At 46.4% G+C, this 71542-nt stretch overlaps 3 protein-coding genes across 3 annotated transcripts; 2 read left to right on the top strand and 1 right to left on the bottom strand.

Annotated features, from left to right (window-relative positions):
* Positions 1-44297: 44297 nt before the first annotated feature.
* On the top strand, positions 44298-47969 carry LOC125543713 (hydroxyproline O-arabinosyltransferase 3-like). Its single transcript, XM_048707169.1, has 8 exons — positions 44298-44928; positions 45400-45467; positions 45770-45971; positions 46136-46233; positions 46334-46403; positions 46511-46582; positions 46780-46893; positions 47639-47969. The coding sequence occupies exons 1-8, from the start codon at positions 44464-44466 to the stop codon at positions 47702-47704; spliced, it is 1155 nt and encodes a 384-aa protein (XP_048563126.1). The 5' UTR covers positions 44298-44463; the 3' UTR covers positions 47705-47969.
* Positions 47970-57555: 9586 nt separating this feature from the next.
* On the top strand, positions 57556-58725 carry LOC125543712 (early nodulin-like protein 1). Its single transcript, XM_048707168.1, has 2 exons — positions 57556-58005; positions 58155-58725. The coding sequence occupies exons 1-2, from the start codon at positions 57789-57791 to the stop codon at positions 58550-58552; spliced, it is 615 nt and encodes a 204-aa protein (XP_048563125.1). The 5' UTR covers positions 57556-57788; the 3' UTR covers positions 58553-58725.
* Positions 58726-58907: 182 nt separating this feature from the next.
* LOC125543711 lies at positions 58908-65320 on the bottom strand. Its single transcript, XM_048707167.1, has 7 exons — positions 64717-65320; positions 64454-64507; positions 64141-64350; positions 59923-60062; positions 59728-59825; positions 59274-59398; positions 58908-59192 (listed from the first exon to the last, which is right to left on the bottom strand). Exons 1-7 carry the CDS (start codon positions 65224-65226, stop codon positions 59040-59042), a joined length of 1290 nt encoding a protein of 429 aa, XP_048563124.1. The 5' UTR covers positions 65227-65320; the 3' UTR covers positions 58908-59039.
* Between the last annotated feature and the right edge of the window lie 6222 nt (positions 65321-71542).

The raw sequence follows: 71542 nt of genomic DNA, 5'->3' as shown, positions 1-71542 counted from the left end.
AGATGGAGCTGCCATCGTGGAGACCCTTCGTGCGGAGCTTGCCCGAGCCAAGGAGCAAGCCAGGAGTAGCAATGTGGCCGCTTTAAAGGCGGCCGGAGAGTTAAGAGCCGAACAGGCCGCGCATTGCGAGAGAAAGGAAAAAATAGCCAAGATGGCTGTAGAGTTAAAAGATGCTGCTGACCGTTACCAGCTTCTTGAAGAAGAAAACCGGGCGAAGGCGACGGACCTAGAAAAGGCCCGGGTGGCTGCCAAGGAAGCCCGCTCCCAAATTAGAGCGATGAAGGAGGAGCTGCATCAAGCTGCAGATATTGTATCCGGGAAGCCCTTCTTGTTGCGGACTAAGTTCGGGGATCCGAAGTATGCACCTCTGGACCGGCTATGGAGTTCTACGGACGCCTACGTGGATTTGACTACAAGTGCTGCTAATGCGGCCGAGTACTTCAAGGATCGGAAAGATCACAAAGTGGAAAAACTGTTTTGGTCACAGTTTCATGCTCCAGCCCGTCCGTTCTGTTGAATGAGCAAATGGCCGAGTGGGCCGAGCTCCATAGATTATTCGGACTTGCCATGAGGTCCGTTGTGGATCATCTGTGGCCGAGAGGGCCAAGGCCGAATAGCTACTTTAGCTTAGTGCAACAATTCCTTGGTGTTGTGCCACACATCGATGCTGTAAATAGGTCGGCGTGCATAGAAGGCTCGCGGATGGCCCTTGCCCATGTCAAAACATACTAGGCGGAGATGGATGCCACCACGGTTGCGGCACAGGGTTCGGCCATAGGCCGAGTGGCTGCCGAGCACTACTTTGAAGAAGTTCTTGAAGGCGCTCGTTCGATAGAGGCTCAGTTCTCAAAGAATATTATGTTTGAGTGACATGTATTCCCATTGTAAAAACAATGTTTTATTGAGTTTATCAAGGTTGTATTTATACTTTTGCCCGAAAGTACTATGACGCCTCCTGTGCGGCCGTTTATGTATATATGTATATAACCTGAAAGATGGCAGTCGTCGGCTTCAGCCCCCACGCATATAATGCGGGGGTGTTCGCAGAAGACGCATGTTCACACTTGATCCAATGTCTTGGTACATTAAGGAGGTGATAGCGCGGCGAACTAGGCAATCGGACTATAATGCTTTAACACTTTCACTTAGCCATAGGAGTTTGACAGTGGGGCTACTATATAGCCCCTGGTGGCTCCGCACTCATCCGAATTCGGGGTGCGTACATGCCTGGCCGGGAAACGGCCCTTCGTTAAGGCGGAGGAATCCCGAAGATTCCGCTAGGTCATCGAGTGGTTGACCAGTCTCACGCTATATCATGACAGTCAGTTTTTGGCTTTCTCTACTAAGGTGCTCGTCCGGATGAACCAGGGCACAATCGCAGTAGTTCTCCTGGTGCCGCCTTAGCCGATAGAGCGGAACGTAAGGCAGCAAAACATAGGAGCCGGGCAAACCCAACATTTGACCAAAGACATGATTCGGAGCTGATGCATATAAGGCCAAACTCGCGACGCCGAACACTCCCTAAGGTATTCGGTCTTTATGATGTAAACCGGGCTTAAGCAGTGCCCTTTGTAATAAGCCCCTGGTGTCCAGGTACGTGCAATATTCTGACGTGGCCACATGCCAATACGTAAGCATCCTTATCAATTGTACTGAGAATCCGGGGGATGTGTATCAACAAGAGACAGTAAAAAAGGTTTACGTAGGGTCTTAATCTAAAAAGAATCCTTGGAACGGGTCCCTGCTGCACGTCTTCACCTGTGTCTCTGTTGTGCTGTATCCTGGATGGGTGTAGCACGATGGTCATCTATAAAAGAGAGGAACTTAGTTGAAAAGTTGTCGTGCAAAAAGGTAGGTTATACTAAATAAACCATGTATAGTTCAAGATGAGTAAAGTTGAGCCTAATTGCCACTTGTTTGCGCGCGTTGAGCCCCTTGTATTGTAATAGGGGTATAGCCATCAAACCTGTATCAATTACATATAGCTGCACCGGACTCGTCCAACCGCGTCCATGGTCTTAACGACCTGTCAGATGCTTTAGTTGGTGAGGCCGTTTAGTGTGCGGCTGCCAAGGCAGCCGCACGGTCTTCCGCGCACAAGGAGCGCTCAATATTTCCATTTACTGTAATGATGCCACGTGGACCGGGCATCTTAAGCATGAGGGAAGCGTAATGCGGTATTGCGTTAAAGTGAGCGAAAGCTTCGCGTCCGAGTAGTGCTTGATAACCACTTTGGAACGGAGCGATGTGGAACGTTAAATTTTCGCTGCGGAAGTTATCGGGAAAGCCGAATATAACCTCTAGTAGCAGGGAGCCTGTGCAATGGGCCTTTGGGCCTGGCATTACTCCTTTAAAGGTAGTATTGTTGTGGCTAATTTTTGTTGGGTCTATCCCCATTTTGCGGACTGTGCCCTGATATATCAGGTTTAAACTGCTGCCGCCGTCCATCAGGACTCGTGTGAAGTGGTGTCCGTCAATTATTGGGTCTAATACCAAGGTAGCCCATCCTGCACGCCGGATACTTGCCGAGTAATCCCGATGGTCGAAGGTGATCGGTTGGGACGACCAGTGGTAGAACTCCACGGTGATAGACCCTGGGGCATGTGTCTCTAGGAGTGCTGCTTTGTTTCTCCCCTTTGTCACGTGTAACACGTTTACTGTTTTAACTTTTGGTGGGAATTTCTTCTGTTCCCCAGTGCTTTGCTTGCGAGGCTCGTCCTCGTCTTCGCTTGGTGTATCCTGCCCCTTATGTTCGGCATTGAGCTTGCCGGACTGCTTGAAGACCCAACATTCTCTATGGGTATGATTTGCTGGTTTATCGGGGGTGCTGTGGATCTGACATATTTTCTCCAGAATCTTGTTTAGGCTGGACAGTTCGTCTCTGTTGCCTTTGGAGGGAAGCTTTTGTTGACCTAGCCGAGAGCTTCTAAATCCGGCGTTTACCGCCGTGCTCTTCGGGCTGTCTTCTTTATTCCGGCGCTTGTTTTTGCTGCGTCGTGGTTTCCCGTTTCCGTCCCTGACTTCGGATGTACTTGGGTCGTTGGTGCTGCATCGGGCTAACCAGCTATCCTCGCCCGCACAAAAGCGGGTCATGAGGCTTGTTAATGCTGCCATTGTTCTCGGCTTTTCTTGGCCGAAGTGTCTGGCAAGCCATTCGTCTCGAACGCTGTGCTTAAAAGCTGCTAAGGCTTCGGCGTCCGGGCAGTCAACTATTTGGTTCTTTTTAGTGAGAAACCTGTTCCAAAGCTTTCGGGCTGACTCTCCGGGCTGTTGAGTTATATGACTCAAATCGTCTGCATCCGGTGGTCGGACATAGGTCCCTTGAAAATTTGCACGAAAAGCATCTTCGAGCTCTTCCTAGCTTCCAATGGAGTTTTCGGGGAGGCTTTTAAGCCAGTGCCGAGCTGGCCCTTTGAACTTGAGGGGTAAGTACTTGATGGCATGGAGATCGTCTCCTCGAGCCATATGGATATGGAGGATGTAGTCCTCAATCTAGACCCCAGGGTTTGTCGTTCCGTCGTACGCCTCTATGTTTACGGGTTTGAATCCCTCTAGAAATTCATGGCCCAGCACCTCATCGGTGAAACATAGGGGGTGTGCGGCACCCCTGTATTTGGGTGTACCGTGGTGTTGGGATGTTTGTTGTGTTGCATTGCATGCTAGAGCGCGCTTGCGTGGCCCGTAGATGGATCTGGTTGCACCGTCCTTTTGATGTGAGCCCTCACGTGGATCGCGTATTGGCTTATGTGCGGCGTCGTTTGCCGCTCTATGTTGGCCACGAGGTCATCTATCCGACTGGATGGCCGTTTTGTTTTTTGGTTGCGGGGGATCTAAGGCCTCCTCATCGAATTCAGGTAGAAACTTTCGCTTCGGGTAGCTCTTGGTGTGGCGATTACCGCCGTACTTCGCTGCAGTGTTGAGTACTTGACTCCATCTGATTCTGAGTGTGTCTTGTGCAGCCCTGAGCCTTTGCTTCTGCTTTTTCAGACTCCTCGTAGTGGCAACAAGCCTTCGATGGGTATTTTGTTGCTTCGGGTGCCTGTCCGGTGTGATGTCATCCGGACTGTTATCTTCGACGGAGTCGGGTTGTTCGGTTTGATTCTCCGTGTTGCCGTGGTCGGGCGATGGTTCACCCTGCTCTATCGTTGGGTCTATATGATCGCTGTTTCTGCCGAGGCGGGATTTGGAGCGGCGCTTACGCCACCGCTTTGACTACTTCTCGAGGGAACAACCCTTCGCTGTGTCCTTCCGTTCCTCGTCGTCGTTTTCTTTGGGTGTGTCCACCATGTATACATCATATGATGAAGTGGGCGTCCAGTGCCCTGTGGGCAGTGGTTCCTGTTCATCTCCTGCATCGTCGTCCATACCGTCGATGTCTTCGGAGTCGAAGTCGAGCATGTCGGTCAAATCATCGACAGTGGCTACTAAGTGGGTGGTGGGTGGGCGGCGAATTTCTTAGTCATCCGCATCCCAATCCTACCGAACATAGTTCAGCCAGGACTCTCCTGATAGGGAGAGAGACCTTAATGAGTTCAGTATGTCGCCGAAGGGTGAGTGCTGAAAGATATCCGCGGAGGTGAACTCCATGATCGGCATCCAGTCAGATTCGATAGGCACGGGCGCAGGCGGTTCGGAGTCCGTGGCCGGGGAAGAATCCGGCAGTTTGGCGCCATGGCTCTCGTGAAGGGTAAGGTCGATACTCGGCTTGATCGCCGATGAGAGTGCGTCCTCCGCGGCGGGGTCTATCCACCCGTCACTGGATGGCGCAATTGGCTCCGATTTGAGGGTCGGAGCGGTCGTCGGTGCGATCTCCCGAACACTGTTCGATGGTGGAGCTAAGTCATGCTCATCGTGACCGTGTGGCGCACTCGGCAAGGGCTCGAATTCGTCGAAGATCAAGTCTCCGTCGATGTCGGCTGTGTAGTTCAAGTTTCCAAATCTGACCTGATAGCCAGGGGCATGGCTCTCGATCTGCTCCAGATGGCAAAGCGAGTTGGCCCGCAGTACGGAGCCGCCGAATACAAAGATCTGTCCGGGGAGAAAAGTCTCACCCAGGACTGCATCGCTATCGATGATCGAAGGAGCCATCAAGCCTAATGATGACGACACAGAGGAACTCTCAATGAAAGCACCAATGTCGGTGTCAAAACCGGCGGATCTCGGGTAGGGGGTCCCGAACTTCTCGCGTCTAAGGAGGATGGTAACAGGAGGCAGGGGACATGATGTTTTACCTAGGTTCGGGCCCTCTTGATGGAGGTAAAACCCTATGTCCTGCTTGATTATTCTTGATAATATGAGTAGTATAAGAGTTGATCTACCACGAGATCAGAGAGGCTAAACCCTAGAAGCTAGCCTATGGTATGATTGTATGTTGTCCTACAGACTAAAATCCTCTGGTTTATATAGACACCGGAGGGGGCTAGGGTTACACATAGTCGGTTATAAGGAAGGAGATCTACATATCCGTATTGCCAAGCTTGCCTTCCACGCCAAGGAGAGTCCCATCCGGACACGTGACGAAATCTTCAATCTTGTATCTTCATAGTCCAACAGTCCGGCCAAAGTATATAATCCAGCTGTCCGGATACCCCTAATCCAGGACTCCCTCACCTGAGATCCCGCAAGGAAGAAGAATGAGTCCATGAAAAAGACAAACGGACGTAGTCGAACGGATCCTCACAACTCCGGAATGAAACCGAAGCTAACGAGAGAAGCAACCCGGAAAGAAGCAGGCAACATAGTAAACAACCATCACATAAACATGGCATGATGCACAACCAAGTATGATGCATGTCCGGTTTAATGAGTCATGGCATGGCAAAGTGCACAAACAATACTACAAGTTACGTGGGGCTCAATATGCAATGAGTTGCATATTGACGAAACACCACATCAATTATTTAGTTCACTCTCGGTTATGTACCCAACAAATTAAATTTCTTAACATGGCCAGAGGTGAAACATGAGTAGAATACACAGTTAGGCATTTTAAATGAGGCCGGAAACATCAAACAACAATTCCGGTATATACTCATGTGCATTAGCAATTTAATGCAACAACAATTTTAAACATTTTAAATGTTATTATCATGATGCGGATGACATGTTCAAGTTATGCAATTTTTATGAAAATGTTGCCACGGCGACGAATTCGAAAATGATGCCACGGTAACATATCGGTTCCGGTAGCTCATGGAGATACTGGTGCAAAAGGAAATGTGGCGGGAGCATGCAAAAGATGGTGGGGTGATCTCGGTTACTGGGTTCCCACGAGTCAATGGCATGGAAGCGAGAGACACTACGGACACGGTGCAGACAAAGGGTGCATCTCATACAACACAAGCAATCGTTCTCGGATGGTCGTCTCGGGGTTATACCTTCAAAGCGTGCAAACGGGACAGTTCGAGTTCGTTGAGGGAAGTAGAGGAAGTAGTCGTTCTGCGACGGTAGTAGAAGTAGTGGTTCTATCGGTCCTCGTCGGTAGTGGTACACGAGTCGAAGAGGAAATGGTCATTCATGTTCAGGAAGCGGTAGAGGTACAGGTCTTCGACAACGGTCGTCGTACACGTTTCGAGGTCGTCGGTGGAGGTTCTCGCGATCTCGGCGACGGTAGTGGTACTCGTTTTCGTAGACGTTCGGGGTCGTGGGTAGTTGAGCACAGTCGTTTGTTGGACTTGACGGATCCGATGCCTCCGGGCGTAGTGGTACATGTTCGTTTTCGGAGAGGTACTTGGCGTTCTTCGTCTCGCGGTGTAGTCAAACTTGACGTATCTGAGGGCTCTGGGCGTCGTGGTACTTGTCGAAATCCACATAGAATGTAGTTGAACATCTTTAAACGGAACTTGGCGCATTTGATGTTCCCGGGGGTGACGGGAGTTGTGCACAATCGTTGTTGGACTTGACGGGTCCGAGGTCTTTGGGTGTAGTGGTACTTGGCGTCTCATCGTGTAGTCATTTGTCGTAGTCGGACTTGACAAAAATGCACACCGGCTGTAGTCGTGGTACTTGGTGTAAGTGCATCTAGTGCCACCCCTAGTTGGTTTTGGAGTATTGACGACAAACCTAGTTGAGAGACTAATGTGTTTGTGAGAATTGCAGGATAACACAGGTAGAAGTCCCTCATTGATTCGGTTTTCCTACCAGAGATGACCCCTAAAAATGTATGAAGACATTGAAGTCAAAGGTGGTATATGAAGATACTCACATTGAATACTATGACAAGAGAAGACACCACATGAAGCCTATGGAGCTCGAAGACTTAGATCTTTCGTAGTTCTCTTTCTTCTATGTTGAGTCATAGGAACCACCGTACTGTTAAGTGGGGTCCAAGAGAACCAGTCAGAATGACTGAAGTGATGCTTAAACAAAACCTATGTCTTCGAGTGAAGACTTTGAGAGCGAATCTTGTCCAGAGTCGGGCAAGTCAGCTTTGCTTGAAGCCCAAGTAAAGTTGTCGTGTGAGTTTGAAATCTGACCATTGGAACACGTGTCAGTTCCTTAGTGACCCAGGGTCATTTCGGACAAATCAGGTCGGGTTGTCAAGTGGCTATAAATAGCCCACCCCCTACAACCATAAACGGTTGGCTGCTCAGATTCAGAGTACGGCTTTTGTCGTTTGAGAGCAACCCACCTCGAAGCCTTTGAGAGAGAATTCCTTGCGAGGATAAAGCCCTAACCACCCAGAGCCAAAGAGAATTAGGCATCACTTAAGTCTTCTTGTCTGTGTGATCTGAAGACTTATTACACTTGAGGACTGTGCATACTCCAGCCGGTTAGGCGTCGCGTTCCGAGCATCCAAGAGACATTGTGGATTGCTGGTGAACGAAGTCTGTGAAGGTTTGGGAGTCTACCTTGAAGACTTACCAGAGTGATTGGGCGAGGTATGTGTGACCTTAGCTCAAGGGGAATACGGTGAGGACTGGGTGTCCTGAGCTGCGTGTTCAGGACTGGGTGTCCGGGACTGTGTGTCCTAAGGTTTAAATACCTAGCCGCCCTAACCAGACGTACAGTTGTCACAGCAACTGGAACTGGTCCAACAAATCATTGTCTTCAGCGAGTCACTGGTTTCATCTTCCCTTCCCTTTACTTACTGTTACTCCTTGTGAAGTCATTGTATGTTCGCACTATCTTTTGTCTTCACTGAGTGACTGCGTGTTCTGTGTGGCTTCACAATATCTTCCTACCTGATCCTTACTACATTGCTGCTATTAGTCATTGTGCTTTCACTCTATTGAATACTTGACTATGGCTTTCCTAGTGTAGTCTACCTTCCGCTGTAGGGTAATAGGTTTATTTCTATCGTTTGTCTTCATAACTTCCATGTTTTGAAGACTTTCATAAAAATCGCCTATTCACCCCCCCCTCTAGTCGATATAACACACTTTCAATTGGTATCAGAGCAAGGTGCTCCCTTGTTCTGTGTGATTCGGTTTAACCACCTAGAGTTTTAGCTATGTCTACTGCAGGGATAATTAAAGTCTCCGTTGCGTGCCCCGTGTTCGATGGAACTGAATGTCCCTACTGGAAGAATAAGATGCGCATGCATCTTGAAGCCATTGACGTCGACCTATGGTATGCCTTCAAGAACGGCGTTCCCAAGGCTGGAGAAGGTGTCACTGCTGCTGATGTCAAGAAGTTCGTTCAACTGGACTCTACTGCCAAGAATATCATCTGTGGTCATCGGACCAAAGGACAGTATGGCCGTGTGAGTGCTTTGGAAACCTCTAAGCTGGTCTGGGACTGGCTCTCCAAGGTCAATGAAGGCATCTCAACCCAGAGAGATCAGAGAATCAGTGTCCTTCGCAACCTCTTCAACCGCTTCAAGAGAAATGACAATGAGAATGTCCAGCTCACATTTGACCGACTCACTAACATCACAAATGAGCTTCAAGCCCTCGGCGCTACTGAGATCACCAAATATGAAGTCGTCAAGACACTACTGAGATCACTTGATAGTTCGTTTGACACCCTAGCCCTGATGATTCAAGAACGTCCTGATTTCAAGACACTCGATCCGTCTGACATACTTGAGAGGCTCCCCACACATGAGTTTCAGCTTTCTGAGAAAAGAGATATCTACGGTCCAAACTATGGGCGAACTCGTGCCTTGAAGGCAAAAGCTGTCTCCTCATCTGAAGAAGAATCTGACAGCAGTTCGGATGATCCTGAAGACATTGGAAGGGAACTTGCTATGCTTGTGAAGAAGTTCCCAAAATTCACCAAGAAGAAAAGTTTCAGAAAGTCTTCCCGATCAAGCTCAAGGAATGATGAAGATTCTGCTCACGACTACAAGAAGAAAACATGTCACAAGTGCAAGAAACCTAGCCACTTCATCTCTGAGTGTCCACAGTGGGACAATGAGAACAAAAAGAAGAAGAAGAGCAAGGAATATGACTCTGACGACAAGAAGAAGAAGAAATACTCAAAGTCTTCTTCCAAGTCTTCCTCAAAGTCTTCATCACACAAGAAGAGCTCATCTGGCAAGGCACGTGCGTTTGTTGGCAAGGAAATGGATTCAGAGGAGGAGTCCGCTTCTAAGGAGGCGGAGGTGGAGTCTGAGGAGGAGTCCGATTCAGGCGTCGCAAGTCTGGCTACAGCATACGTTGCCAAGTCCATCTTCAACACTGAAGACAATGACTTTGTCACCGACACCGATGTAAATGACAAGGACTGCTCCGCTTCTACCTACTGCTTCATGGCACACGGTGCCAAGGTAAACACACGCACTACTCACTATCAAACATCTAGTGACGATGACTCTGATTGTGGTTCAAAACCCAGCTACAAAACACTTGCTAAAATTGCAACTGAACAACAGAAAGCTATGGAACATATTCAAAAACTGTTAGACAGAAGCGATGATCTGTTAGGTGCTGAAATGACTCGATCTGAATCCTTAATTGAAGACATAAAAAATCTTCACGTTAAGTATGAGGAACTTGAAAGTCATCATGAAACTCTCTCAACAACTCATGAAAAGCTTTCCTATGATTATCTTCAAAGGAAGCAAGATCTTGAGAAATTGAGAGCGGCTCATGAAGATCTTCAAAAGGAAATGAGTCACTTCGTGCCGAACAGATCAGATCAGCTCCGCTCAGGAAGGATTTGAACCACCATGTCTTAAATGCATTGAGCGTGATAATGCTACTACTGTTGCTGAATGTTCTACTACTGCTACTGTTGCAATATCTTCAACTGTTGATGTGGGAACTAGCCCCTCTGCTAAGGATTCCACTGCTATTGCTGATGAGAATGCTAGGTTGAAGACATTGCTTGAAACAGGGATGTACAAAAGTCTTAAAGGGCATCAGACACTATGTGATGTCCTCAAAAAGCAGATTTTGAACCGAAACCCGAGGAAAGAGGGTGTTGGGTTCGTAAGGAAAATGAATGCTGATGGCTCTTACTGGAAACCTGAGCAGTACCCCAAAACCACATGGGTTGCTGCAAAGGAATTTTCAGCAGATCCATCCACTCTATCTGGGTTCACTTGTGCTAACCCCATTGTCATTGATGAATCCTTTGATGCAAACTATAAACTGTTTAAGAATCAGAATGGTGAAGTGTTTGCCAGGTACATTGGTACTAACTGTAGGAATGGACCGCCTATGAAGAAGATCTGGGTTCCGAAAAGGTGTCTGGAGAATCTTCCTGTGAATGTCATCATGACACCTCACGTGAAGAAGACAAACCTCAGACCAAAGGCTTCATACGGTCCAAAGGCTTCATACAGATAGAGGACTCACCTGAGTCGCACTAACGCAAATGTTTTGCAGGGAAACCATACTCAGGCATATGAATATGAGAGCGGTTCATCAAACCGCCATGTTCATAAGACCAAGAACTATTCTGCTTATTCTTATGAGTACTATTGTCCGCCTGCAAGACTGTTTGCTAGGGCTCCAAAGCCAAAGTTCTCAGATGCTGCACTTAGACTTATTGCTTCTAAGCCACCCTTAAAGATGTGGGTGGCTAAGAAAGCTTAACTCTCTTTTGCAGGGAAAGGTCTCCAGCAGAAAACCAAAATCGTCTAACGCTATTGCTGGGGACCTTAAACATCTTGTAGGGCGCAAGATCAAATGCCCGAATGGTCTTACTATGTACTTCATTCCTGAATCGCTTGCTACTCTCCCTATTAGTCCTAATCTGGATCTAAGCTTTCATAACCCACTGGTTCGTCAAATGTTTTTGCTTCACAATGCTCTTCGTGAAGCCTATCCCCCTAACTGCACTGTAGGGTACGACACCAGCGTCTTCAGAATGGATTATTGATAGTGGGTGTACAAATCACATGACTGGCAAAAGAAGCCTTCTTATGGACTCAACCTTACGTCCATCCGACAAGAGCCACATCACATTTGCTGACACTGGTAAAAGTAAGGTATTGGGTCTAGGTAGAGTTGCAATCTCAAGGGATCAACACATGGATAAAGTCATGCTTGTTGAATCCCTTGGCTTCAACTTAATGTCTGTCTCAATGCTTTGCGATTTAAACATGATCGTAATATTTGGAAAATATCGTTGCCTTGTTCTAATGGAATCTGACAAGTCTCTAGTATTTGAAGGGTATCGAAAAGATGATTTGTACGTGGTAGATTTCTCAGCAGGACCACAGCTTGCCGTATGTCTTCTAGCAAAAGCTTCAAAATGCTGGCTCTGGCATCGGAGGCTTGGGCATGCTGGCATGAGGAACCTCCACACCCTAGCAAAGAAGAAGCATGTCATAGGCATCGAGGGCGTCAAGTTCAAGAAAGATCACTTATGCGGTGCCTGTGAGGCAGGAAAGATGACGAGGGCCAAACATCCCTCGAAGACAATCATGACCACTACTCGACCCTTCGAACTGCTTCACATGGATCTTTTCGGTCCCACTCATTACTCAACTCTTACTACTACTTCTTGTCTCTATGGCTTTGTCATTGTTGATGATTATTCTAAATATACTTGGGTGCACATAATCCTTTACAAGACTGAAGTGCAGGATGTCTTCAGACGCTTCGCAAATCGAGCAATGAACAACTATGGCACCAAGATAAAGCATATCAGAAGTGACAATGGCACTGAATTCAAGAACACTGGCCTTGATACATATCTTGATACCTTGGGCATCACACATGAATTCTCAGCCCCGTACACGTGTAACACCCCGGATGTAACTTTCCCAATTTGTACTCCAACTCTTGCCGTTTCCGGCGTTAAGTTATTTTATTTTCTCGGGTTCGGGTTTTTGTCTCCGTGTGTTGTTGTCGTTGTCATGCATCTCATATCATGTCATCATGTGCATTGCATTTGCACACGTGTTCGTCTCATGCATTCGAGCTTTTTCCCCGTTGTCCGTTTTGCATTCCGGCGCTTCGTTCACCTCCGGTGGTCATTTCTACCTTTCTTTCATGTGTGGGGATTAAACATTTCCGGATTGTACCGAGACTTGCCAAGCGGCCTTGGTTTACTACCAGTAGACCGCCTGTCAAGTTTCGTATCATTTGGACTTCGTTTGATACTCCAACGGTTAACCGAGGGACCGAGAAGGCCTCGTGTGTGTTGCAGCCCAACACCCCTTCAATTTGGCCCAAAACCCACCAAAATCTGCTCCATCATCTAGAGCGTTCGATCACGATCGCGTGGCCGAAAACCGCACCTCATTTGGACTCTCCTAACTCCCTCTACCTATAAAATAGCATCTCCCCCGAAATTTTTCGGGTCATTCCACCCCTAACCCTAGCCCCGCTCCTCTCCACGCGGCCGGACACGTCCGCCGGCCGCCGGACACATCACCGCCACCACTCAGGGACTGCCACGTGGCCCCTGCGCCGCCGCCCACCGCTCCGGCCCGGGAGGCCCGCAGCCGGCCCCCGCGGGCCCATCGCCTCGCCGCCCGAGCGCCCGAGGAGGCGCCTGCTCCTCCGCCGCGCTGCCCCGCTCCGGTGGCCGAAGTACGCCGCTCCGCCGCGCGCCTCGCCGCCAGCCGCCAGCCGCCGCCCTTCTCCATCGCCGGTGCAGCCGCCACCTCGCCGGCGCGAGCCAGCCGCCGCCCGTGCTCGCCGGCCCGGTCCCCGCGCCGCCCTGCACCATCCTCCTCCTCGCTGGCTCTCTGCTCCGGCGCCGCCCCGCGGTCCACCCCGGCGACCCCGAGCTGCTACAGTGCGTGTGCGCTAGATCTGGATCGGGGTGAACAGTAACCCTAGGGTTGACCCCGAATTTTTCCTAAGTCTGCAGTTCAAGTGCTCATGTTCATGGCCTCGTAACTTTGCATCCGTAGCTCCAATTCATGCATATAGCATATCAAAATGTTCATCTCAGAGAGTGCATCATTTCATTCCATTGCATCATTTTCTTTTGAGTTCATCTTGATGCCCGAAATGCTGTTAAAAGAGGGCTACTTGAGATAATTGTCAGATCTGCTACTCTATTTAGCTTTTTGTCATTTTTGCCATGATTAATGTGTGCATGATATGCCCCTGAGTTCTACATATGTTTTGTTAAGGGTTTTGTCATCTTTCCAGAGGTGCAACCCATGCATTTTTGTGATGTGTGTGGTGACTACCACGAGCTTGCCAAGTGAGGCACTTGGTAATTCTGTTTTCAGGGACTTAGCAATTCCACAAAGTCCTTGATCTGTTTATCTCATGATGCCATTTGTACATGTTGTTTCCTAGCGATCCGTGCCTCTTTTGAGGATGATCAGTAAGGATGTTTTGTTAATCTTATAGTGCTCTATCCATCCATGTCTTTGTTTGCAATTATGAAGCACCCTAGCTTGAGTCAACCGAGCTCTACTTTTGCTACTTTGTGAATCTGGGCAGATTGTCAACTTGTTTGCAATTTTGCCGATAATGTTGTAGTTGATCTATGCATGCTATACTATTGTTCTTGCCATGTCTAGCTTGCATTTTGTGTGTTATTAATGGGTGTATGCTTAGCTTATCATGACTTGCCCCGTAGTGAGTGCATCGAGCTCGTAAACATGCCTACTTGATATCTGTTTTCAGCATGCTCCAGTTTTCACCAAGTCTGTGATCTGATTATGTTTTTGCCATGTTCACATGCTTGCAATTGTATTTTTTGATCCCTTTTGGCTCAAGGTCAATAAGAGACTTTTGTTAAGCTCTTTGAGTAGCTCCATTCCATGCTTTACTTTGCCATGTTCAGGTCCTGTAGCATGTAGTTTTGTTGCTCCGAAGAGTGCTACCTGATATGAAATTCCAGACAAGTGTTAATTTCACTAAGTCTGAGATCTGTTTGCCATATGCATTTTTGCCATGCTTGTTTGAACCTGTTATGGATGAATTGGCCATAGCTCAGTGCTAGACTTTTGTTAAGCATCTTGTATGCATCCCTGCCATGTATTTTGTTGTCATGTTTGGGTGCTGTAGCATGTTCATTTCGTTGCATTTAGATGGCTACTTGCTGTAAATCGCAGACCGGTGTCATATTTGAATCGCTTGCCATTTCCAAACCGTAACTCCGATTCCGGTGTTCTTTATATCATTTTCAAGCGATTTCATCTCATCTTTCCAGTGGCACACTTGGATTTTCAAGTTGAGGCCAGGTTCTTGCATTTCCTGTCATATCTTGCATTTTGCATCCCGCATCGCATCCCGCATAGCATATCATCATTACATCATCTTGTTTGTTCCTTGCACGTGGTTGATTTGTGTCTGAAAGTGCGTTATATCGACTAGAGGGGGGGTGAATAGGCGATTTTTATGAAAGTCTTCAAAAGTGAGAGTTGTGAAGACAAACAGTGAAGATCATGCCTATTACTATGCAGCGGAAGTTAGATTACACTAGGCCAGCCATGGTCATGTATTCAATAGAGTGAAAGCGCAATGACAAACAGCTTCAGTGTAATAAGGATCAGGTAGGAAGAAGTTATGAAGCCGAACAGATCATACATTCATGTTGTGAAGACAAGAGATAAAGCAAGCATGCAATGGCTTCACAATGAATAACTGTAAGTGAAAGGAAGTGAAGATGAAACCAGTGACACGTTGAAGACAATGATTTGTTGGACCAGTTCCAGTTGCTGTGACAACTGTACGTCTGGTTGGAGCGGCTAGGTATTTAAACCAAAGGACACACAGTCCCGGACACCCAGTCAAGGACACTTAGTCCAAGACACCCAGTCCTCACCGTTTTCTCCTTGAGCTAAGGTCACACAGACCTCGCCCAATCACTCAGGTAAGTCTTCAAGGTAGACTCCCAAACCTTCACAGACTTCGTTCACTGGCAATCCACAATTTCTCTTGGATGCTCAGAACGCGACGCCTAACCGTCTGGAGGATGCACAGTCCTCAAGTGTAATAAGTCTTCAAATCACACAGACACGAAGACTTAAGTGATGCCCAATTTACTCTGGCTCTGGGTGGTTAGGGCTTTTCTCCTCACTGGGAATTTTTCTTTCAAAGGCTTCGAGGTGGGTTGCTCTCAAACGACAAAAGCCGTGCACTGAAATCTGAGCAGCCAACCGTTTATGGTTGTGGGGGTGGACTATTTATAGCCACTTGGCAACCCGACCTGATCTGTCCAAAATGACCCTGGGTCACTAAGGAACTGACACGTGTACCAACGGTCGAATTTTGAACTCACACGGCAACTTTACTTGGGCTACAAGTAAAGCTGACTTGTCTGGCTCTGGACAAGATTTTCTCTCAAAGTCTTCGCTCGAAGACATAGGATTTGAATTTGGCATCACTACAGTCATTCTGACTGGTTCTTTTGGACCCCACTTAACAGTACGGTGATTCCTATGACACTACATAAATGAAATAAAACTACGAAGGATCTAAGTCTTCGAGTTCCATAAGCTTCATAGGGATCTTCTCATGTCATTGTCTTCAATATGAATATCTTCATAAACCACCATTGTCTTCAATGTCTTCGTACATTTTTAGGGGTCATCTCTGGTAATAAAACCGAATCAATGAGGGACTTCTACCTGTGTTTTCCTGCAATTCTCACAAACACGTTAGTCCCTCAACTAGGTTTGTCGTCAATACTCCAAAACCAACTAGGGGTGGCACTAGATGCACTTACAATCTCCCCCTTTTTGGTGATTGATGACAAACTAGTTGAAGTTTTCAACGGGGAACATAATTTGTGAAATAGTAAAGGAATTTGTCTTCATAAGTTGCAAGGGCTCCCCCTGAAGATGTGCATATAAGTAATTTGCCTTTTGAATGCAAATGCACATGGCAGGTTGTACTTGTGGAGATCCACTTCAACTTATGATGACAATCCACTATGCATGTGAAAGTATATGAAGATAATGACATGCATAATGGAAAATGGACGTCTGCAGTAAGAGATGAGTGCGGAATTTATCGTCGCACATGCGGAATTTATCTTCGCATAACAGAGTGACAAGCAGGTAGCAGACGGCCATCAAGGCTAAGTGTTACAACTCAAAGAAGCAAATGTAGCAAAAACGGGAGTTGTAAGCACGAAGCAAAATGTAGCAAAATATAGTGGCACCCGCCCAAAGTGACCCGCTTGAAGACTATAAACATCATGCTTCTCCCCCTTTTGTCAGTGATGACCAAAAAGGTTTGAAGACATAGAGTTTCCTACGCGTTCCCAGGCGCAGCAGGGTCGGTGGAGTTGTTTGGTGGCGGTGCAGATGAGCTTGGTGCAGATTCGACGTGTGTTGAAGCAGGTGGAGATGATGTCGCGTCGTCGTCTTCTTCAATAATCCGGGCAGACACGGTGGCAGCAGAAGAAGAGAATTCTGACTCTTCAAGTGATGGTGTGCTTCGCATCACAGCTCTTCTTGGAGGCGTGGAGTCAAATTGGAATCTCTCTCTGAAGCCATCCTCTTGCAGTTCAGCTTCATTGCTCATCATGGTGAGGCCTTTCCAAGTGCGGCGACAGGTCTCGTGTGCGACAAACGCATTCTTGGTTGCCAGATTTCTGATGCGATTGACGTCTTGCATGATGCTTCTCATCTGCCGTTTGAGCCAGTCGTGATGCCTATATTGCTTTTGGTGAAGAGCCACAAGAAGCTCTCGGTCATTAAGTGTTCGAACGCGCTTCTTGGGTCTCTTGGCAGCTGTGCTGTCAGTGGCTTCAGTTGATGCAGGGGCACGTGTGGTGCCAGCCATTGGATACACTCGGGAGAGAGCTTCAACACCTTCAATATTTTGAGTGAAGCTCTGGTGTTCTGCATTTTGAAGACTTAATGGTTGCTTGCCAGGCTCTGGATATATTGCTTCAGCAGATGTGTCCACATCTGGCAAAAATATCCTATGGTTGCGGGCTGAGGGTTGATAGGAGATTGCAGAGTGAAGCTTGATCAGCCTCATAACCCAAGGAGCATAGAACTTTAATCCAAACAGTTCTGAGGCAGACGCTGCAAAGTGATGGATGAAGAGATCCTGTGCATTGAAGCATTTGCCATGTAGAATGCAGAAGATGAGAGTCTTCATTGCACCATCAATTGTAGCATATCGAGAGTGTCCCTTTACAGGCCATAGAGTCCGCCTTATGATATGATATATTGTTCTGGGCAGGTACTCTAAGTCTTCAACGAAGAACCTAGTTGGATAGGGTGCATTCGGAGGCAGTGGCTTCATCATTGAGAGCATCTGACTCATATCTGGCTCAGGACGCTGAAATATGCTCTCAATTGCTTCAGCATGGAGTTGGCACCCTTCTTCAAAGAATTCGCCAGGAGTGGGAAGGCCGGTAAGCTCAATTAGGTCGAAAGCATTGGCTTCATGATGGATATTGCCTATCATCCACTCCAGAATCCATGTCTTCGGATCTCTATTATAGCCTTTGATATGCACAGTGGCATAGAACTGGAGCAGAAGCTCTTCGTTCCAGTGCTCTTCATCAGTGATAAATGGCAGCAAACCCACTTGCTTGAAGCAATCCAGTGCTTCTTCCAGACCAGGCAGACCAGCAACAGCTTCAACCTCAAGGCGCTTGTGAGGAAAGATGCGGCCTTGGTTGTAAAGGATGCATGAATAATAGCTGCGCTGTTGATGGCTCCAGAACCTATCTGATACAATCCGTTCCCTTGAATAAGGGTTCTTGGAGCGGTCAAAAAACATGTTATCTGCCCTGAAGCCGTTGATGTTGAAGGAACCAGGAGCTGATGCAGGACCTGGGAACCTTGGCAGTCGTGGGATCGGCTTCTGGACCTGGGGTCTGTACGCAATATGATAGTTGAATTGTGGTCCTGCAGCAGACTCAGGCACAGAATGTTCAGGAGCAGTAGCTTCATTGTCTTCTGAAGCTATTGTTGGGTTGGGCTCCACATTTGCTTCGGCGTTGTTTGTGGCAGCCTCAACATTTGCAGACTCAGGCACGTTCTCCTGGAGAACTACTTCTTGTTGGTGTGGGGGAGTTGGAGCTTGTGGTATCTCTGCATGCTCTTCGGCTGATGTAGCCGGAATGTCGTCAGCAGCTTGAGCCCTTGGCCCTTTGCGAAGCCTACAGAATTTGGGCGACGCTTGTGGAGTTGCAGTGGGCTGTGGCTCATCTTCCTCCTGTGGGCGATCTGCCCATGATGCTGCTTGTGTGATTGGCGTCAAGGGACGACCAATACTGATCAGTTTGCTTGTCTCAAGCTGAGGAAGGGCTGCATCACCTTGCACATTGTCTTGGAGACCAATGTCTTCAGCAGCGTAGGGTCCGTCTGCTGGAATGTCTTCAGTGTTGGGTTCATGCACAGTCAACTGACGATCTGTGTCAGGATAGCGGACGCAGAGGGGTTCAACTATCAGGGGCTCTGTGGGAGCAGCCCGAGATTTCTTGGTCTTGCGCTTCTTGATGATGGGTTCAGAAGGAGAGGCTTCAGAATGTTTTCTCTTCTTAGCTTCAGCCTCTGCAGTCCGTGTCTTCTTGTGCTGTGAGGCGGTTGATCGACTCTTTGGCTTCGAGCCAGTCATTGCAGCGGGGAAGACAATCGGAGCAGTTTCTGACCTTGGCGCTTCAGGTTCGGGCACAGCCGCCTTCTTTTTCTTCTTCGCGGCCATCCTGGGGTCAATGCCGGGACGCCCAAGTGCCTTGCGCTTTTCTGCCTCATTGTAGGCTTGCACGCAGCGATCAGCCAAAGTCTTCATGCGTTCTCGCGAGCCTTGAGATTCGGCACGCGTCTTCAGGAAGTTCTCTTTCAGCTCGTGCAACATGATCTTGAAGTTTTTCACTTCTTGCACACTGAGCTTGGCCACGTGCTTCTTGAACTGAGCCTTTTCATGATCAATTTTCTGCTTCAGTTCTACAATTCGCTGGGCTATTGCAAGTTCTGAAGCAATTGCACCTTGAAAGGCAACGCTGAGGCCTATGGGTAGCTGCAGATCATTGAAGCTTATGTCTGGTGTGTCAAACCATTCATCGATGAAGTTGTGGATGATGGCGACATCAAACAGAGGCAGATTGTTGAAGATTTCAGCCTCCTCCTTGCTCTTGATGAGCTGCTCAAGAGCATCATCTCCAAGATCTTCATCGCTTGAGAGATCAATGGCTTCGCAGCGCAGAATGTCAGCAGCTGTGAGCTCTTTGCCTGTGTGTGGCTGAGGTTCTTGGCTTCTTGGGGCTTGGACACTCGTGATAAGCCTTCTGACTGCACACTGGCTTCAGGAGGTGCAGTTGCTAAAGGCTTCACTCTTGCGATCTTGGGAGAAGCGGCTGGCTTTGAAGCTTTTGGAGCTTTTGGCTTCTTCTGCTTTGGCTTCGGAGCAGCAGGGGCGTCATCTGACTCAGTATCTGCTGGAGGGTCATTCACAGCAGTCCCTTGGACTAGGATGCGAGTGATGAGGCCTGCAAGATTGGCATACGGCCCGATGATATTGGGATCGGCGTTGCGTGTGCCATCTGCCTTGGTGAGGAGGGACCAGGGTTGAAGTCAAGCCCAAATTTCTTCTTTTATCTTCGCTGACTGTTGTGCAACTGAAAGTTGCGCTTGAAGAGATTATCATCGCGGCACCAGAGAAGTGATGACGGATGTGCCTCTCAGCTGGCTGTGGTCCTCTCACCATGCATGGATAGAAGCCTTGAGCATGGCTTCGATCTGGACCTGGGTACGAGATTTTTGTATAGTACGTCTCCCCACGGTCTCTTGATGGCGCACTTCTCCGCATATTCCTGAGTGACGAAGCGGTAGTGGAACCATTGCTCTGCCCAATATCTTCGAATCCATTGGATTCGTGTCTTGCGCTGACCATAGCTTTCTTCAGGATCAGTTTTGTACATCTCTGCCAATTCATCAGGCAGATCTTTGGACGTTTCACCACGTCGCTGTCTGCCTCCCTTCCTTGCTGCTGTTTCTGAAGCCATGAATAACTTGGAAGGCTTCAAGATGTTCAAAGGCTTCAAAGGCTTCCTTTTGCAAGAACTGGCTTCAGGCGAGTTGATGTGATGCTGCAAGTACTCTGCAAATGAATGCAGACTATGAGAACCAAAGGATTCTCCCACGGACATGTACATGTGACAGCATTAAGGTGCGAGGGAAGGGAAGAGGTCATATGCATTCTCAGAAGATTTTGAAGATAAATCAGTTTAGAAGACATTGACCTCATCGTGCGAAGACATTCACTCATAGATAAGAAGTTGGTTCCAGATTTGTACGAACCCACAGATCAGTACAAGTGAGGAATCTAACTACCTTATGAAGCACAAGTGAATATACTAGGCATGTCATGAGATGTAGCGAGATAACTAACTGATGTGAAGAGAAACTCCTTATGGCAGAAAGTGACTGAACTATGGGATCAAAAGAGGCTGTAAAAAGAGGTTTTATTTACCACACTTGGAACTGCTAGACGAAGTGAGAGTTGAGGTCGAGCAGTTCGATCCTCCGTGCCCTAACTTGGCGACGGAAGACACCTACGGCGACGGCGGAGAGAGCGATGTCCGCTGTCGGCGTGAAAACGGCGTCGGAGAGGTTGCGGCAGTGAAGCGCTTCGTCGCCGGCGTCGTCGAGTGCTAGCGGTGGCGCTAGGGTTCGTGCGAGGGTGGAAGAAGGAGATAATGACCGCAGTGAATCGTGTATTTATAGGGATAGAGGCGGCACTGCGCTATTACGCAGGTACCCCTGGCGGTTCGCATTTGAGGCACGCGTGGCCAGTTAGAGGAAGATTGGGATTTGTTCCACGTCCCACGCACGCCTAAATTGTCGGGCGGTCGTTCCTGCTTCTCCGGATCTTATGTGGAGGAATGAGCATTAAAAACGGACTTTTATGGTTGTCACTATGTCTTCAGCTGACAAGGACACAGTGAAGACATTTGACAGTTTCAACAGAATGCATATGACTTGGAGAGATAGAGTTTGAGATAGAAAGCATAGATGGTTAGGGTCCGATCACATTCACTTAGTTCAAAAGATTCAACCAAGAAGACATAGCTATAAGTGAATGCTGTAGAGGACAGAACATCAGTACATATATATCCATATAATCAACGCAGTGAAGATAATCATGAAGACATATTGAGAATGAAACCAAACCAATTGTGAAGACATTGAGAGGTAACGCCATGAGAGAAACACTTCAAAATGGAACGTTTGGTGGTGGCGTTACCCACCGTATAGGAAGTATTAGACCCAGACACGGCGCACAATTATCGTGGCGCTCCGAAGTCAAATTCCACATTAATGTATTCACACTTAGAATGTATGTCTTCATTGATTGAAGATATACTTTACTTCGTGTGTTGCACATCTAAGTCATCAATATGCATAAGTGTTAGGATGTGTGCCTGATCACAGGACATTTGAGGATTCCAAGATATTTAGCTCACACCGTAACTTGCAAATCTCTTCTCATCCAAGGGCTTTTGAGATATCTGCCATTGCTCTTCAGTGTTGACGTGTATGATATCAATATCTCCTTCACAACATGATCTCTGAGAAAGTGATGACGAATTTCAATGTGCTTTGTCTTCGAGTGCTGAACTGGGTTGTTGGCAATCTTGATGGCGCTTTCGTTGTCGCAGTAAAGTGGCACTTGCTTCAGATGAATGCCATAATCCTTGAGTGTTTGCTTCATCCACAGAAGCTGAGCGCAGCAAGATCCAGCAGCAATGTATTCAGATTCAGCAGTGGAGAGTGATACACAGTTCTGCTTCTTTGAAGACCAACATACAAGTGATCGTCCCAGAAAGTGACATGTGCCTGATGTAGACTTGCGATCAACTTTGTCACCAGCATAATCAGCATCCGAAAATCCAACCAAATCAAACTCTGAGCCCTTTGGATACCATAATCCTAGAGTTGGGGTGTGAGCCAAATATCGAAGAATTCGCTTCACAGCTAAGTGATGCGACTCCTTTGGTGCCGCTTGAAATCGAGCACACATGCAAACACTAAGCATGATATCTGGCCTAGATGCACCATAGATAAAGCAAAGAACCATCATGGAAGCCGGTATACCTTTTGATCGAACTCTTTACCATTGTCGTCAGGACCCAGATGATGTTTGGCTGGCATTGGTGTTGTGAAGCCTTTGCAGCTTGCATACCAAACTTCTTCAGGCAATCTTTGAGATACTTCTCTTGAGATATGAAGATGTTGTTGTGTTGTTGTCGTATTTGAAGACCTAGGAAGAACTTCAGCTCCCATCATGGACATCTAATATTGCTCTTGCATCATATATCCGAACTCTTCACTATACTTCTAATTGGTGCAGCCGAAGATAATGTCATCCACATATATTTGGCACACAAACAGTTCACCATTCTATGTCTTCGTGAAAAGAGTGGGATCCAGGGAACCAGGTATGAAGTCTTTGCTCTTCAGGAAATACTTGAGTGTGTCATACTAGGCCCTAGGGGCTTGTTTGAGGCCATACAATGCCTTGTTGAGCTTGTATACCATGTCAGGATGTTTTGGATTTTCAAAGCCAGGTGGTTGTGCAACATACACTTCTTCTTCAATCTTGCCATTGAGAAAGGCACTTTTCACATCCATTTGATATAGAAGTATGTTATGATGATTTGCATAGGCCATCAGTATGCGTATGGCTTCAAGCCTAGCCACAGGAGCAAATGTTTCATCGAAGTCAATGCCCTCCACTTGAGTATATCCTTGAGCAAAGAGACGAGCTTTGTTTCTGACAACTTGACCATGCTCATCTTGTTTGTTGCGATATATCCATTTTGTGCCTATAATGTTGTGCTTTCATGGATCAGGACGCTTGACCAGTTCCCATACATTATTCAGTTCAAACTGTTGAAGCTCTTCTTGCATAGCTTGAATCCATTCAGGTTCCATGAAGGCTTCTTCAACTTTCTTGGGTTCTGATATTGAGACGAATGCGAAATGCCCACAGAAGTTTGTTAGCTGAGTTGCCCTTGAACGAGTGAGTGGACCAGGTGCATTGATGCTGTCAAGTATTTTGTCAATTTGTACTTCATTTGCAACACGAGGGTGTGTGGGGCGAAGACTTTGCTCTTGCTGATCTATGTGGTCATTTGAAGGTATATCTTCAGGCTGAGCATTGTCTTCATGTGGATCAGGTGCTGAGATGATAAGTTCTTCTTCAGGATGAGCTTCAGAAGGTACAATTTCTCCAGTTCCCATAAGCTTGATTGATTCATTTGCTGGAACTTCATCTAGCACATTTGGCAATTGCTCTCTTTGTGATCCATTGGTTTCATCAAATCGCACATCCACTGTTTCAACCACTTTGTAGTGGAAGAGATTGAAGACTCTGTAGGAGTGCGAATCCTTTCCATATCCAAGCATGAAGCCTTCATGTGCTTTTGGTGCAAACTTTGAGGTGTGGTGTGGGTCCTTGATCCAGCATTTTGCGCCAAATACTCTGAAATAACTGACATTTGGCTTCTTGCCAGTTAGGAGTTCATAGGATGTCTTGTTCAGAAGCTTGTGAAGATAAACACGATTGATTGTATGGCATGCAGTATCAATGGCTTCAGTCCAGAACTTTCTTGGAGTCTTGTATTCATCTAGCATTGTTCTGGCCATCTCAATGAGTGTTCTGTTCTTGCGTTCGACGACGCCATTCTGCTGTGGCGTGTATGGAGCTGAGAATTCATGTGTGATGCCCAAGGTATCCAGATATGTATCAAGGCCAGTGTTCTTGAATTCAGTGCCATTGTCACTTCTGATGTGCTTTATCTTGGCGCCAAAATTGTTCATAGCTCGATTTGCGAAGCGTCTGAAGACATCCTGCACTTCAGTCTTGTAAAGGATTATGTGCACCCAAGTATATCTAGAATAATCATCAACAATTACGAAGCCATAGAGGCATGCAGAAGTAGTAAAAGTTGAGTAGTGAGTGGGACCGAAAAGATCCATGTGGAGCAGTTCGAAGGGTTGAGTAGTGGTCATGATTGTCTTCGAAGGATGTTTTGCCCTTGTCATCTTCCCTGCTTCACAGGCACCGCATAAGTGATCTTTCTTGAACTTGACGCCCTCGATGCCTATGACGTGCTTTTTCTTCGCAAGGGTGTGGAGGTTCCTCATGCCAGCATGCCCAAGCCTTCGATGCCAAAGCCAGCATTCTGAAGCTTTTGCAAGAAGACATACTGCAAGTTGTGGTCCTGCTGAGAAATCTACCACATACAAATCACCTTTCCTATACCCTTCAAACACTAGAGATTTGTCAGATTCCATTAGCACCAGGCAGCGATATTTGCCAAACATTACAATCATATTCAAATCGCAAAGCATTGAGACAGACATTAAGTTGAAGCCAAGGGATTCAACAAGCATGACTTTATCCATGTGTTGATCCTTTGAGATTGCAACTCTACCTAGACCCAATACCTTACTTTTACCAGTGTCAGCGAATGTAATGTGGCTCTTGTCGGATGGACGTAAAGTTGAGTCCATAAGAAGGCTTCTTCTGCCAGTCATGTGATTTGTACACCCACTGTCAATAATCCATTCTGAAGACTTTGAAGTCGCTGGTGTCGTACCTACAGTGCAGTTAGGGGGATAGGCTTCACGAAGAGAATTGTGAAGCAAAAACATTTGACGAACCAGTGGGTTATGAAAACTTAGATCAGATTAGGACTAATAGGGAGAGTAGCAAGCGATTCAGGAACGAAGTACATAAGAGCCATTCGGGCATTTGATCTTGCGCCCTACAAGATGTTTAAGGTCCCCAGCAATAGCGTCAGACGATTTTGGTTTTTTGCTGGAGACCTTTCCCTGCAAAAGAGAGTTAAGCTTTCTTAGCCACCCACATCTTCAAGGGTGGCTTAGAAGCTATGAGTCTAAGTGCAGCATCTGAGAACTTTGGCTTTGGAGCCCTAGCAAAAAGTCTTGCAGCAGGGGACAATAATACTCATAGCATAAGCAGAATAATTTTTGGTCATATGAACATGACGGTTCGATGAACCGCTCTCATATTCATATGCCTGAGTGTGTTTCCCTGCAAAACATTTGCGTTAGTGTGACTCAGGTGAGTCCTCTGTCTGTATGAAGCCTTTGGACCGAGGTTTGTCTTCTTCAAGTGAGGTGTCATGAAGACATTCACAGGAAGATTTTCCAGACATGTTTTCGGAACCCAGATCTTCTTCATAGGCGGTCCATTCCTGCAGTTAGTACCAATGTACCTGGCAAACACTTCACCATTCTGATTCTTAAACAGTTTATAGTTTGCATCAAAGGATTCATCAATGATAATTGGGGTTAGCACAAGTGAAGCCAGATAAATTGGATGGATCTGCTGAAAGTTCCTTTGCAACAACCCATGTAGTTTTGGGGTACTGCTCAGGTTTCCAGTAAGAGTCATCTGCATTGATTTTCCTCACTAACCCAACACCCTCTTTCCTAGGGTTTCGGTTCAGAATCTGATTCTTAAGGACATCACATAATGTTTGATGCCCTTTCAGACTTTTGTACATCCCTGTTTCAAGTAATGTCTTCAACCTAGCATTCTCATCAGCAATAGCAGTGGTATCCTCAGCAGAGGGGTTAGTTGCCACATCAACAGTTGAAGATATTGGAACGGTAGTAGAAGTGGAACATTCAGCAATAGAATTAGCATTATTACGCTCAATGCATTTAAGACATGGTGGTTCAAATCCTTCCTGAGCGGGACTGATCTGTTCGGCGCGAAGTGACTCGTTTTCCTTTTGAAGATCTTCATGAGCCACCCTCAATTTCTCATGTTCTTGCTTCCTTTGAAGATAGTCATAGGAAAGCTTTTCATGAGTTGTTGAGAGAGTATCATGACGATCTTCAAGTTCCTGATACTTAACGTGAAGGTTTTTTATGTCTTCAATTAAGGATTCAGATCGAGTCATTTCAGCACCCAACAGATCATCGCTTCTGTCTAACAGTTTTTTAATGTGTTCCATAGCTTTCTGTTGTTCAATTGCAACTTTAGCAAGTGTTTTGTAGCTAGGTTTTGAATCACATTCAGAGTCATCGTCACTGGATGTTTCATAGTGAGTGGTGCGTGTGTTTACCTTGGCACAGCGTGCCATGAAGCAGTAGGTAGGAGTGGAGTCATTCTCGTCATTTGCGTCGGTGTCGGTGATGCAGTTATTGTCTTCAGTGTTGAAGATGGACTTGGCGACGTATGCTGTAGCCAGACTCGCAATGCCAGAATCAGACTCCTCCTCAGACTCCACCTCTGCCTCCTCAGATGCGGACTCCTCCTCTGAATCCATCTCTTGCCAACAAACGCACGTGCCTTGCCAGATGAGCTCTTCTTGTGTGATGAAGACTTTGATGAAGACTTGGAAGAAGACTTTGAGTATTTCTTCTTCTTCTTGTCGTCAGAATCATATTCCTTGCTCTTCTTCTTCTTCTGTTCTCATTGTCCCACTGGACACTCAGAGATGAAGTGTCCAGTTTTCTTGCACTTGTGACATGTTTTCTTCTTGTAGTCATGAGCAGAAGCTTCATCATTCCTTGAGCTTGATCGTGAAGACTTTTCTGAAGCCTTTCTTCTTGGTGAATTTTTGGAACTTCTTCACAAGCATAGCAAGTTCCCTTCCAATGTCTTCAGGATCATCAGAACTGCTGTTAGATTCTTCTTCAGATGAGGACAGTTTGCCTTCAAGGCACGAGTTCGCCCATAGTTTGGACCGTAGATATCTCTTTTCTCAGAAAGCTGAAACTCATGTGTGTTGAGCCTCTCAAGTATGTCAGACGGATCGAGTGTCTTGAAATCAGGACGTTCTTGAATCATCAGGGCTAGTGTCAAACGAACTATCAAGTGATCTCAGCAGCGTCTTGACGACTTTCAGTTTGGTGATCTCAGTGGCGCCGAGGGCTTGAAGCTCATTTGTGATGTCAGTGAGCCGTCAAATGTGTGCTGGACATTCTCATTGTCATTTCGTTTGAAGCGGTTGAAGATTGCGAAGGACACTGATTCTTGATCTCTCTGGGTTGAGATGCCTTCATTGAACTTTGGAGAGCCAGTCCCAGACCTTTGGATGTCTTCAAGCACTCACACGGCCATACTGTCCTTTGGTCAGATGACCACAGATAGATATTCTTGGCAGTAGAGTCCAGTTGAACGAACTTCTTGACATCAGCAGCAGTGACACCTTCTCCAGCCTTGGGAACGCCGTTTTCGACGACATACCATAGGTCGACGTCAATGGCTTCAAGATGCATGCGCATCTTATTCTTCCAGTAGGGATATTCAGTTCCATCGAAGACGGGGCACGCAGCGGAGACTTTGATTATCCCTGCAGTCGACATTAAAACTCCAGGTGGTTAAACCGAATCACACAGAACAAGGGAGCACCTTGCTCTGATACCAATTGAAAGTGCGTTATATCGACTAGAGGGGGGGGGTGAATAGGCGATTTTTATGAAAGTCTTCAAAACGTGAGAGTTGTGAAGACAAACAGTGAAGATCATGCCTATTACTATGCAGCGGAAGTTAGATTACACTAGGCCAGCCATGGTCATGTATTCAATAGAGTGAAAGCGCAATGACAAACAGCTTCAGTGTAATAAGGATCAGGTAGGAAGAAGTTATGAAGCCGAACAGATCATACATTCATGTTGTGAAGACAAAAGATAAAGCAAGCATGCAATGGCTTCACAATGAATAACTGTAAGTGAAAGGAAGTGAAGATGAAACCAGTGACACGTTGAAGACAATGATTTGTTGGACCAGTTCCAGTTGCTGTGACAACTGTACGTCTGGTTGGAGCGGCTAGGTATTTAAACCAAAGGACACACAGTCCCGGACACCCAGTCAAGGACACTTAGTCCAAGACACCCAGTCCTCACCGTTTTCTCCTTGAGCTAAGGTCACACAGACCTCGCCCAATCACTCAGGTAAGTCTTCAAGGTAGACTCCCAAACCTTCACAGACTTCGTTCACTGGCAATCCACAATTTCTCTTGGATGCTCAGAACGCGACGCCTAACCGTCTGGAGGATGCACAGTCCTCAAGTGTAATAAGTCTTCAAATCACACAGACACGAAGACTTAAGTGATGCCCAATTTACTCTGGCTCTGGGTGGTTAGGGCTTTTCTCCTCACTGGGAATTTTTCTTTCAAAGGCTTCGAGGTGGGTTGCTCTCAAACGACAAAAGCCGTGCACTGAAATCTGAGCAGCCAACCGTTTATGGTTGTGGGGGGTGGACTATTTATAGCCACTTGGCAACCCGACCTGATCTGTCCAAAATGACCCTGGGTCACTAAGGAACTGACACGTGTACCAACGGTCGAATTTTGAACTCACACGGCAACTTTACTTGGGCTACAAGTAAAGCTGACTTGTCTGGCTCTGGACAAGATTTTCTCTCAAAGTCTTCGCTCGAAGACATAGGATTTGAATTAGGCATCACTACAGTCATTCTGACTGGTTCTTTTGGACCCCACTTAACAGTACGGTGATTCCTATGACACTACATAAATGAAATAAAACTACGAAAGGATCTAAGTCTTCGAGTTCCATAAGCTTCATAGGGAGTCTTCTCATGTCATTGTCTTCAATATGAATATCTTCATAAACCACCATTGTCTTCAATGTCTTCGTACATTTTTAGGGGTCATCTCTGGTAATAAAACCGAATCAATGAGGGACTTCTACCTGTGTTTTCCTGCAATTCTCACAAACACGTTAGTCCCTCAACTAGGTTTGTCGTCAATACTCCAAAACCAACTAGGGGTGGCACTAGATGCACTTACAGTGTCCTTGTTGCTTGTTTGTCTTGTTTGGGTAGAGCCGGGAGACGAGTTCGCTAATGAGGAGCCCGTTGAGTTTGCTTTCGAGGATCCAGTCAACTCTGACAACTGTGCAGGCAAGATGATCATACCCTCGAAATCACTACTATCTTTGCTATGCTAGATTGCTCGCTCTTTTGCTATGACAATGCTATGATGCCTACCACTTGCTTTCAAGCCTCTCAAATTGCCATGTCAAACCTCTAACCCACCATGTCCTAGCAAACCGTTGATTGGCTATGTTACCGTTGTGCTCAGCCCCTTTTATAGCGTTGCTAGTTGCAGGTGAAGATTGAAGGCCGTTCCTTGTTGGAACATTTATTTAACTGTTGGGATATCATTATATTATCTTGTTATCTTAATGCATCTATATACTTAGTAAAGGGTGGAAGGCTCGGCCTCTCGCCTAGTGTTTTGTTCCACTCTTGCCGCCCTAGTTTCCGTCATATCGGTGTTATGTTCCCGGATTTTGCGTTCCTTACGCGGTTGGGTTATAATGGGAACCCCTTGATAGTTCGCCTTGATTAAAGCTTTTCCAGCAATGCCCAACCTTGGTTTTACCATTCGCCACCTAGCCTCTTTTTCCCTTGGGTTTCCGGAGCCCGAGGGTCATCTTATGTAACCCCCCCCCCCCGGGCCAGTGCTCCTCTGAGTGTTGGTCCAAATAGAGCCACTTGCAGCGCCACCTCAGGGCAACTTGAGGGTTGGTTTTAGTTGTATGTAGTGTTCATCTGAGTGTGCCCTGAGAAAGTGATATGTGCAGCTCCTATCGGGATTTGTTGGCACATTCGGGTAGTGTTGCTGGATTTGTTTTAACCTGTCGAAGTGTCTTGAAGAACCGAGATACCGAGTCTGATCGGAACGTCTTGGGAGGAGGTCTATTCCTTCGTTGACCATGAGAGCTTGTCATGGGCTAAGTTGGGACTCCCCTGCAGGGATTTGAACTTTCGAAAGCCGTGCCCGCGGTTATGGGCAGATGGGAATTTGTTAATGTCTGATTGTAGATAACTTGAACCTTAACTTAATTAAAATGAATCAACTGAGTGTGTTACCGTGATGGCCTCTTCTCGGCGGAGTCCGGGAAGCGGACACGATGTTGGAGTAATGTTTGCGCAGGTGGTTCTCTAGTTTCTCGCTCGCGCTTTGCCTCCTCTTCTCGCTCTCTTTTGCGAATAAGTTAGCCACCATATTTGCTAGTCGCTTGCTGCAGCTCCACATGTTTACCTTGCCTTACCTATAAGCTTAAATAGTCTTGATCGCGAGGGTGCGAGATTGCTGAGCCCCTGTGGCTCACAGATTACTATTACACCAGATGCAGGGCCTGATGATTCCGCTCCAGGAGACGCATTTGAGCTCAAGTGGGAGTTCGACGAGGACTCTCAACGCTACTATGTTTCCTTTCCTGATGATCAGTAGGTGGTGCCCAGTTGGGGGTGAACGGGACCGTGTCGCATGTTGGGTTATCTTTTATTTTGGCGTCGTAGTCGGGCCATGAGTGTTTGGATGATGTAATGTTATTTATGTACTTGATTGACGTGGCGAGTGTAAGCCAACTATGTTATCTCCCCTTTGTTATTTATATTACATGGGATGTTGTGAAGATTGCCTAACTTGCGACATATGCCTTCAATGCGATTATGTCTCTAAGTCGTGCCTCGACACGTGGGAGCTATAGTCGCATCGAGGGTGTTACAACACGCCACAGCAGAATGGGGTCGTCGAACGCAAGAACAGAGCACTCATTGAGATGGCCAGAACAATGCTAGATGAATATAAGACTCCAAGAAAATTCTGGCCTAAAGCCATTGATACTGCATGCCATACAATCAATCGTGTTTATCTTCACAAGCTTCTGAACAAGACATCTTATGAGCTCCTTACTGGCAAGAAGCCAAATGTCAGTTACTTCAGAGTATTTAGCGCCAGGTGCTGGATCAAGGACCCACATCACACCTCAAAGTTTGCACCAAAAGCACATGAGGGTTTTATGCTTGGATATGGAAAGGATTCGCACTCCTACAGAGTCTTCAATCTCTTTCATTACAAAGTGGTTGAAACAGTGGATGTGCGGTTCGATGAGACCAACGGTTCACAAAGAGAGCAACTGCCAAATGTGCTAGATGAAGTTCCATCCAGTGAATCAATCAAGCTAATGGGAACTGGAGAAATTATACCTTCTGAAGCTCATCCTGAAGAAGAACTTATCATCTCAGCACCTGATCAACATGAAGACAATGCTCAGCCTGAAGACATTCCTTTTAACAACGACAATGATCAGCAAGAGCAAAATCTTCGCCCTGTACATCCTCGCGTTGCCAATGAAGTGCAGATTGAAAGAATAATTGATAGCATCAATGCACCCGGTCCACTCACTCGTTCAAGGGCAACTCAGCTAGCAAATTTCTGTGGGCACTTCGCATTCGTCTCAATAACAGAACCCAAGAAAGTTGAAGAAGCCTTCATGGAACCTGAATGGATTCAAGCTATGCAAGACGAGCTTCAACAGTTTGAGCTGAATAATGTATGGGAACTGGTCAAGCGTCCCGATCCTCGGAAGCACAACATAATAGGCACCAAATGGATATACCGCAACAAGCAAGATGAGCATGGTCAAGTTGTCAGAAACAAAGCTCGTCTCGTTGCTCAAGGATATACTCAAGTGGAAGGCATTGACTTCGATGAAACATTTGCTCCTGTGACTAGACTTGAAGCCATACGCATACTGCTGGCCTATGCAAATCATCACAACATACTTCTTTATCAAATGGATGTGAAGAGCGCCTTCCTCAATGGCAAGATTGAAGAAGAAGTGTATGTTGCACAACCTCCTGGCTTTGAAGATCCAAAACATCCTGACATGGTATACAAGCTCAACAAGGCACTGTATGGCTTCAAACAAGCCCCTCGGGCCTGGTATGACACACTCAAATACTTCCTCAAGAGCAAAGGCTTCATACTTGGTTCTCTCGACCCCACTCTCTTCACGAAGACATATGATGGTGAACTGTTTGTGTGCCAAATATATGTGGATGACATTATCTTCGGCTGCACCAATCAGAAGTATAGTGAAGAGTTTGGATATATGATGCAAGAGCAATATCAAATGTCTATGATGGGAGAGCTGAAGTTCTTTCTCGGTCTTCAAATACGACAGCAACGCAACGACATCTTCATATCTCAAGAGAAGTATCTCAAAGATTGCCTGAATAAGTTCGGTATGCAAGACTTCAAAGGCTTCACGACGCCAATGCCAGCCAAGCATCATCTGGGTCCTGACGACAATGGTAAAGAGTTCGATCAAAAGGTATACCGCTCCATGATTGGTTCTTTACTTTATCTATGTGCATCTAGGCCAGATATTATGCTTAGTGTTTGCATGTGTGCTCGATTCCAAGCGGCACCAAAGGAGTCGCATCACTTAGCTACGAAGCGAATTCTTCGATATTTGGCTCACACCCCAACTCTAGGATTATGGTATCCAAAGGGCTCAGAGTTTGATCTGGTTGGATTCTCGGATGCTGATTATGCTGGTGACAAAGTTGATCGCAAGTCTACATCAGGCACATGTCACTTTTTGGGACGATCACTTGTATGTTGGTCTTCAAAGAAGCAGAACTGTGTATCTCTCTCCACTGCTGAATCTGAATACATTTCTGCTGGATCTTGCTGCGCTCAGCTTCTGTGGATGAAGCAAACGCTCAAGGACTATGGCATTCATCTGAAGCAAGTGCCACTCTACTGCAACAACGAAAGCGCCATCAAGATTGCCAACAACCCAGTTCAACACTCGAAGACAAAGCACATTGAAATTCGTCATCACTTTCTCAGAGATCATGTTGTGAAGGAAGATATTGATATCATACACGTCAACACTGAAGAGCAATTGGCAGATATCTTCACCAAGCCCTTGGATGAGAAGAGATTTTGCAAGTTACGGTGTGAGCTAAATATCCTAGAATCCTCAAATGTCCTGTGATCAGGCACACATCCTAACCCTTATGCATATTGATGACTTAGATGTGCAACACACGAAGTAAAGTATATCTTCAATCAATGAAGACATACATTCTAAGTGTGAATACATTAATGTGGAATTTGATTTCGGAGCTCCACGATAATTGTGCGCCGTGCCTGGATCTAATACTTCCTATACGGTGGGTAACGCCACCACCAAATGTTCTATTTTGAAGTGTTTCACTCATGGCGTTACCTTGCTATGTCTTCACATTTGGTTTGGCTTCAATCTCAACATGTCTTCATGATTATCTTCACTATGTTGATTATATATATATATATATATATATATATTTATACTAGTGTTTTGTCCTCTACAGCATTTACTTATAGCTATATCTTCTTGTTGAATCTTTTGAACTAAGTGAATGTGATCGGACCCTAACCTCTCTATGCTATCTATCTCAAACTCTATCTCTCCAAATCATATGCATTCTATTGAAACTGTCGAATGTCTTCTCTGCGTCCTTGTCAGCAGAAGATACAAAGACAAACCTTAAGTCCACTTTCAATGCTCATTCCTCCACATGAAACCCGGAGAAGTAGGAACGACCACCCGACAATCCAGGCGTGCGTGGGACGTGGAACAAACCCCAAAATTCTGCATGATGGCCACGTGTTCCTCAGATGCGAATCGCCAGGGGCACCTGTGTAATAACGCAGTGCCGCCCCTGTACCTATAAATACACACTTCACGACGGTCATTATCTCTTCTTCCACTCTCGCACGAACCCTAGCGCCACCGCTAGCCCTCGACGATGCCGGCGACGAAGCGCTTCGCTACCGCAACCTCTCCGACGCCGTCTTCACGCCGACCGCGGACATCATCCTCTCTGCCGTCACCGTAGGTGTCCTCCATCGCCAAGTTAGGGCACGGAAGATCGAACTGCTCGGCCTCATCTTCCACTCCGTCTAGCAGTTCTTAGTGTGGTAAATAAAACTTCCTTTTTACGGCACTGTTGATCCTATGGCTTTGTCACTTTCTACCACAAGCAGTTTCTATTCACACAAGTTAGATCTCTCTCATACTGCATCTCATAACATGCCTAGTATATTCACTTATGCTTCACAAAGTAGTTAGATTCCTCACTTGTACTGATCTCTAGATTCGTACAAATCTGAAACCAACTCCTTATCTATGAGTGAATGTCTTTGCATGATGAGGTCAATGTCTTCTAAACTGATTTATATTCAAAATCTTCTGAGAATGCATATGACCTCTTCCCCTTCCCTCGCACTTTAATGCTGTCACAGGTACATGTCCGTGGGAGAATCCCTTGGTTCTCATAGTCTGCATTCATTTGCAGAATTCTTACAGCATCATATAAATTCTCCCGAAGCAAGTTCCTGTTTGTCCAGCAAGCGAAAATCTTTGAAGCCTTTGAACGTGTTGAAGCCTTTCAGTTTAAAGTTCATGGCTTCAGAGAAATCAGCAAGGAAGGGTGGCAGAAAGCGTCATGGAGAAACATCTAGAGATCTGCCAGATGACCTCTCAGAACTGTACAAGACAGATCCTGAAGAGGATTACAATCAGCGCAAGACCCGAATCCAATGGATTCGAAGATATTGGGCAGAACAATGGTTCAAATACCGATTTGTAACCCAGGAATATGCTGAGAAAAATGCCATCAAGAGACCGTGGGGAGACATCCTATACAAGAATCTTCAACCCAGGTCCAGAGATGAAGCCATTGAACAAGGCTTCTATCCCTGCATGGTCCGTGGGCCACAGCCTGCTGATGCACACCCATCGTCACTACTATGGTGTCGTGACGACATTCTGTTCAAGCGCAACTTCCAGTTTGTCCAGAACTCAGTGAAGCAAAACAAGAAGACATTGGGACTAGACTTCAACCCTGGTCCCTCAGCTCCAAGGGCTGATGGCACACGAGATGCAGAACCCAATGTCGTCGGTCCTTTCTACAACCTTGAAGGCCTCATCACCCATATCTTGGTTCAAGGGACTGCAGTGAATGAGCCTGCAGCTGACGCTGAATCAGATGAAGCGCCTGCAGTGCCGAAGCCAAAGAAATTGAAGAAGCCTAAAGCTTCAAAGCCTGCCCCTTCACCAAAAATCTCACGGGCGAAGCCACTGGCAACTGCACCTCCTGAAGACAGTGTGCAGTCCGAAGATTTATCACGCATCTCCAAGCCCCAGAAGGTCAAGATGCCTCTACCACACACCGGCCAAGAGCTAACAGCTGCTGCCATTCTGCGCAATGATGCCATTGATCTGTCAAGTGATGAAGATCTTGCAGATGACGCTCTTGAGCAACTCATCAAGAGCAAAGAAGAAGCAAAAATCTTCAATGATCTGCCTCTCTTTGATGTAACAGTCATTCACAACTTCATTGATGAATGGTTTGACACACCAAACATCAGCTTCGACGATCTCCAACTACCCATTGGCCTCAGTGTCGCCTTCCATGGTGCCATTGCTTCAGAGTTAGCTATCGCCCAGCGCATTGTCGAACTGAAGCAGAAGATTGACTTTGAGAAATCTCAGTTCAAGAAGCATATGGCCAAGCTCAGCGTGCAAGACGTGAAGAATTTCAAGATTATGCTGCACGAGCTCAAGGAAGCATTTCTAAAGAAACGTGCAGAAGCTCAGGGTTCTCGTGAGCGCATGAAGGTCCTGGCTGATAGGTGTGTGCAAGCCTACAATGAGGCTGAGAAGCGCAAGGCCCTTGGGCGTCCTGGCATCGACCCCAGGATGGCTTCCAAGAAGCAGAAGAAGCCCGCTATGGCTGAACCTGAAGCACCAAGGTAGGAGGCAGATCCCCTTGTCTTCCCAACTAGCATGACTGGCCCAAAGCCAAAGGCCAGGTCAACCGCTTCAGAACTGAAGAAGACCAGGACTGCTAAGGCTGAAGCAAGGAAGAGAAAACATCCTGAAGCCTCTGCTACTGCCCCCGCCAAGAAGAAAAGAATGACCAAGAAGGAATGGGCTGCTCCCACGGAGCCCTTGATTGTTGAACCCATTTCCATGGTTCACCCCGACGCCGATCCACAAGAACGTCAACTGACTGTCCATGAGCCTGCTTTCACAGAGGCTCATGAAGCTGAAGACTTTCCAGCAGCTGATCCCCTCGCTGCTGAGGACATTGGTCACCATGACCATGTTGAAGATGATGCAGCCCTTCCTCAGCTAGAGCACCAACAGGTATCATCGCTTGTGCTCACGCACAGTGAACTCATCAGCATTGGCCATCCACTGACACCAATAGCACAGGATGCTTCATGGGCGGATCGCCCACAAGAGGAAGAAGACTCTAAGGCCCAGCCAACACAAACTCCATAGGCGTCGCCCGCATTGCGCAGGCTTCGCAAAGGTCCAAGGCCTCAAGTCTCTGCGTCTGAAGCTAAAACTGCTGAAGACATTCCGGCTGCATCAGCCGATGAAGAAGAAGTACCACAAGCTGCTACTCCCCTGTCCCATCAAGAAGCAGTTCTCGAGGAGAACGTGATCGTAAGTGACCCTCCAGCTCGTCAAGTGGAGGTTGAAAATCTTGCGGCTGCCACCACCAACACCACTGAAGCCACTGACGCTGTCATGGCTGAAGCAAATGTGGAGCCCTCACCAACAAAAGCACCAAAAGTCAGCGAAGCCACTGATCCCGCTGCTTCTGTTCCTGCGTCTGCTGCCGGTCCCCAATTTGACTATCATGTTGAGCACAGGCCTCAGGTACAGAAGCCAATCCCAAGATTGCCAAGGTTCCCAGGTCCTGCATTAGCACCTGGCTCCTTCAATATCAATGGCTTCAGAGCAGACAACACATTCTTCAACAGCTTCAGGAACCCCTACTCCAGGGAAAGAATATCATCTGATCGGTTCTGGAGTTATCCGCAGCGAAGCTATTACTCATGCGTTCTTTACAACCAAGGTCGCATCTTCCCACACAAGCGCCTTGACATTGAAGCAATAGCTGCTCTGCCCTGTCTGGAAGAAGCTCTGGATTGCTTCAAAGAGGTTGGACTGCTGCCGTTCGTCACTGACCAAGAGCATTGGAATGAAGAGTTGCTGCTCCAATTCTATGCCACACTTCACATCCGCGGGTATAGCAGAGACCCGAAGACTTGGGTCCTGGAGTGGATGACAAGAAACGTTCATCACGAAGCCAAAGCCTTTGACATCATTGAGCTCACTGGTTTGCCCACTCCTGGCGATCTCTATGAGCATGGCTGTCAGCTTCATAGTGAAGCTATTGAGAGCATCTTTCAGAAGACTGAACCTAATATGAGTCAGATGCTCAGTATGATGAAGCCATTGCCCCAAGATGTTTCTTATCCCACGGAGTTCTTCGTTGAATACCTTGAGTATCTGCCAAGAACCATTTATCACATCATAAGGCGAACTCTCTGGCCAATCAAAGGACATTCTCCCCATGCCAAGCTGGAAGGTGCAATGAAGACTTTGGTCTTCTACATTCTTCATGGAAAATGCTTCAATACACAGGATTTCTTCATTCGCCAACTTGCTGCATCTGGCTCTGATCTGTTTGGTTTGAAGTTCTACGCCCCTTGGGTGATGCGGCTGATCAAACTTCACTCCGCTATCTCATATCAGCCCTCGGCCCGCAACCATCGGATCTTTTTGCCTGATGTGGATATGTCTATTGAAGCCATCTATCCTGAGCCTGCCAAGGAACCTCTCAGTCTTCAGAATGCAGAGCATCAAAGTTTCACTCAGAACGTTGAAGGCATTGAAGCCGTAACTCGTGTGTATCCTTTGGCTGGCACTACACGTGCACCGCATCCTGCTCTCACTGAAGCCACTGACAGTACAACTGCTCCACGACCCAAGAAGCGCACTCATGTTCTCAACGACCGAGAGCTTCTTGTGGCTCTTCATCGGAAACAGGCTAGGCATCATGACTGGCTGAAGCGTCAGATGCAAAGCCTCTTGGTGGATGTTAATCGCATTCGCAATCTTGCCACCAAGAATGCTTTTGTTGCCCATGAAACCTCTCGCCGCACATGGAAAGGGCTAACACTGATGTGTTCTGAAGATGATCTTCAAGAGGATGGCTTCACTGGGCGATTCAAGTTTGACTCCACACCTCCTCAAAGGGCAGTGCTGCGACGAACTCCATCCCTTGAAGACTCTCAGTTCTCTTCCTCTGTTGCAACTGTGAATGCCAGAGTAATCGAGGATGAAGACGATGCTACTTCACCGCCACCTCCTTTAGCACGCTTCGACTCTGCTCCAAGCTCTTCAGCACCGCCAAACACAACCAACGACCCTGCTGCTTCACCTACTCCTCATGGGAACGAGTAGATGCTCTATGTCTTCAAACCTTTTTGGTCCTTACTAACAAAAGGGGGAAAAGCATATGAGGTTTATAGTCTTCAAGCGGGTCCATATGGGTGGGTGCTTTATATTTTGCTTCGTGCTTACAACTCTCGTTTTGCTACATTTGGTTCTTTGAGTTGCAACACTTAAACTCGATGGTCGTCTGCTACTTATTTGCCACCTTGTGTTGCGATGATAAATTCCGCATGTGCGACGATAAATTCCGCACTTAGATCATTCTGCAGACGTCCATTTTCCATTATGCATGTCATTATCTTCATATACTTTCACATGCATAGTGGATTGTCATCATAAGTTGAAGTGGATCTCCACAAGTACAACCTGCCATGTGCATTTGCATTCCAAAAGCAAATTACTTATATGCACATCTTCAGGGGGAGCCCTTGTAACTTATGAAGACAATTCCTTATCCTTTACAATTTCACAGATTATATTCCCCGTTGAAAACTTCAACTAGTTTGTCATAAATCACCAAAAAGGGGGAGATTGTAAGTGCATCTAGTGCCACCCCTAGTTGGTTTTGGAGTATTGACGACAAACCTAGTTGAGGGACTAATGTGTTTGTGAGAATTGCAGGATAACACAGGTAGAAGTCCCTCATTGATTCGGTTTTCCTACCAGAGATGACCCCTAAAAATGTATGAAGACATTGAAGTCAAAGGTGGTATATGAAGATACTCACATTGAATACTATGACAAGAGAAGACACCACATGAAGCCTATGGAGCTCGAAGACTTAGATCTTTCGTAGTTCTCTTTCTTCTATGTTGAGTCATAGGAACCACCGTACTGTTTAAGTGGGGTCCAAGAGAACCAGTCAGAATGACTGAAGTGATGCTTAACCAAAAACCTATGTCTTCGAGTGAAGACTATGAGAGCGAATCTTGTCCAGAGTCGGCAAGTCAGCTTTGCTTGTAGCCCAAGTAAAGTTGCCGTGTGAGTTTGAAATCTGACCGTTGGAACACGTGTCAGTTCCTTAGTGACCCAGGGTCATTTCGGACAAATCAGGTCGGGTTGCCAAGTGGCTATAAATAGCCCACCCCTACAACCATAAACGGTTGGCTGCTCAGATTCAGAGTACGGCTTTTGTCGTTTGAGAGCAACCCACCTCGAAGCCTTTGAGAGAGAATTCCTTGCGAGGATAAAGCCCTAACCACCCAGAGCCAAAGAGAATTAGGCATCACTTAAGTCTTCTTGTCTGTGTGATCTGAAGACTTATTACACTTGAGGACTGTGCATCCTCCAGCCGGTTAGGCGTCGCGTTCTGAGCATCCAAGAGACATTGTGGATTGCCGGTGAACGAAGTCTGTGAAGGTTTGGGAGTCTACCTTGAAGACTTACCAGAGTGATTGGGCGAGGTCTGTGTGACCTTAGCTCAAGGGGAATACGGTGAGGACTGGGTGTCCTGAGCTGCGTGTTCAGGACTGGGTGTCCGGGACTGTGTGTCCTAAGGTTTAAATACCTAGCCGCCCTAACCAGACGTACAGTTGTCACAGCAACTGGAACTGGTCCAACAAATCATTGTCTTCAGCGAGTCACTGGTTTCATCTTCCCTTCCCTTTTTACTTACTGTTACTCCTTGTGAAGACATTGTATGTTCGCACTATCTTTTGTCTTCACTGAGTGACTGCGTGTTCTGTGTGGCTTCACAATATCTTCCTGCCTGATCCTTACTACATTGCTGCTATTAGTCATTGTGCTTTCACTCTATTGAATACTTGACTATGGCTTTCCTAGTGTAGTCTACCTTCCGCTGCAGGGTAATAGGTTTATTTCTATCGTTTGTCTTCATAACTTCCACGTTTTGAAGACTTCATAAAAATCGCCTATTCACCCCCCCTCTAGTCGATATAACGCACTTTCAACTTGGGAAGCAGAAAACACACAACGTGGGTACACGAACTTGTCGTAGGTAAGTTCTCCGGGGACGGCCTTCGAGCTTGCCAACGTGTGAAGCAAGGAAAGCAGCGGTAGCGGCAGGACATGGCAGCAGGGCGAGGCGGCGCTGCTGATGGGGGAGGGGGGGTTCGGCGAGATGGGACCTACAGGCACGGGAAACAACGGGGATCCACCGGATCTGACGAGGGGATTCGGTCCCCGATGGTGCGAGTTGAACAGGACGACGATGTGGCCTTTGAAGCTTCGCCAGAGGCGTGCGGGCGCGGCGACGCTGCCGGAGAAGATGCAAGCGACGAGGAGGGTTTGGGATGGGGATGCCTGCGTGGCGAGGAGCGCTCAGGCTGCGGCTTGCTCGTCGGCAATGAGTGGAGGCGGAAGTCGCCGACGCAGGTGCGATCGAGGGAGACGGTGAGGAGGCATTGGTTCTGCCCTCTATGCGTGACAACGCTTTGAGGGAGATGGGGATCGAGCAGGAGGAAGGAGCGGTCGGCGGCGCTTGGCGGAGGGGCGCGAAGGACGAGGGGAAATCGGGGGGGAGAAAGAAACGGGCGCGGGCGCTCCTCTCCTGGCGGCGCTGGAGGGAGGATGAGAGGGAGAGGGTGAGATCGGGTAGAGGGGTGCAGCGCGTGCGTTGGCGGTGCTAGAGGAGGGGACAAGGGAGAGTGGAGGTCGAGCGAAACGGGCTAGGGTTAGGAAGGAGTGGGGCGGCTGGGCCTTAGGGAGGCCGCGGATGGCTGTTGAGAGGCCTAGCTGGGCTGTGGGGAAGTAGGCCGACCTGGCCGCTGGGCTCTCTCTCTCCTAATTTTTTTCCATAGCGGAAAAATAAAAGCAAAGAAAGGAAGGAGATAAAAGAAAGGGTTAGAGGAAGGACTTGGGCACGCGGACTATATTCCCGGACTCGCAAAAATGTGTATGATCCAAGAAAAATGGAGTGGGCATTTTTCAAAGTTTAAATTCAAACTCATTTGATTTAAATTCAAATGGTTCGAATAGGAAGTGAGGGTTAGGAAGGTCCAAAAATGTTCGGATTTTTGGTGGAGCTCCGGAAAATGATGAAAGAATATATGGCAAGGTTTGAGGAGCAACTCGAAGCAGAAAAGACTTGAGAGTTTAAATTGCAAGTGTGTTTGCGGTTAATTCCAAACTAATGGAATATTATTTTATAGCTCCCTAATAATATTGGGAGGATATATGTTATAAAGATAAAATCACCATGTGCATTTCCCTCGATTTAAATGGATCGAAGATCCATACAATTTATTTATAAAAGTTATAAGATTAATGAAATGATGGCATGATGACATGATGCGATGCAAACATGATGAAATGCAACATGCAAGCAAATGACATGTCAACGTCAGCGAATAACTGGAAGACACCTGACGCATCGGTCTTGGGGCGTCACAGCCGCCGCCGCTTTCCCTCTCTCCCTGCCTACGCCGCCGGTTCCTTTGGGAGATGTTATCCGGCTTGCATGACGAAGCCGAGGACGAGACACCGAAGGATGATACGTCTCCAACGTATCTATAATTTTCAATTGTTCCAGCTATTAAATTATCAATCTTGGTGTTTTATATCATTTGTTGATACTAACCTATTAACCTAGTGCCCAACGCCCAATGCCAGTTGCTGTTTTTTTGCTTATTTTTGGCTTTTCAAAAAATCAATATCAAATGAAAAAATCTTTGGATTAATTTTTTATAGACCAGAAGGGACCCTCGAAGCTTCGGGAGGAGACCAGACGAGATACGAGAGAGCCACAAGCTCAAGGGGCACGCCCCAGGAGGTAGACGCGCCCCATGAGCTTGTGGGCCCCATGCAGCTCCGCTTGACCTAATTTCACTTCTATAAATTCCCAAAAATTCCCAAACCAACATAGAGCCAACCGAAACACTTTTTCCACTGCCACAAGCTTCTGTTCTTCCGCGATCCCATCTGGAGGCCTTTTTGGGTACTCTGTCAGAAGGGGAATCAATCACGGAGGGCTTCTACATCATCCTTACTGCCTTCCGATGATGCATGAGTAGTTCACCACAGACCTAGGGGTCCATAGTTAGTAGCTAGATGGCTTCTTCTTTCTCTTTGATCTTCAACACCATGTTATCCTCGATGTTCTTGGAGTTCTATCTGATGTAATCTTCTTTTGCGGTGTGTTGGGATATGATGAATTGTGGGTTTATGATCTGAATATTCATGAGAAGTAATTGATTCTTTTATGAACTTTATTATGCATGATTCTTATAACTTTGTATTTCTCTCCAATCTATCCATTTGGTTTGGCCAACTAGATTGATTTATCTTTAGTGGGAGAGGTGCTTTGTGATGGGTTCAATCTGGCGGTGCTATATATCCGATGACAGAAGGGGACAAAACACATATTTGTATTGTTGCCATTAAAGGTAAAACGATGGGCTTTATTTATGTTGATTGGGTTTACTTTGTCTACATCATGTCATCTTGGTTAAGGCGTTACTCCTTTTTTTATGAACTTAAAACCATAGATGCATGCTGGATAGCGGTTGATTGGTGGAGTAATAGTAGTAGATGTAGGCAGGAGTCGGTCTACTTGTCTCGGACGTGATGCATATATACATGATCATTGCCTTGGATATCGTCATAACTATGCGCTTGTCTATCAATTGCCCAACAGTAATTTATTCACCCACCGTATGCTATGTGTTCGAGAGAGAAGCCTCTAGTGAAAACTATGACCCCCACCTTAATCAAATTATAAAAACTTAATTCCTTTGCTGCAATTTTATTTCTTTCATTTTGTTTTGCAATTTATCCATCTACCTATACATGATTTGATGTTTGCAAGTAACGAGTTCAAGGGGATTGACAACCCTCTTGCACGCGTTGGGTATAAGTATGTGTTTTTGTGTGTGCAGGTGTTGTTCACGAGGCTTTGCGTGATTCTCCTATTGGTTTGATAAAATTTGGTTCTCACTGAGGGAAATAATTATTTCTATTGTACTGCATCTCCCCTCCTCTCCAGGGAAAATCCCAACGCGGCTCATAAGTAGCAAAGGACTAGGTGGACGCAACCTTTGTCACGGCGGCCGGGGATGGGCTGGATGACATCTAGGGCGGTGGGTCGGGACCGACGGTGAGAATGAGGAGTAAGGGTGGCGGACGACGAGGGCTCGGACGCGGGAAAGGTTGGAGGGAGGCAGGAGGATGCGGAAGAGTGATGGATTTGATGCAATTTATGATGGGGTAGGCATGTCGGGTCCGACGTGGCGGACGCATCCGGGTGCGCCCGGGCATTTTCATATCCGCCCTACATTTAGGATGTATATGAGTGATGCCGGCCAGCCTAGGCGTTTGAGGCCTGTTCAAGGTGCCCGTCTATGTTTTTTTATGACCGATCTGTCCATCCGAATGTTTGAGGCGCAGACTGTAGATGCTCTAAAATATGCTACTAGTACTAATTTTTTTGAAAGACTTGTTTAGAGAGGTTTTCCATAGCAAAAAGAAGTACTACACGTTTGTAATAAATCAGCAATAATTAAAATAAATAAAAGAAATTTTATAATAAATCAACGACAATGAGAGTAATGAAAATCGATCCATTTGCTTGCGTAAATTCCGATGAGCAGTAGGATGCCTTCCGATGAATGAGACAAGCAACGGGCCCACGTAGAGCAATATTCCCTCGTCGATCGCTGTAGAAGGTACAAGCGAGCCCACACCTGCAGTTGGGGTCAAGTCAACCCGCCGCACGGAGAGCGCACACACACAGTTGACGCAGAGCACAGACGACGTTTTACCCTTTTCCACCCGTGCACACGTTCCTCCTCGCCACCGACCTCATGGCCCCACCTTCCCCAGACACGGGGGGTCCACCTGACAGTGGGGTTCGACATGGCATCCAGAACACCCCCGCTTCTCTCTGGGCGGGGGCATCAATTACGGTGATGCCATTTGTTCCTTCTTAATTTGTTTAGTCCCGAAGAATGGCTACCTCGCTTCCCTCGCAAGTCCCGACCGAGCACTTTCTTTCTTTTCCATCCTTCTCCTTCTCCGCTTCTCCCTCCCCGATCGATCCCGGCCAAAAGGCAAAACCCCTACCCACTGAGTCCAAACCCACCCAGCGGGCGAGAGAAAGAATCTCTGGAGAGCGATGCACGCGCCGGCGAGGAAGGCCGCGGGCGGAGGGGGCCGCAGCCCGGTTGCGTCGGCGCTGCTGCTGCTGGCGGTCGGGGTGTTCGCCTTCCTGATCTCGTACAGCGTGCTCGCCATGGTGCTACGAGGCGGCGGTGGCAGCGGCAACGGAGGAGGAGGAGGAACTGCGGGGCTTGGGACGGGAGTGAGGGACCCGGTGGTGCGGATGCCAGAGTGGATGCGGGCGGCGGGCGGCGCGAGGGGCCAGAGGCGGCCCTTCCACGTGGCGCTCACGGCCACGGACGCCCCGTACAGCAGGTGGCAGTGCCGGGTCATGTACTTCTGGTACAAGCGGATGCAGGCGCGGCCGGAGGGCACCGACATGGGCGGCTTCACCCGCGTGCTGCACTCGGGGAAGCCCGACGGCCTCATGGACGAGATCCCCACATTCGTCGTCGACCCCCTCCCCGCCGGCAAGGACCGTGTAAGTACGCCACGACTGACTGTTTTTTTGGTCTCCTCCTCGCTCTCTGTTTCGGTTTGTTTGTTTGTTTGTTTGTTTGTTTGTTGTGCAACGTGGGGCTACGTGTGCAGACGGGCTCTGTCTTCGGGATTTTAAGGCGAGATAAAACGAAAATCGGTGCTTCGCTTCCAACTTGCAACTGCAAAATCAAGTGATTATTATTTCTTTAACTAGTTCTGTTAAGTAGCTGTTAAAGGTCATGAATTTCGCATGTCGAATTTTGTCTGCGCTTGAGAATCCCTTTATGCCGCAACTCGCCACCCGCTCTCTGACCAAGTCCTGCTTTCTTGCCTTCCCTTGAGCACTGTATTTGCCCTGTCAGTTTGAACTTTACTTCCTTCGTTCATGTACACCCAGTTACAGTTACTGGGGGAAGCAACATCAGTTTTGAAATGCTCCGTAGGTTTGATTATGATACTGTCTGCACTGCAGGGCTATATCGTCCTAAACAGGCCATGGGCATTTGTACAATGGCTGCAGCAGGCAAAGATTGAAGAAGAGTAAGTAAAGACTGATATGCCCTTTTGGTTTCCATACTTTCAGTATGGTTTTAACTTTTAATCTTCCACAAGGTACTTTATGATTTGACATCCAGACATCCATGATTAACCAAAAATAAGCGAAACAAGAAAAGTTGTTGCTGGTGTTTGGATGTAAGATGGGACAGATATTTAGGCACATTCATGCCTACTCCCTCTGTAAAGAAATATAAGAGCGTTTAGATCACTAAAGTAGTACATAATATGGATTTCTCTCTCTCTCCATGTGTTTATAACTGTTCTGTTCTGCTTGAATATCACAGGTACATACTGATGGCAGAACCAGATCATATATTTGTGAAACCTTTACCAAATTTAGCTTTTGACAATGATCCAGCAGCATTCCCCTTCTTTTACATCACACCATCCGAACATGAAAAAATTATCAGGAAATACTATCCTGAAGAAAGGGGTCCAATCACAAATGTTGACCCTATCGGGAATTCCCCTGTAATAATTAAGAAGGTAATTCACTGTTGTTAACTTGGTGCTCTATAGACTGCAGTCTCATGGATGAATGAAGCTCCATTCCATTTATTTGGTTTTGCATGATTTGTGTTTCAGTTACCGTTTTGGTTAGTCATTTTACTGAATCTAACTTAATCTCTCGTTATATGAGGAAAGAATAGACACTGCTTGAGAAGATTGCTCCCACATGGATGAATGTATCACTACAAATGAAAGAGGATCAAGAGACTGACAAGGCTTTTGGATGGGTTTTGGAAATGTCAGAATTATCTTTTCTTGTGTGTGAATTTGATAAATGCATTTTCTCATTGTTACTTTGTTATAAATCCAGTTTTTTGTTATTTTTCTTTGGCTTCTAGGTATGCATATGCTGTTGCCAGTGCATTGCATGGGGTTCAGCATATCCTTCGTAAAGATTTCATGATCCAGGTGCTGAAGCTGTTTCTGATTTTCTGACGACAATATACTTGCGCACTAAAAGCGACGTGCTTGATTGACATGATTAGAGCTATTACTGACACCCCTTAAAAATGCAGCCACCATTTGATAAGAAGCTCGACAATACATTTATTATCCACTTCACCTATGGATGTGACTATACACTCAAGGTATTTATTGGGGCCTACTATTCATAAGTCTGATTCTTTTTTACAGATCTCATATTCATATGAAATGAATATGACTGAGGGTAGAAAGTAAAGGCCCCGTTATTTTCTCTCTATTATGTTACTAAACATAAGGCTATTCGGTCGGTCTTCTGGCCATACCACAAGGTATTTGACAATATCCTGGCAAACAATTTCAGGGCGTACTGACATATGGAGAAATTGGTGAGTGGAGATTCGACAAGAGATCATACCAAGATAGGCCACCGCCAAGAAATCTTACATTGCCCCCTCCAGGAGTGCCAGAAAGCGTGGTACGTTTAGCAGCGAATAAATTGGAAAATTACGCAACAAGTTTATTATGATTTTTAAGATACGGAGTTACTGTTTATTGTTCAACATTTACAAAAAATAAGTAGAATTTCATATTATTATTGCATTCATCTTCTATTTGTTTGAATAAGTTTAGGTAACAGATTAATACAGTGCAGGAATTTTATTTACTGCTGCTGTTTTACTATATGCTATGATGATTAGCTTAATGCGAGTTGGTAACTGCGTGTTAGCCATATAATGTTTTTCCTATATCAAGCCGAAAATGTTTCTAAGACTGGGATTTGGAACTTTTAAAAGTGACCACTGAAACTGGCGTAATTTGATTAATTGAGATGAATATGATTGCTAGCATGGTAAGTCTTGGCATACATTGGCTGTGCTTGGGATCGGAAGCTGGAATGCTCTGCGATGTTTTCTATTTAAGCGCTTCTTTCAAGAACAGCGAACCCTTGCGTTGATGTCCCTAACACTTTGAATGAAAGTTTCTTACATCACCACTGTTATCTATGGACTGAAAAAGCGTGTGCGTTTTCATCCTTCTGTTTAAGGTCAATTGATGGTTTTGAAATCATTGCTTCTTGATAATGCTGGTTCTCAATAAAAGTCATTAAACATGTTGAATTTAACAAGGATCGTTATTCCTTTTTAATATCAGGGTAGTATTTGTATCTACAAAATTTGACCACTATCCTTCTGTGATTGCCTGATCTATTCTCCTTGCAGGTTACACTGGTAAAAAGGGTCAATGAAGCTACCGCAAACCTTCCTAGGTGGGATGATGGATTATAATCTATGTGGACGTCAAATATCCGAGCCCCTTAGGGGTATACATCAGAAATACAGTAGATAGTTTTTCTTTCATACTTAGGCCCTGCTAGGAACACGGGAATTTTCCCGATTCCTGCAGGAACTAACTCTTTCCAGTGAATTATCTCTGATCCAAACAGAACCTTTACAGAAAAAAAGAACATAGCAGCCCAGTTTGTTTTCCATTTAAGGTTATCTTGTAAATTTTTCTGACTGGTAAGATTGAAATAGTCATATGATTCGAGCAGAGTTGTGCTTGCACCCCTTTGGCAATGCGGTATGGAGTATATGCACTTTGCCAGTTTGATTATAGATTTGTTTGATTAGAATAAACGACCGTTCGGTTCAACTATACCATCTCACTGACATAAACAGTTTCACCTGCGGAACAGAATCCATGGCGTTGTACTGGTGTCTGAAATTAGTGCTGTTGGCATGTCACGGTGACTTTCTTTCTCTATGTTAGAGGATCTGGTTCCATCCGGAAGGAACGCAAAAGGCGTGTCATGTTCGGCTTGTGCGTTTCATTGCCGTCTGTCAACGCAAGGAATCTGAGCGAAGTCATGCCAAGCACAAGAACCTCATGCTACCAGAGAGACACATCGGACAACCTACACAAACAGTATCAACAACCGGACGCAAAGCATCTATGTACTTCAAATGATCCAGCAGGGCCAACAGTCCAACACCACCTACACCTACCAGTGTCCCAACGCAGAGCAGAGGTCTATGGCGGTGACATGTAGTGCTGCTGTGTTTAGGGGTGCAAGCGGCGTCCCGTGTATCCCCGAAACTAGCAAATTGGCTCCCTCTGGCCTCCACCCTCCCTCGCTTCCATTTTCCTCCTCCTCAACCTCGTAAGCTTCACCCCTCTGCCACCCGCGTCCGACCTTGCCGCCTCTCGACCTGCAGCGCGACACCGTGCCTGACTCCGTCCACCACATTCGGCGTAGCATCACTACTAGAATTTCCGAGTTTCCTGAGTACTATAAAAACTCGTCGAAAGCTGTTTTACACTCGGCATACTGTTTGCCGAGTATAGTTCTTGGCTAAGGGTACTCGGCAAAGACTTTTTCGAGCACTAAACATGGGACTCGGCAAAAAATAAGGGACTTGACGAATCGTACGGAGACGGCGGCTGCCACATGGCAGACGACTTTGCCGAGTACTGCACGCAGGTACTCGGCAAATCTAACAGCCCAGGAACGAAGCACGTCACCTGAAATATTTGCCGAGTTTTGCTCGACAAATCTTGGCAAACCCCATCTTTGCCGAGTATTGTTTGCCGAGTAGGCCCACTCGATGATACCGTGCCCAAGCAAGCCCCAGCTGCCATGTTTGCCGAGATTCATGTACTTACACTCATGAAAGTTCGGACCATGCTACTAGAGAAGAACACGTGGCTTCTTCGCCGAGCTTTGTTCTCGGCAATTACGTTTTACCGAGTGGTGTACTCGGCAAAGATGAAGTCATATGTTCTGTTTTATTTGCTTCTACATCTGCCCTGCAACAAAAGACATACAAACAGTACAAAATTGTCTGCGGACAGTACACATCATAGGCAATGCACAAGAATCATAACAAATTCAATGTTCTTCATCAGATTAACTAAAGCGCCATAACAAGTCCCAAGTGTTCATCAAACTAATTAAAGCATCACAATGAGTCTAAAGTTCTACATCAAACTAACTAAAGCATCATTACAAGTCTCAAATAGTCACTAAAACCTCAATGTGACCCATTTGTGTTACATGGACCACACAAGCATCAAACTAAGAAAGATCACAAGTAGGACAAAGAGGTTATTCATCCACCTCCACCCAATCTGATTTTCTCCCTACGTGAAGCAAATACGTGGAGTAAACATGCTCTGCCTTCTCTATAGTATCATACCCTTTGTGGCAATTGTCTTTGTAATGGTTGACTTGTTCATGGCATGTTTTCCATGAATCATAGACTCATGGATGTCTACCTGAGTACACCACATACCACCTCATCTACAGAAGGGAGAATAACAAATTTCAACACATAACAAAGTGTTAGAAAAACACATGCATGGAGACACATATAAAGGCTTCATGATTCATATACCAAAGGCATCAGAAGTTGTCATCCGAGTCCACATCATCATTTACATAAGTACATGATCATGAATTTCATTAAGAAACACTTCAGATCGTCTTTGATCCGCAGGTCCATACACCACCATGAGAAACGACCTAAGGCCGTTGCTCCTGTGTGTCACCTGGGCCCCCACAAAAAATTCGCCCTTCTCAAACTGTAACAGTTCCAAAGCAAGATTGTTGACACCTGGGTGCAGAAAGCGCAGATGTCGTCGGGCTCGGCCGGTGCGGGGGCGCAGGCACTGTCGGGCTCGGGCGGCACCAATGCAGAGCAGCGCACTCATCCACCACAGCAGCGGCCTCATGGAAAACGAAATCAGGTGCACCCTACCAAGAATCTTGACCTATGTCCAATCTGCAAGTCTCCTGAACATCCTCCTGCACGCTGCCCTCAAGCTTTCTGTGACCGTTGCAATAAACTAGGTCATCTTGCTTCTGTCTGCGTCGAGTTTCTGCCATGGGATTGCATTGCTCCTATGTGTGCCTTTCAGTCTAAAGGGTAGGGTTTCTATTTCATACATGATTCGTGTACTGCCAGTCAGGTTAAGGAGAGGGCCAATAGCATCGTTGTTACTATTGTAGAAGGGGAAACATCGACCCGTCAAATGGAGATTGATCTTAGTGACTACTTGGCTATGTGCTGGCGTTGCTCTGCTCATGCCATTGGCCCTGGAGTTTTTGTTGTTAGATTTCCTAATCCTAGGGCTGTAGCTCAAATCTGCTATGTGGGCAAAGTCACTCTCAAAACAAGTGGTGCGGTGATACACGCCACACAGTGGTCATCTGCTGTGGGGGCCAAGGGGGTTATGGAGGTGGCCTGGGTGAAAGTCAGCAATATTCCTCTGGACAAGAGAAGTGAAAGAAACCTAGCCTATGTTACATCTTTAGTTGGTGTTCCACTTGAGATTGACAGTGCTACCTTACATCGCCCAAGTTCAGTTCGGGTTAAAATGGGATGCAGGAATGTGGATGAAATCCCTATCATTGCTGAGGCAGTCCTTGGAGGTCATTTCTATGACTTCTTCTATGAAGTAGAACAGGTTTTGGTTAGGGATCCTGATAGAGGAAAAAAATCAGTTGAGATTACTCAGAAACCTGAACAAAATATGGGGAAAGATGGTCCTATTCAGACGGCTCCTGGAGCTAAGATGGCCAGTATCTCTCCCGGACCTGGGCTGGCTCCTTCCACGTCCAAGGGAGAGAAACAGGACATCATTCGGGAGTCGCAGGAAAGCGTTGAGTCTGATGATTCCTTACATACCACTTTGTTGATTGATACGATGGCCCAAGAACAGGACATGGGGAGGATGGTGTAAGTAACCTTGACAATGAAAAAGAATCTGTTCCTCATATATTCAAGAGTAGCCTAAAATTATACTCTGATGTTGTGAGATCATGTTCACAGGTGAATGAGGTGAATGAATACAAACGAAGCAAGTTGGGTGGGGGCAGTACATACAGAGTTGAGCTACCTGACGAAGCGGGGGAGGATGAGGTGATTCCTACTCCTCCTCTTGTCACCGAAGAAAATCTGCGCTTCAGCTTGCGTAATGTGCAGAACAAAGCGAAAAGGATGGACGACAAGGCTATGGCAGCAATGAAAAAGAGAAACCTAGAAGGTAATCACAATAGTCCCAACTCCTTTGATACGCTATCTAATCCTGAATTAATTCTTAAAGCGGTTAAAATGGGAGTAAATATTCCTGATACAGATTTTGCTTGCATTGATGTGCTTAGAGAACTTGAAAGATATCGCGATAATGACATTCAGGAAGAAAAGAAAGAGGATGGAAAGAATATGGAGAATCCTATGATATTAACTAATGCCAAAGGGGACCAAACTCCCCTTAGTTTGAGATGGGGTGATCAAAACGATATAGATGAGGAGAATTTCACAGTGGTTAAATCTAAAAAGAAAAGAGATAGAAAAGTCAATGTGGTTGTATCCAAACCTGTGACCAGAAGTCAAAAAAATCATGTCTCCTTGCTAGATAAAAAGGGTAATCCTACTCTGCCTCCTAGTAGGATTACCAGAAGAGGGAAAAACAACACCTTAATATGAATGGTATTTTCTGGAATTGCAGAGGAGCAGGGAAGAAAGGGATGCCTACCTGCTTCTCTGACCTAATGAGAGATCATTCCCTAGATTTTATAGGCCTTCAGGAAACTATGAAGAAAAAGTTCTCCCGTAAGTCTTTAAGAAAGATGGACTCTTTCGATAGATATAATTGGAACTAGACTCCTTCTATTGGCAAATCTGGCGGTATCCTTTGTGGTATCAAGAAAGAAACTCTAGAGGTGGTATCCTGGATACCTGGTAACTTCCTTCTTCAAGCTAACTTGTACGATGTTAAACACAAGAGTATGTGGACCCTTGTAGTGGTTTATGGAGCGGCCCAAGATGATAGAAAAGAGGAATTCCTTAATGAATTAGCTTATACTTGCTCCCAGATTCATGTCCCCTATATAGTGGGTGGAGATTTCAATATCCTCCGCAGCAGTGAGGAGAAAAACAAAAATTTGACACACTCTCACTACACTGACAGATTTAATGATGTCATACAATCCCTGAATTTAAGAGAAATACATATGGGAGGGGGTAAATACACTTGGTCCAATAAACAGAAACATCCTACTTTGGAGAAATTAGACAGAGTCCTCATGAGTTTCGAGTGGGAAGAGCTATTCCCATTGGCATCTGTCCGTAAATTGGTAAGAGATACTTTGGACCACAATCCCTTGCTTCTGGCCACTGATGTTGTGAAAACCAACCCCTCCCATGATCGAGAGTTCAGATTTGAACTAAGCTGGCTTAAAAATGAAGATTTTTATATCAAAGCAAAAAAGATTTGGGAACAACCTATAAAGTCTGAAGATCCCATCGACATCTTAAACATAAAGCTAAAGCGTATCAAAAAATATTTCAAAGGATGGGGGGCTCACTCCTTTGGGCATGCTAGGAAAAGGAAAAAGTACATTAAAGAAGAACTGGAGAGAATAGAAAAGATGGAAGAAAATGGCCCCCTTGGTCCAGAAATTTATGAAGAGAGAACTGCCTTGTGTGCAGAATTAAACGAGCTCCTGATTACGGAAGAGTTGTTTTGGTTACAACACTCCAATGAGCGTTGGTTGCTCAAAGGAGATCGAAACACAGCCTTCTACCATAGAGTTGCAAATGGGAGGAAGAGAAAAAAATACTATTCACTCATTCGCTGCGGGGGAGGTGGTGATTGAGGGTACACAGAACCTACTAGCACACGCAACCTCGTTCTACAAAGAACTTTTTGGCCCTGCTAGGGGCAACATGTTTCACTTATCTGCTGATACGTGGTCGGAAGAGGAAAAACTTAGTGAGGAGGATAACATCTTGCTCACTAGTGAATTCACAGAGGAGGAGGTGAAGAGAGCTTTGTTCGGGATGGGATGTAACCGAGCACCAAGGCCGGATAACATCCCAGCGGAATTCTATATGCAGTGTTGGGAGTTTGTGAAAAAAGATATCATGCACTTGTTCGAAGCTTTCCATTCGAACAAGTTAGACATAGCTCGTCTGAACTATGGCATTATTACTCTAATTCCCAAGATGAAAGGAGCAAAGAAAATACAGCAGTATCGTCCAATATGTCTTCTGAGATGCCCATATAAGCTTATCACCAAGGTCTTAGATAACCGGGTGGCAATGTTTGCTGATATTCTGATCAGTAAGCACCAGAATGCATTTATCAAGCATAGAAATATCATGGACGGGATCCTCACTTTGCATGAAATACTTCATCATACTCATCATAAGAAAAAAGTGGGGGTGGTCTTGAAATTAGATTTTGAGAAAGCCTATGATAAAATCAATTGGGAATTCCTCCTAGATTGTCACCGCGACCGAGGGTTTGGTGCAACCTGGTGCGGCTGGATAAAAAACATCCTATACAATGGTACTGTTAGCGTCAAGTTGAATAATGAAAGAGGACCTTATTTTCAGAGCCACAAGGGGGTGCGCCAGGGCGATCCCCACTCCCCTTTTCTTTTCAACCTAGCTGTTGAAGCGCTGTCTAAGATGATCCGTAATGCTCAAAAAGAGAAACTTATCACGGGGTTGGCTCCGGATCTTGTTAAAGATGGGGTGGCCATTCTCCAATATGGTGATGACACAGTCATCTGCCTCGAGCATGATAAAAAAGCAGCTGTGAACCTGAAACTATTACTATATATCTTCGAACTTATGTCTGGACTAAAGATAAACTTCTTGAAAAGTGAAACCTTGTGTGTGGGAGGGGATGACGATACAGTGGCCTTTTATGCAGATTTGTTTAACTGTCAGATTGGTCATTTCCCTATGAAATATTTGGGAGTGCCGGTCAGCTATTCCACTCTTCGCAACCTGCACTGGAATTTTGCTGATGATAGATTTCTTCAATGCTGTGAAACTTGGATAGTCAACGCGGCCTCCTCGGGAGTAAGATTAATCCTCCTTAACTCCTCTCTCACTAGTATCATTTACTTCTATATGTCCATGTTTCTTCTTCCTAAGATGGTCATTGAGAAGCTGGCTAAACATCGTAAACGTTTTTCTGGCAAGAACACGAGGGACGCAAGAGATACCACTTAGTTAAATGGTCCAGAATTTGTAGATTTAAAAGCAAAGGAGGCTTGAGAGTGAAAGATCTCCGTAAACAGAATATTAGCCTTCTCACCAAATGGTGGTGGAAGCTAGAAACACAACAAGGGTTGTGGCAAGAGGTGATCCGGGCAAAGTATATGAAAAAAGACACGGTGACCTCTATCAAAAGCAAATTTAGTGACTCCCCTATGTGGAAGGCAATCATGAAGGTAAAGGAATACTACCTAGCAGGTAGGAAAGTAGTGCTGAATTCGGGCAATCCTGCTAGGGTATGGAAAGATCCCTTGAATCAAGAAATTTCTATGGATCAAAAATATCCTATGCTATATAGCATTTGCAATAAGCAAGAAATCACGGTGGAGAAATTTAGAAATGGTGTGGGGGATGATTTCTTCCGAAGGCAACTACACACGCCGCTGTTAGATCAGTGGAACGAGCTTAAAGATATAGTTGACTCCTGGGTGCTGTCCGAGGAACCTGATCAAGTTATTTGGACTCTGGGTAAAAAGAAAAAAAATACGACCAGGTCGGTCTACGATCACCTGGAAAAAAACTTATTAGGGTGTAACTATAGGTGGATTTGGCAAACAAAAATCCCCTTAAAGATCCAAATTTTCACGTGGCAAGTCTTCGAGGATGCTATCCTGACTAGGGACGTCATGAGCAAAAGACGTTGGCAGGCAACCCCAGATGTTGTTTCTGCAGGGAGAGAGAGACGTCGACGCATTTGTTTTTCACTTGTCCTGTGGCCAGGGTAATCTAGAGGACGGCGGGGTGCGTTTTTGGCACGGACAAGTGCCCGAACAATATATGGCAATACTTCTCTTGGTGTTATGCCTTCCTCCAAGACGGAGAATTTTTTTATACATTTGGGCTTGCGGCCATCTGTTGGGCAATTTGAAACAGTCGCAATCAGGCTACCTTCGAGGGAAAAAAGTTACAGACTCCTTTCGCAGCAATTTACTCTGCATGTGGTTTCATGTCTTATTGGGCAGGTATGATGACTGGAGAAGATCGGGAGGCGATGGAGCGGGGGGCCAAGATGCTCAGGGCCAACGCATCAAACATGATGAGGATCTGCGCGGCCTCAGGCGAGAAGGCACATGACTGATCTGACAGGACGTGGTCAGCAAAATCTGGGTCATGAGGATGTGGAGCTAATAGTCTTGGGGTCCTTCGTCATGCTTATTTTAGTTACTCTCTGTCGCCTGCTCCTATGTGAGCTTGTGGTGTCGCTCCTGCGTGAGCCTTTTGGCATCCTAAAAATTATTGAACACTCCTGGTTTAGGTCTAGTTTGCGTTTTTGGGTGTCCTTGGGTTTTTGCCCCATGATAAGCTGCTCGATGACGGGTGCTTATAGTGCGTTTCTCAAGGATGCTCTGAACTCGATTTTCCCTTTACAGTTTCCTTGGTAGCTTCAGTTTCGGAACTCTGTATTTCCGTTATGTCAAAGTAATGGAAAGAGGTTATGCCCGGTTCAAAAAAAAAGATTGTTGACACCTAGTAATATCCCCCCTGGGTGTACATGGGCCGGCACCAACGCCCATTTAAATTCCGCATTCCCTCCCAACGCTTCAAGTTCCTTGTTAGAAAACGATCCTCTGATCGTTTCTTGTAATGCCATGAAGTCAAGTTTTTCCTCATGAATAAATTCCCGCAACTGATTTCTATGATCGAGCTACCCAACCCCTCTAATGTTCCATATAATTCCTTTCTTTGATCAGGGAATCTAGGTCCCGACCCCATTTTCATCAGATTTCCGGCCACCTCTCCCTTGAAAACGGCCACGCGACACACCTTGGCATGCACGATCGGACGCATGAATGTAGCCGGCCTCCTCTCTAACCTGGCTCGCTTCCGTCAATCTGCTCATTTCTCTGGCTTTCAAGTTTGTGGCTCGCGTTCGGACCAACACCCGATTGGCCTCGCTAGCCACCACCACGTCTTGCACCAATTCATGTGCATGCAAACTTTCGACTTCCTCCAAGGGATCACCCTAGCTTGTCAAATCTTAACTCCAAAGGCCTCATGCAATCATCAAAATCAAAGAGAATCACGACATTTTTACTCGCATACCATGGGGGCTCCTCCCACACGCGATCTCAGTCTCTTTGACAAGTGAATTCAATAACGAACGTGTTATCGCCCAATTACTCCATGCAAGACGAAGGGCACCCGAGATTGTTTCGATGTGGAAGGTATGGCGATGAAGTACTTTTTCAGCTAGCATCCACTTCTCATGTTCTTCCTCTTCGGGATCATTCAGAACCAGCGGCGTGGCCTCCTCCTCAGATATCTTCGGTTTTCCTAAAGCCTTCGCTAATTTTGCCCTAGCCGCCCTAGGCGACAAAGGCCCGTGCTCCGTGCCTCGACCAGAGGATGTCGCCATCCACCAGTCAGTCTCTCTGTTGCCCCATCGATAAGATCGACAGGTGCCACCACAAAGTCTGGCCTCAAAACCCTAGTTGCCTCACGTGGGGTCTCCTTATTTTTCGAAGGAAAAATTATTGACTTCCATCCACCTGCAGTATGACCTGCCGTAGGCCAACCACTATATCTGGCCATGGGATACCCAGCCCGGCCGGCCTGAAAAAGCCCGACCCGACCCAGCCTGGCCCGGGCCGGCCTTGGGCTTGTATTTGCGATTTAGGGAAGGGGCCCAATGGGCTATTTCATTGTTGGGCCGGGCCTGGGCCTAATATCTAGGCCCGACTGCTGGGCTGGGTTGACGCCTGGGTTTTCTGCTATGGGCTTTGTTAGGCCCGGCCCGGAGCCTGATATGGCCAGGTATACCACCCACTCGTGGCGTAGGAGTCCTACGCCGGCTACGCGTCTACGGGAGACACAATATACATACGGAAAAACGTAGACACGTTCCCCGGCCCGAGGAGAAAAGATTCAAACGATAGCCAACCGAACCGTTTGAACATCCTCCCCGTCTTCAATTCAAATCAAGAGCGCGCGCGGCTCTATCCAAGGTAATCAGCGGAAACTAAACCGCCTCTTCACCTTCACATCCCACGTCCCCCTCCTTCATTAAGCACGTCCGTGGCACGCCCGCCCACCTCCCCCACGAAGCAGCGAGCGGAATCCAAAGCGCGGTCAAGCCTCCATCATCAAAGGGGAGTTACCCGGCCTCCCTTGGCCTTCCCCTATAAAACCACACGCCTGGAGCACGCGCCTGCGCTTCACATACACAGCCGCGCACGCCATTGCATTCCAGGCCGGAGCAACGAGAGAGAGAGCAGCCTACGGCCGCGGGCGTGCCTTCCTCCGCGTCCTGCTGCACCGCCGCCGGGCCGCCGAATCCGAGGTCGTCGAGCGGGCCATGGCGGCGCTGATGATCGGTTCCTCCTCCAAGCCTGCGCTCCTCCTCCCCGCGCTGGCCTTCGTCCTTGCATTCGTCGCCATCCCCGCGCTCACGACGCCGGCGCAGGGGCACGTGTTCCACGTCGGTGGCCCGCGCGGGTGGCGCGTCCCGGACGCCAACACCAGCTATGGCTGGTGGGCCATGAACAACCGCTTCCACGTCGCCGACGAGCTCTGTGAGTCATCCACCGATCTCATCGTTTCTTCCATTTCCTGCCACACAATTACCCTTACCATGTCACCAACGGCGAGCGTACTTGTGTTGTGTGTGATTACTCACAAGGTCGTGTGTGTGTCCTGCAACCTGATCCTGTTTTGATTCCAGACTTCAAGTACGAGAACGACTCGGTGCTCCTCGTCTCCCGCGAGGAGTTTGACGCCTGCAACGCCACGGACCCCCTTTCCAGGTTTGCCGACGGCAGCACCACGGTGCGTCTCGATAGGCCGGGCTTCTTCTGCTTCATCAGCGGTGAGCCGGGGCATTGCGAGGAGGGCCAGAGGCTCATCGTGCGCGTCATGGTGCACCCGGCCGAGCCTGCGCCCGCGCCTGGTCCGGCAGCCTATGCGCCAGGCCAAGGCGGAGACGGCTCTGGGTCTGGCGGCGGACACGGTGGGTCTTCACCGGGCACGTCGTCTGCTGCCGCTGCGGTTGCTGCCGGCGGCGTCGCTCTCGCTGCAGCGATGGCCGCTCTTTGTGTCGGTCTCGTCTTGCTGCTTCAGTGATCAGTTTGCTCTTCTACTAGATAGTCAGGTTTTATTATTGAGGTTTAATCAATTCCTTCTCTATTAGAGTTCATCCGGTGGTACTAGTGATTCGTGATATGGTACTATTATCATAATTAGTTTGGTTATCCTGTGTAATGACAATATTGTTTGGCTTTCTTCGATCCCTATGACTGTGTTTGGATTACATCTATACTAGTAGTATTCCTTGAATCTTCTGCAAGTGTGATACTGTGATCCGTGGTAAACTTTTTGAGTTTACATCAATGGTACATATCTCGTACAAGTTCTTCGGTGAACATAACTGAAAAGACTACAAATTGATACGAGTTAATGTAAAGTGCCATATCAAACATGTGAGAACGGCACCAGGATTTAGTCCCATTTCATAAATGCTTGAAAACGTCCAGGGTACAATTATATGTACAAGTTGTTGCACATCCATGTCTCAGTTAGTGAAATATATACACTGATCGGTCAAGAGTGTCTACCATGGCTCAGAATTTTTGGTCCAGTAACTTGCAGCAGGTCTGTGGCTGTCCCAGCCATCCTCTGCTAAAATTAGGTTTACTCGTGCCGTGAGAGTGTTCACTGCGTCGTCCTCCAACATCTCCAGTGGATTGGTCCGGGGCTGTCCAACCTGTAAGGAATAGATGTAGAGTGGCATTTAGAGGCGGTGTAGTATTTACAATGGCTGAATGCCAGATTTGAAGATAAATACCATGGCAATTTGGTACGATGTTAAGTACTGCAGGCAATCTTTGTAGTAGCCACAGTGGTACAGAAGGGCAGCATAGTCCCTAAGCTCACAGGGATTGTGATTCAGCAGGATCAGTCTCTCGCAAGCTGCCATCAAGATGCATGGTATGAATGAACCTGATCAGTGACCGCTAGAAAATGCAGATTTGGAGAAAACGGGACTTAGGGTAAATACAGAAAAGAAAGGCAATGGCCTATCTGTTTCCAAAATTCTTGATGATGGGGAACATGGAATGTACAGGTGTGGACAATTTGGATATATCATGAATAAGAAACAGAAGAATCAAAGGCACTACTGTGAATTATCAATGAGGTGACTTGTTCTAATCATTTTAACGGAAGATCCATGAGTTCCACCACGCCGTCCTTGTATACACCTCCAGATTAATAAGATACTAAACGGAAAGGTGTTGTACCTGCCAAAGCACGACGCATATCACCAAAGCGCACATTAGTCCATACTCCACGCATCAACCTATGTTGAGCAGATTTAGCAGCAGCCATCTCTATGGCACTGTAAAAATAAAATCACGTCACTCTAGTGTCATAATTCGTATCATGTATGATGACAATAGCAATTATCTGCTGACCAGGTTATACACAAAACGAACCTTATATTGCCACATGACCTTGCTTGACTGCCGCCTACATTACCAGGGCCATGGTGGTTTGCAGCAACAGCATTCAAAAATAAGCTACTTGACTGATTAGACTGGAACGGCCAAAACATACCCTTCAGAGTTTGTAAAATCTGGAAAACGGATTAATCAAAGTAAGCCCAAATGTCATTGCATTCAACAGATGTCAACTTTTGGAGCCTTACAAAATCACCATTAAAAGAAGAAAACCAAAGCATGATAGCTAACATTAGGAGAAGCAAACTATCTTTAGAGATAAGCAACCATCTAACTCCCAGAGCAAGCTATTCAGGGTTGGGATACAGTTCCAGATCAAAGTCCAGTTAAGATATTATTCAGAAAAATACCCAATTAAGAGTTGACACCTAAATTTCTGGTTCTGAGTATACGAATCAGGTGTAACATCCAGAATCATCAGGTAAAAACCATGTAATGTTACCTGGTTTGGGGGATACGCAATAACTTTGCAAGTGTAACTGAACTGTCGGGTCTCAAACATGAGCGGGTGAAACAAAAAGACCCTAAGGAAAATCTCTCCCTAATAATAAAGCACGGATTGACTTTGTCGGGTTCACCATCACAATACGCTTTCTTCCTGTGATTTTACGCTTTCAATTTGAATTTAAACATATACGCGAGGTGGTACTAAAACCGTTTCGTTCGCGGGTGACAATTGTTTCCGAACGTAGTGATGTTGGGCTGGTATCGGTTCGCTTCTGTTTAGGGCCTCCGCCTGGGCCACGATACCATCACTGCTGGGACTCCTCCCCTGTTCTGGTTTTCTTGGTTGGTTTCCAACTTTTTTTTCACGTGTAGGTCATGTGTGTAAGCTACGGAATCCTCGATCTCGATTAGCCACGCTGACTTACAACTCTCGCTAATAAAAACAGAGCCAACGATGTCGACTCAATCCGTCTCCAGGTTTGATGCAAGAAACCCTAAACCTAGCGACATCGTTGCCAAAGACGGGAGCAACATCGGTGCCGTCTGCCGTGCTGATCGAAGTTGAAGCAACTGCGGCAACGTGAACAAGCTGCACAGCTACGGTGGCAACGGCAACATCAGCGACAGGAACAATCTCACGAGAGTAGGGCTACCTCCACGTAGGGTGCGGCCCCGCGTCGCTAACCGTGATGGGCGCCTGCATCATTCTTCTCGCCACCCCGCGTCGTCGTCGTTGGGGCTGCTCTAACCGTGGTGGGCACCTCCGCGCTGGCATCATTCTCCTCGCCACCATTGTTGCGACCAGTGTCGTCGGTGCATGTGTTGCAGCCTTGCAGGCCGCTGTCGTGGACGGTTGGCTGCTGGAGGTTATGATCGGGGGAGACAACGAGCAGAAGGAGATTGGGAAAGAGAGGGTGGAGGAGAAGACAACGAGATCATGATCGATCGCAGAGATTGTGCGGCACGTCCGGTGTGGCGCGAGCCCGCATCTACGAGTGGCCGTCGTCAAGTGCGTACTTGAGGAATACAGAGAGGGAAGGCGATCAGCTAACATGGTGTCGGAGTTCCTCCAAGATTTCGTTTTGCACACCTAGGACGGCCATAGCACTAGGCAGATGCGGCACCAAATCATAGTCCTAGACTCCTAATGCACCTCCTAGCACATATAGGCGGTGCTTCTTAAGTACGTACCTAATTCTGATTTGTATGGATGGCCTCCTCCTACACACAACTAGAGAACTGATAGGTTATTTCCTTTCCTAGCATGGCCTGCACCACACTGCTTGCAGCAGTGGTGCCAAAAATTACTGCCCATACGTACTCATGTGCCAATTAATTCTCTAGGTGTCGTTGCTTCCTGGTATGTACTTAGTCTCATCATCTTTTGTTTGATATATGTTGGTGATTTTCCCAATGGATTTCCTAATAGTAGAGAGCATGCAGACTAGGATCTTTGTCAGGCCACCTCAAGGTTGCCGGCAGCAGCTACAAGTGTCCAGAAAAACTCTGCTATCCTCGAGTGCCACTTATTAGTGTAAACTACTAATGTTTTCTTACTTATATTTTTGAGTATTTGTGTTCCACACAATTATTCTTAGTCATGATATGCTGACATGAAGTTCCTCTTCTAGGACAAGCATGGGGGTGTGCCTTATTGCATAGTTGAAACAAGAGATGTATAACATTCCCTTTCTTTTTAATTGACAGACAGTTCTTCACATTAAGTTGTCATTTGGTTTCACAAGTTTTTACACTAATTCAGTCTCATTGTTTTAGTAGGTTTTCCAAAAACATGTTACCCTGCTCCTCCCGTCCATAAATATCCCTCAAGGGTATCATGTTTGTTTTTTAGTTATCCAATTAATATTGTCTAGACTCACTGAAAGCCTGTATTTTTCTGTCCTAAGGGGTATTGTTCCATTGATTCTTTTTGTTGGATTTGGCTGTAGTTGTCAGTCTTTGGCTCTTTGCAGACGGTGATCAATATTACAAGTGATTACAGTTTCTTAATCGTATTTGTCATGATTATTTCCTTTCTTACTAGATTACTGTTGGTATACTTATGATTTCCTTCATGCATTCATCGACATTATCATAGTTCCCAGTAGAAGTTGATTGAAAGGTTTCTAATACATAATATTCACTAGCAAGTTCATCGATGGACTGCCCACCTAAGCTATATAGCAGAGGGTTTGCGTAATGCATGCCATCTTTAATCTTATGGTTACTTCAGTAATAGTAAAGAATAGTCCTATATATTTGCAACCAACTCTTCCCTTCATGATACAATAGTCCAGTTTGTACATTTTTATTTTTACACAAGTCTTACCGGTGACGGACTCTTTGCTTATTCTGAAAGTCGGAAGTCACATATAAAATGGTCTCCCTCAATTGTAACCCAAACCGAATCGCAAGTTCTTGTGCACGAATTGCACCGCCTCAAGCATCCATCTCATTAACTTCGCGGAACTTTGCCTGTCTATGCTCCACCCATGGTACGCCGTTTATGCGCCTAAAAGTGTTGAATGACATAATCCATTCATTCATTATGTCGGCTCATCGAGGAGCTTCGAGCAGAAGCATAGGGAGGCCCTCCAAGCCCAGGCAGTGGAGCATGCCGGAAAGCTCAAAGAGGCCCTCGATGTCATCAATGCCGCTGACACCGCCAGGGTGACATTGGCAATCCAAGTAGTGGAGGAACTTGAAGACAATGCGATGTTTTTTCTTTCTTTCTCAATTTTAATATCACTCTTTATGCATTCATGGTTGTGTGTGTGTGTGTGTGTGTGTGGCTTGTGGGCTGGGGGGGGGGGCACATGTCAAACGGCGGTGATGTTCAAGTAACTAGATGCTGCCCCGCACGTTGTTGCGGAAATATTTTGCAAGATATTTTAATGTGATTAGTTGTAAAATGTTTGAAGTAATAATATAAAAAGCTAAAACTAAAAATGCATACAATTTATTATGTTTGATTACTATATAGTTGTAAAATGTTTATTAAATATATATAGGATAATAGAATGAAAATTCTCATGTATGTTTGCATGTACAGATGGGTCGGCAACAAAAAAAGGATTACAAGTTCACGAAACAACAAGTCAATGCAGGATGCGATTGATCACATTCATCGAATAGGTGGACAACATGACACCATTGGCGATGGTGGTGAAGAGAAGTGGCATAAAGGATGAGCCACTTGGGGTGTGCGAGGATCTGTTTCCCGTTGCAACGCACGGGCACACTTACTAGTAAATTACTTACAGTTGTATTTTATAATGTGTATGAAGCTAAGAAAGCAATAAGTGGTGAAAACTGAAAAGGCCTGCCAAACTCTAGTTTATTTTCTGAACAGAAGATTTGTATACGGATAAGTATGGAACAGAACCCAATAATAAGTTTAGGCTAGTCCGGAATGTCGTGAGAATGAATTGTCTAAAGTTACGAAACACCATTGACAGTATTTGCATATAAAAGTTGCCAAGAAGGGATTGAACTCAAGTCTCATTCTGAAACCTGAAACCAATATGGTAGCAATTTTGCTGCTAGTGCAGAAGCTGATGAAAATATCTCCATTCAGCAAACCAGAGCGAGTTAAGATTTCTCAATTGCAGGATACTTCCCCAAAAACATTAAATGAGTATTTAGAAAATGCTCAAAGATATTCTTGCCCGATACTTCCACAGCTATTTAGCAGACTAATGACGTTTGAAAATGAAACATCTGGAATGAAGATCAAAATAAGCTCACCTCAACCAAAAGTGACTTTGCTGTCATAATATTTGGTTCATCACAAAACTTGCTTCTTCGTTTGTCATAGCCCCTAGGGCAGCCATCAAGATCATGTGGAAAGGAGATCTCCTCATCGAAGTCTAGTAAGCCATATAACCGTAGTGTCTTTAGCATCTCCGAATATATCAACGAAAGCATTAGAGCTGATCCTGATCGGCATGTCAAAGTCTGTCAATTGTAGACAACAAAAACAACATTAGAATGGATAGACCACACACATGGCAATCACGTGAGATTACATACAAAGCGGAGAAGACGGGGTCAATCATACCGAGTGAAGATACATAGCCCGAGCATCTGATGCTACGTTTGTTCTTCGAAAGCCCTGAATGAAAAATTGCAACGTGGTAACATGTTAGCACATCAATTGATGGTACAACTGATAGATGGAACACACCATTCGGCATATAATTTAATGAAGGGCTTGAAATTGCATATTCAGAGTCTCAAATAGATACCAAAATGTGCCCATGGCATTTATGCCGATTTATCCCAAAATGTAACATGATCGCATCAATTTGACTGTCAAATTACCTTGTGGACGTAGAGGTAGCGGTCGAGGTGGTCGAAGAAGACCTCGGGCGGCGCGCCGGAGGGCGGGAGGAATCCCGCGGCGAGGAACCCGGTGGAAAGGTCGTCAAGGCGAGCAATGAAGGCGTCGACGGGCAGCGGCACGGAAGAGTGGGAGACGAGCGAGTCGTCCTCGGCCGCGATACAGAGCGCGGCCCGCGCGAGATCGGCGCCGCGGCTGATGGCGATGCTGGTCTCCGCGTTGAGCCTCGTGAGCCTCCCAATCTGCGTCGCGAACCCCTCCCTCGCCGCCCTAGCGTGATCAGTGACGACCCCCGCGGCCTCGAGCGAGTCGTGCAGCACCATCCGAGGTAGGAGACCTCCGCCGCTGTCATCCGCGTCGCCGGAGTTGGCACAGGCCCGGATAGTGTAGGAGGCTCTCCCCCGTCGCCTGCATACAGTCGAGGGGGAGGAGGGGAAGCCGTGGTGACGGCCGAGACCGGAGGGGGGAGCACACACCGCCGCGCAACTCATGGCGCACGGGGCGGCGAACTACGGGAGCTACTCAGGGGCAGCGTGAGGCGACGACTACAGGAAAGAAATATCTCGGCCTTTCACCTGCTTCTCTCGGCCGGGTAATCCACCACAATTTGCAATTTCAGAATCCAATTTTACGGAGAAATGGCCAAATTTGGATGTGAAAAAACGCGAACTTAAAAAGAATGGTTTAGAGCAGCTCTAGCACAGTCGCTATATGACAGCCTCCCTAAAACGCAGCAACATATAATACCAAAGGCTTATGAGGCAAAGCGCAAATACAAAATTACTACAAAGCCAACTCCAACGCACGACCGCAAATGATATGAATTTTGTTCGGTTTCTGTCCGTTTGCATCGGTAAAACGGATACAACCGTCCGTTTGCGGTCACTTATCCATTATGCGCTCAACCAACCGCCGCATTTCAAATGTTTGTCTGCATTATGAACTTAAATTTAAATAAAAAAGACATTACAATAAAAATGATACAGCACATCTTTGCGGAGCGTGCTCTCCCCCCACCCCTCGGCGTTGCCGGCCCCTGTGCCGACGGCGCGGCCGTGCCTCCGCCACCCGGCTGAGGTCTCCACCGGCCTTGTCTCGCTGCCGCCTGCCATGTCCCCTCGCAGCCCCGCCTCCTTGGAGAGGGTCGCCTTCTCGGACGTGGATTCCGCCCTCGGATCCCCGGCCCCATCGTTCGCCGATGTGGTCTCCTCCGGGCATTCAAGGCCTGCATCGCCGGCCCCGCCTCGCACCTCCTCGCCCATCAGACCTACGCCGCCTGCGCCGTCTGCCCCACCGCGTCCGCGCCTTCAATCCATTGTGGTGGTGGGTTAGGGCGGCCATGAACCCGCCGGGGCGGGCAGGCCTGCGGCTTCGCAGGGGGCCGTTTCACAGGAGTGGCGTGTGGTCCGCCGCAAGGGCAAGAAAGGGGCGCTGCTCCGACCCGCCAATAGCACCGACGCCATTACTACTCCACCATCCCCAACCACCGCCGGCCGCGGCATTCATTCCAGCTCCACCTATAAGGCTGACCTCCATGGTAGGTGCTTCCGGTGTCTCAGCTCCTCTCACAGAGTTGCCTCCTGCCGTAGTGAAGTCCGGTGCATCCACTGCCTCGTCCTCGGCCATACCACCCACCACTGCCCTTCTCGCCACCTTCCTCGCGTTCCGCTCTCCTCCCTCGACGAGCCGCGCCGCCGTCCCCCTCCCCCGCGGCTATCGGTCTCCTCCCGCATAGCTTTCCCACAAGTCACCATCTATACCACTGGATGGCGGCTCCTCGCTCCTTAATTTCGACGGACTTTGCGGGGATATTTCATCCATGACCACACGAGACAATAACAGACCTCTATGGATCGCCACCATATCTCCATTCTGCAGATAGAACATCATTAATTCTTCCCATAGGATTTTTAATAGTAGAATCTTCCAAGTGCAAATTCAAGGAACATTCTTCAAGATTGGTAAGACCAAGCACATCACATAAAGATTTCGGAATTGTGGAAACACTAGCACCCAAGTCATACAAAGAAAAACACTCATAATTTTTAATCTTGACTTTGATAGTAGGTTCCCACTCATCATACAATTTTCTAGGAATTGAAACTTCTAATTCCAATTTTTCTTCAAAAGCTTTCATCATAACATCAACACTATGTTTAGTAAAAGCTTTATTTTTTTCGTAAGCATGGGGTGAATTTATCATGGATTGAAACAAAGAAATACAATCAATCAAAGAGGAACTATCATAATTAAAGTCTTTGTAATCCAAAATAGTTGGTGCATCACTAGCTAAAGTTTTGACCTCTCCGAATCCACTTTCATCAATTTTCTCAACAAGATTTTGACCCTCCGAAATATTGGGACGCCTTCTACCTGAAGTTGACTCTTCTACAGTCCCTTTTTCATCATTCTTAACTCTAATAAACAAAGAATCAATATAAGAAACACCAATCATTTTTAGATCTTCATAATCTTTGCAAGAATAATCACTAGAAAAAGCTTTTTCTAAAAATTCTCTTTTAGCTCTAAGCATAGCAGTTCTTTTCTTACTTTCATCCATAGAAACATAAGGAGCTTTAATTGATTCATCTAATTTAGGCTCAAAAAATTTCATCTTGAGATTTTCCACATCATGAGCAATTCTATCAACACTTCTAGAAAAATCATCAATCTTATTCAACTTTTCTTCTATGGAAGTGTTGAAAACTTTTTGTGTGTTGATAAATTCTATAATATTATTCTCAAGATCATAGGTGTTCCTAATATTATTGTAAGATTGATTTCCATAGGAATTACCATAATTGTTAGAGGAATTACTAGGAAAAGGCCTAGGATTAAAATTACCTCTATAAGCATTGTTGTTGAAATTATTTCTAGAGATAAAATTCACATCAATAGCATCACTATTTTCTCAATCAAAGTTGATAAAGGCATATCATTAAAATCAATAGGAGCACTTTTACTAGCAACCAATTTCATAAGAGCATCAACTTTATCACTCAAAGAAGAAATTTCTTCAACCGAATTAACCTTTTTACTAGTAGGAGATCTTTCGGTATGCCATTGTGAATAATTTGCCATGATATTATCTAACAATTTAGTGGCTTCACCCAAATTAATATCCATAAAAGTAACACCCGTGGCGGAATCTAAAAGATTACGAGAAACAAAATTCAATCCTACATAAATTTTTTGTATGATCATCCAAATATTTAACCCATGAGTTGGGTAATTCCTTAGCATCATTTTCATCCTTTTCCAAGATTGTGCAACATGCTCATGTTCAAGTTGCTTGAAAATCATGATCTGGGTTCTAAGGGAAATAATTTTTGAGCAAGGAAAATACTTGGTGATAAAAGCATCTTTGCACTTATTTCAAGAATCAATACTATTGCGAGGGAAAGAAGAGAACCAATTTTTTGCAGAATCATGCAAAGAGAACGGAAATAATTTCATCTTGACCACATCATTGTCCACATCTTTTTTCTTTTGCATATCTCATAATTCCACGAAGGTGTTAAGATGGGACACGACATCCTCATTAGGAGTACCGGAAAATTGGTCTTTCATAATAAGATTCAGCAAAGCGGTATTAATATCACAAGTCTCCGCACTAGTGGCGGGAGGAGCAAGCGGAGTGCCAATAAAATCATTGTTGTTGGTATTTGAGAAATCACATAACTTGGTGTTCTATTGATTCATGATGACCACACAACAAGATTGCACTAAAAATAGATCCGGCAAGAAAAACGGTGAACGGAAAAAGAGAGATGAATAAAGCGGCAAATTTTTGTGAAGTGGGGGAGAGGAAAGTGAGAGGCAAATGAAGAATAATGTAAATTGCGAAGGGATGAGATTTGTGATTAGGAACCTGGTTATGTTGAATATGCTCCCTGACAACGACGCCAGAAATTCTCCTTGATGGTAGCTGGAACTACGTCGGTATTTCCCTGGAGAGGGAGGGATGATGTAGCGCAGCAACGGTAGGTATTTACCTCAGTTATGAAACCAAGGTATCGAACCAGTAGGAGAACCAAGCAACACAAGGTAAGCAGCACCTGCACACAAATAACAACACCTCGCAACCTGACGTGTTAAAGGGGATGTCAATCCCTTCCGGGGTACGGCGCCTCAAGATAGGCAAACGGACGTGAGGTAAATTGTAGTAGATTGATAGATCGGATGCCAAATAAAATAATAAAGATAAAATGCAGCAAGGTATTTTTGGGATTTTTTGTTTAATAGATGTAAATAAAAATGCAAAGGAAAAGTAGATCGCAAGGCAAATATAGACCCGGGGGTCGTAGGTTTCACTAGTGGCTTCTCTCGAGAAAAATAGCAAATGGTGGGTAAACAAATTACTGTTGGGCAATTGATAGAACTTCAAATAATTATGACGATATCCAGGCAATGATCATTACATAGGCATCACGTCCAAGATTAGTAAACCGACTCCTGCGTGCATCTACTACAATTACTCCACACATCGACCGCTATCCAGCATGCATCTAGTGTATTAAGTTCATGGAAAAATGGAGTAATGCAATAAGAACGATGACATGATGTAGATAAGATCCGTTTATCTATATGGCGGTAGATATAGATCTCATATTTTTATCCTTAGTAGCAATGATACATACGTGTCGGTTCCCTTTGTCACTAGGATCAAGCATCGTAAGATCAAACCCACTAGCGGGCACCTCTTCCCATTGCAAGATAAATATATCAAGTTGGCCAGACAAAACCCAAATATCAGAGAAGAAATACGAAGCTATAAGAGATCATGCATAAAAGAGATCAAAGAAACTCAAATACTTTCATGGATATAAAAACATAGATCTGATCATAAACTCAAAGTTCATCGATCCCAACAACACACCGCAAAAAGAGTTACATCCTATGGATCTCCAAGAGACCATTGTATTGAGGATCAAGAGAGAGAGATAGAGAGAGAGAGTGATGAAGCCATCTAGCTACTAACTATGGACCCGAAGGTCTACAAGGAACTACTCACGCATCATCGGAGAGGCACCAATGGGTGTGGTGAACCTCATCCGAGATGGTGTCTAGATTGGATCTGGGGTTCTCAGCATCGTTATTCTCGTCCAACTCTTAACTCGCTCATCTCGGAGCAGGGAAGCTCGCCCCAATATGAACCCTGGGTTGAGGAGCAGGGCATGGTAATGGCCTGACGGCAAGAGGGGGTTAAGGTCCATACCGGCTATGCTCATCGGGGGGCGGGGACAGCTCCCCGAAATTGGAAAGGCGTATGGACAGCCCAGTAGGATAAGAGGCTGCAACGATCCCTACTCTTCAGACATCTCTCCGGGGAAACGACAAGAGGGGCTCCTGAATTTCAGGATGCCAACTTTCAATGGTTGGTATAAGCTGTCTTACACATTAATATTCGTCTTCTTTACTACTGATGCAACATATTGTAAGTCTCCACAAGAGACCCTGTGTGTGTCAGCTGTCACGGTACTGGGGCCCGAAGGCGACATTGTTAGTCGATGTCTTCCATCCCGGCCCCCCGCCGGGCGGGTCTGCCTGCTCTCGAATTGCTGTCGTTGTTTATCCTGGTGTGGTGCTCTCTCCGAATATGTGTCAATGAGGGTGGAGTATTTGGGCGCTTGTTCAGGGTTTTATGTAGATTGCTGTTTAGTCACAGAAAAGGCCTTCTTCCAAAGGTGGGCCGATGGCACTACTTATGCATATCTGTTGATCTTGTGATTACCGGATGCACCACATGTCGTCTTCTGAAAGGCCTTGGTTTAACCCGGCCGAGTTTGGCTATGATCGCGCGATGCAGAATCTTGCTACGGTATACTTTCCTCACCCCACAAGCGGTTACAACTAGACGCCGCCGCGCCGAAGGTCGCTTTTGGCCTTCCCCTCATGCCCCAATCTCACTGGATCAAGCAGGTTCATCCCTGATCCTTGCTTCTATTCCTCATTGACAGTTTTAACTTCACCCTAACATACAGATGCCCACTCGCCAGGGCGCAGTCCATGTGACGGCATATCGCTTGAAGAAACCGTCGCCCCCGCCGCTGCCGCCACGGTAAGTACGCGGCTGCGCGCTGGCAATATTAGACCGATGCGCGAGGGTAGGGTTGCTTGGATAGAAAGCCTGAAATTGAATAACCTGTTGCGGGGTGGTGTTCGATACTCCAAATCAGGCTAGAGGGGTGTCAGACACTCCTTAATCCGGCGCAACAACACTCCTCAGCCGTCCTTTGCAAAGGGACCGGACTATAGACGGGGTTTATCGCCGCAGCTCTCAGATTTCTTGATGGGGACTGGGGCCGCCTTCAGGCTGCTGACCATTTGCTGGCTTTAGACTGGGCGGGTGAGCCATCGAAAGAATAACGTCGAGATGAATAATGCTCTCTGTTTGAGCGGAGACTCTTTCATAGTGCCCCTTAGACAGAGTTAGTGCATTATTCAAGTTTTGTGATACTCGTTGAGGTATCACGGCCACAGCGGTAATGAATGGCACCTGTGCTGGTAATAGACAACGTTGAGGAAGCTTCGTCGTGCTTCGCTCACACTTAACTGGACGGCTGACGCAAACTCGAAACTTTCTCTGGCCTGCAACCCCCCACTGTGGTAAATTTGATCAACTGCCACCAAGAGGTGGGTCTTGTTGTGTTGGAACGCACTTGAAAGGTCCAACCATATCAACAGCCCGACTACGCAACGGCCAAGTAATTGGAATCATCCTCAATTCTTGAGCCGACACATGAGCTCGTCTAGAAAATTTCTGACAGCCATCACACTTGCTAACCAGATCTTCTGCATCAGCAT

The sequence above is a fragment of the Triticum urartu genome, chromosome 3 (genome assembly GCF_003073215.2).
Source record: "Triticum urartu cultivar G1812 chromosome 3, Tu2.1, whole genome shotgun sequence".
NCBI classification, from domain to species: Eukaryota; Viridiplantae; Streptophyta; class Magnoliopsida; order Poales; family Poaceae; genus Triticum; species Triticum urartu.
Note: the sequence above shows the minus strand (reverse complement) of the source record. Positions and strands in the feature narration are given on the sequence as shown.

Coding starts and splice junctions, on each gene's coding strand:
- LOC125543713 (XM_048707169.1), top strand. CDS start 44,464: ATGCACGCGCCGGCGAGGAAGGCCGCGGGCGGAGGGGGCCGCAGCCCG. Junction 46,404..46,510: donor GTAAAGATTTCATGATCCAG/GTGCTGAAGCTG, acceptor TTAAAAATGCAG/CCACCATTTGATAAGAAGCT. Junction 46,894..47,638: donor CAGGAGTGCCAGAAAGCGTG/GTACGTTTAGCA, acceptor TTCTCCTTGCAG/GTTACACTGGTAAAAAGGGT.
- LOC125543712 (XM_048707168.1), top strand. CDS start 57,789: ATGGCGGCGCTGATGATCGGTTCCTCCTCCAAGCCTGCGCTCCTCCTC. Junction 58,006..58,154: donor CCACGTCGCCGACGAGCTCT/GTGAGTCATCCA, acceptor TTTTGATTCCAG/ACTTCAAGTACGAGAACGAC.
- LOC125543711 (XM_048707167.1), bottom strand. CDS start 65,226: ATGAGTTGCGCGGCGGTGTGTGCTCCCCCCTCCGGTCTCGGCCGTCAC. Junction 64,351..64,453: donor GGGCTATGTATCTTCACTCG/GTATGATTGACC, acceptor TACAATTGACAG/ACTTTGACATGCCGATCAGG. Junction 59,826..59,922: donor AGGTCATGTGGCAATATAAG/GTTCGTTTTGTG, acceptor TTATTTTTACAG/TGCCATAGAGATGGCTGCTG.